This window comes from Triplophysa rosa, unplaced genomic scaffold, assembly GCF_024868665.1.
Source record: "Triplophysa rosa unplaced genomic scaffold, Trosa_1v2 scaffold418, whole genome shotgun sequence".
Classification (NCBI taxonomy): Eukaryota; Metazoa; Chordata; class Actinopteri; order Cypriniformes; family Nemacheilidae; genus Triplophysa; species Triplophysa rosa.
In genome coordinates, this window is record NW_026634422.1 from 1 (window position 1) to 72,089 (window position 72,089).

The window sequence follows — 72,089 nt, forward strand, 5'->3', positions numbered from 1 at the left end:
TACATACAATTTGACGGTTTATTATGATAAATATCAAAAATCTAAAAGGTGTGCTTCATAGAGTACACACACATGAACACAGTACAGTAAGTTTTGTGGCTGTAAGTCATTCCCTTTAAATGCTATTGAGCTTTTAAAAAAATATTTTAATGTGTATGTAACTTTAGAGACGGTCCCTACATTCACGAATATCGAACGTCCAACGTCAAACCAACTTTATCCCAGTCTTAAGGCTAGACCCAGTCTAAGGGACTACTAAAGCATAGTCCTGGTTTAAGATAAACCGTGTCTGTGAAACCGGGCCATAGTGTTGCCAATGTCGGCAAAGAAAAATAATTTAGGTTCTTTCTAGGAAAATAAGAGACAGTATCAAGGACACTCAGGTGCATAGTGTCGTTTTTATTAATATTAGTAACTTGACTGTCATGTAATATGCAATAAAACGTACAGGCTTTGATAAGCTTCACTTGAAATAAACTTGTAGAAATGTTTACTTAATAGTTTACGTAAGTTTATTTAAATTTTGTACCTGTACAGCTATCTTACACAAACATTACCAATAGCACATTTAAACCTATCTAATGTACATGTAAGACAAAGTACGTGGGTATATTACATCGCTACTTCTATGTCTTACATCAATGCTAATATGAACCAGTCGCAGAGCAAATCTTTTCATCTTTTCACGATATACTTACTTACTGTCACTAGATTTAAAATCACTGCTAATACTGACACTTGTTTTATTTTAGATGCTGATACAATTCTGTCGTTAAATGACTAATAAGACTCACCTGTCCTGATTCTTCCCGCTCCGCCATTTTAAGCAGTCGTTATTGGCTAGACGTTTTCGGATGGTGTTCCCGCACCGCATTGTAAATCAAAACGTGATTGGTCGGAGGGGAAACGTGCAGCGATTGGTCAGCACCGTGAGACCGCTGTCCGATTGGCTGAGTAGACAGTGGGCGGAGTCCACCTATTTGTGGATCGTGAGCACGTCTTGACGTTAGAGAAATGTTTCAAAATCCACAAATGCACAGAGAGCAATCCACAAATGCGTGCAGCGATTCACAAATGCGCAGAAAGCGAGCCACAAATGTGTAGAAAGCGATCTACAAATAAATGCCATTAAAATATATTTGTAAATATATTTTTATTTGCAAATCTCATTGTATTTATTTGTGAATTCCATTTCTTTTTGTGGAACGTCTAACATGTATTTATGCTTCGCTTTTTGTTCATATGTGGATTTAAAATATGTTTGTGAAACTCTCTACATTTATTTGCGGTTGATAGTTTATTTATTCAGAATAAAGCAACAATTCTCATGCCATATAAATGAAAGTGTTGCTCCGCCCAAATGTGTCGTCCCGCCCATCGTTCATACTGCACTCTCTGGGGTAACGCAACATAACTGTGAACCAACCTCATACAGGAGGGTTTACACTAGTATTCATCGCTAAAACTCGTTATAAGAAGACAGAGCTTTGGCGCCGTGCGAACTGCTTCGGGTTTTTAATAACAGACTTTTATTTTGAAGTGTTATATACATTTGGGCGGAAGGGTTTTGTGATTGTAGGGTAAAGTTCGCGAGCGCTGTTTTGACTTGACAATCAAGTAACGTTAAACAGCGGTTGTTTTGAGTTCGATCTCATCTAATAAAATGTTTGCACTCAAAATATTCAAGAGGTTTTCTCCTGTCACAAAATGTGTTCATTTACGGAGTAAGCAAGTGTTCACCGTGTCAATGGCAAGGTGAGTGGAGCTGCTTTTATTTTTTCTGAATCGTCTTATTTCTCATTTAGAAGCTTGCTTCGCATGCTTTCATGTTCAACGTGTCTTTGTTTGTTCCTGTGCTGTTTCGTATATTGTCTCACATATAAATGCCTTTTCAGCACTATTCAAAAGTACCATAATAACTGAATGTCAGTCATTCCCTCAGACCTAAACGTATACATTTACCATGGTTACCAGATCAAATCACATTTTCTATCTGTAATAGACAGTAGTGATAAAAAGTTTGCGATGATTAAAATCACGTAATATTAAAATGCTTCATTATTTAGCTCTTTTTCCAAGCTCAAAGTCATTTAATTCTGGATGTCATTCAGGTTTATTTTAAGCTGTTGATTTGACTCCCAGAATGCAGCATTCACAATCTCAGCATGGGGAAACAGCAGCACCCTTTCGACCCGAAACGTCCACGGCAACGACGCTGATGGACATCGGCACCAGACGGATCTTCTCAGAGGAACACGACCTTTTCCGTCAGAACGTCCGACGCTTCTTTCAGGAGGAAGCTGTTCCCCATCACGCCGAGTGAGTCGCCTTACGCCAAAAGTGAGTGTGCTTGGCCATGTTCATACTCTGTGCGCTCTAAAGTGTGTTTGTGTGTTTCCAGATGGGAGAAAGCAGGTGAGGTTAGCAGAGAGGTTTGGGAAAAGGCTGGAGAACAGGGATTGTTGGGAATATTTACTCCTGAAGAGCACGGAGGGATTGGAGGAGACCTGCTGTCTGCGGCAATAGTGTGGGAGGAGCAGTGAGTAGTCCCGCCCCTTCCTGTTCTATCACTGCAGCCCTCACACGTCTGTCATTCTAGATCCATCCTTAGGCCCTGCGTCCAACAAAGCTTCACATCAGGTGGTTCCTGGTAGAGCTGTAAGCAGGCCTTAAAAGTTAGGCCCGACAGTGCCCGAGCCCGACAGAATTCGGCCCGAGCCCGACAAGTACATTTTGATTGACAGCTTTTTAAAAGCCCGAACCCGTTTACAGCCCGACATTAGGCTATTCAAATGTGCGCACGCACACAGCTTTTGTCAAGAATGAGGCATTTAAACATGTTTTAACATAATTTATTAATGACTAACGTAGGCTATAGGCCACTTGGAAGTTGGAACAAAGAAATAAAATAAGTCCTCTGTAACATCGTAACATCTCACATATCCCACTGGCTCATTATTCTCATTATGCACATGGTCAAAACTTTTCCACACCTCAGACTTTACTTTAGTTGCTGGTGCAACCAAAACGTAATCGCCAGAGGCAATCTTCCGTTTCACCTCCTCAGCATCCATTTTCGCATCTTTCTTGCACTAATCGGAACGCATCACATGACCGCTCATTTACCGCGCAAGCCCGAGCCCGGCCCGGCCCGGCCCGAGCCCGTGTAAAATGATAGAAATTAAGCCCGAACCCGACCGAACCCGTCAGGTCACGTCGGGTTCGGGCAAAGATCTTCAGCTCTAGTTCCTGGCCTCCACATCATGCATTAAAATCCTTTAATGCATGGCTAGCTGGGGATTATTCACTTATACCGTGGTCATTTGCCGAGTTAAAGCTGTTATTGTTGTTTACAGTGCAATTTTTGATCAGACAGGTGAAAATGACTGTTATTTTCATCAGTTAATTTCAAATGTTGATCAAACTGACTACCTGTGCATTAAACGGTTTTAATGCACACCTTCCAGCCAATCAGAATCCACTAGGGATGTAACGATTCTGATCTCGCGATGCGATTTAATCACAATTTTTTTCAAACAGACCATGGTGTAATCCAAGGCCAAAAATGGAAATCCCTTATATTTTGAGGTTGAACTCTGTCCCCCTTGAAATTCACTCCGTGGAAGCCGTCCACCCACTTTCACCCCATTTCCATCCCTGTGTACATGTCTAGATATTCTTGATATTCTTTGTGTGTTGTGATATTCCAGATCTGTTCTGCCTCTGTTCTAGAATGTACTCAAACTGCAGTGGTCCGGGTTTTTCTCTCCACTCTGAGATCGTAATGCCTTACATCAGTCACTATGGCTCTAGTGCTCAAATCGAGCGTTATATTTCCCAGATGACTGCTGGGAAATGCATTGGAGCCATCGCTATGACAGAACCTGGAGCCGGCAGGTGAGCTTCAGCCTAGCCGCTCACATTTGTTTTACCGTGACAGACACAAAAGCTGAACTCTCTAAAAATGCATCAGTGCATCATGTAATGCATTTTGTCACATGCATAATTTGTAATGTGAGTTGTCTCAGTTGATCATATTCTCTTTTCTACCTTAAGTGATCTTCAAGGAGTGAAGACATATGCAAAAAGAGATGGCACAGACTGGATTCTTAATGGAAGCAAGGTTTGAGAAACACAGTCAGTGATGCAGTCTCTGTGATATTCTGTAATGGATAAAGCTCAGTCTGATCTGACACATCTTAATCTATAGGATTGTTTTGCATAGTATGAAAGGTCATTATGAGTCATTATCAGTACAAAGTGGGTCAAAATGTCAATGTTTGAAATGACGGGCTGAAAAGGATTTTACAAGTAGAGCACGTCGTAGTTTGTTAGGTATTTCATTAGCGATACATGTTACATTACATGCTAATGGTGAAAAGCAGTTTGTGTGTTTGTAACTAAACAAGACATATTAAAGATATTCTATTAGTTGTTGGTAACTACTTTTATAAGGTTCATTTCCAGAGATATGAGGATCTTATTGTAGTTTTCAGTGGTCAAAAATCGGTCACTTTGCATAAAGCTGATACTTTATTGAATTTTAGTTGTATTTAAAAGGTATGTCTGAGGAACAAAGAATGTTGAAATTAAACAGTAGTTTTATTAATTTGCATAAAAACACTATTGTCTATATCTCGATCCAAACTCAAATACCAATTACTACCTAATATATCAACTTAATAGGTAAAAACACTTAAACTATACAGAGACTGTAAATGCATTCAGATGGCTCTCTAAAATCCATTCTACGAAGTGTTACTTCCTGGTCTGGGAACTGTCAATCGAAGTCTCACTAGCCAATGAGAGTAAATTGCCCTTCAGTCCCACCCACACGTGAGGCTTGTGCCAGAAAGGCGAACGTAAACTTAAGAACCGTGAGTGAAAACTCGGAAAGCGCAAATGAAAAGTCTAGCAACAAATTCAGAAACCATTATTTGCTAAAAGGAAACTTAGAAAACTGTTAAGAGAAAAACATTGTTTATTTAAAAAAAACATGTTAAATATTTGCAATTGAGTTTCTTGTTTTCATTATCAGATTGTTTTTCTTCTTTCTCATTTTATTTTAATTTCATTTTATATTCATTTGGTTTCTCATTTCATATTTTTGTTCTTCTTAAAAGTTTGTGTTCGTTTTAATTGGCACAAAAACATCGCATATTTCTCTGTCAGGTGTTTATCACTAATGGCTGGATGAGTGATGTGGTGATCGTAGTCACGGTGACGGATCGTGAAGCGAAGACGGCGGCTCACGGCATCAGTCTCTTCCTGGTTGACAACGGCACTAAGGGCTTCAACAAGGGCTGCAAGCTGGAGAAGATCGGTCTCAAAGCTCAGGTTCCTTCAATCTTTCCACATACATTATGCTGTACACATGCTAAATTAACATACACAGTAGGGTTGGGCCGATAGACGATGACATCGTCAATCGCCGATGGCTCACAGCCATCACGATGCTGGGCCGACATCGTGATTCCCCTGCATGACTCAATTTTCATCATCAGGAGGGTCCGCGGTCGTCCGTACATCCCAACCGCGTACGCGTAAAGCACATTCCCAAGACAATTGACATTCTGCGCTTGTGTCGAGCCCGTCCATTCAAGCTTATCCGCGGTTGAGTATGATTTGGAAGCTGCGCAAACACGTGAGCGGAGGCGGACATAGAAAGTGAAAGCAAACAGTGAATTATAGTAATGTGCTCACGTTGTGTGTGTGTAAACCTGTAAATGACGACATGAACTGTGCGCATCCGCGATGGCAGCGGGAAACATCAGTGACGCGTGACCCGCGCTGTTGACTAATCACACACACAGCCTACACGGGTGGGCTCAAGATCTACTCGACTTTCCACATGAAATAACAACTGGAAGAAATTCCAAATTTGCAAGTCGTAAAAATGCTCAAGCTGTCTTGAAAATTGGCGCAAAATGCGATTTGGTCGCAGTCTGGAGCCCTGATATACAGTAATTGTTTTTAATGTTTTGGCAGATGGCCATCTAGCAAACTGATATAACCCCCGCCTCGCCCCCGATGTCATCGTCCATTGCGGTGTTTCACTGTAGGCATAGTCTGATGAAAATTTGTTAGACATCGCCCAACCCTAATGCACAGCCAGCTTGTGTGAAAGCCAGAAAGAGCTTTTCTTGAAAACTGTGATGTATGTTTGTGTGCAGGATACAGCAGAGCTGTTTTTTGAGGACGTGCGTTTGCCGGCTGATGCTCTGTTGGGTCAGATCAATAAAGGATTCTATTATCTGATGAATGAGCTGCCACAGGTATAGGAGTGACAGCACACATCTGATACTGCTCGTTTCATGAATATATGTATATATATATATATATATATATACCATTTACAGTTTTATTTTTAATTGAATATTTATAGGTAAGTGTTTAGGTAAAATGATACACCCACTCTTAGGTCGTGACACACCTGGTTAGAAACACTGCTATATACAGTATATATATATATATATATATATATATAATTGCACCTCCAGCAGCCAACTTGGGGGCAAGTGGGCAAATCCAGTTGTGGATGTGGCATTTTCAGTCAAAACTCAAAATAAAAATTCTCAGAAAAGAAGTTATTACCAACATATTGAACCATCTGTTTATATTTTACTGAACCTTTTTTGTTCGAGTCCAAACACCAGAAAAATTTCAGTCTATGCACAGGTGTTCTATTTAAAAGAGGGAATAATTGGTGCGTTATGGATGTGACAAAAAAGGATGCAATTCCAGGACGTTTTTGAGAGACAACATACTTTGTTAGATTTCAGTGATGTAGAGCCTGGCATTGCCAAATGTTGGATCATGTCAGGTCATAAAACTTCCCCCTCACCAGAGTTTTGCAGACCTCGCTTGGGGGTCACCTAGATCACAGAGCGTCAGCTCCAAATAGCCTGACTTGGTGCTTCTCCAAAGTTTTATGACCATCATCTCTCCAGGGGTTCCAGAGGCCCTTTTGCTAGCAGTAAGCAGTTAAAAAGAACATATCACCTATTCCTCCATCTGATGCTAGCCAGAGGAACTTCTGTGACAAAACAACACTAAACTGTCCTTTTTTATAAATATATGTAAATATCCTTGTTGTGTGTTGGCACTCTTGCAATCTTAAGTTACCTGTAACCAGTAATGATGCAAGTTTTGATTTAGGCTTTGTTGTATTCATACATTGGGATGATTCTCAGCTTAACATAATTCAAGGCATAGCATGTTTACTATGTAACTACTCCTCTCTTAATTCCCTGTCTGATGAGCTATGTTGTAATACTATAGCATGCATCGTACTGTATCCATGACTAAGTTCAGCTATTAGGTGCAAATCAACCATACTGTCAGAGCTATGCAAATTAGGCGGCATGAGAAACAAAGGAACTTTCTCTGACCCACTTATCGCCTTCATGGCACCTAAAAACACGATCACCGATACATTCTTGATGATTTTATTGGTGTTCAGAAATATTTTACCTGCCTCGCAGCCCTGCCCTCTCTCTCTCTCTCTCTCTCTCTCTCTCTCCACGCTCCCTAGCGCGTTTGTGTTTCATGTTTCATGTATTGTCTTTGTTTAGCGATAGTTATGTCACACCATATTTTCACTTATGATGGGTCTTCTGTGCTCAACGCTCACATACTCGGTCTCTTAAACTGTTTTCAATCTATGCTACAGCTCTAAATCCTGTTTGGTAAAGTTGCGTTACTTATGCCCTTGAGATTTAGACGTTAAAAGTGTATAATATCATTGATGCATTTGCTGGACGAATACATACAAGTACTGTTATCACTATACTGCTAATTAGAAACTGTAAAATGTGTATATTTAATGACGATTATTATACGTATTTTCCTTTGAGCTAAACTAATTCCCTGACCGAAATTGATGTTTTAAATAACTCAATTCGTGGATGTGATCTTGATAGATCTGGTGGAGAATCATATTTGATGAGCTAAGTTCATCACTATTTTAACAGCTAAAACCGCTACAATGACAAACCAGAAGCAATAAAACCCAAGAAATGAAGAAGGAATCGCTCTTTGTAAAACATAAAATAGTTACTATATTGGTAACACTTTAAAATAAGGTTGTATTTGTAAGCAGTAGTAAATGCCTTAAGTAATAATGAACAATTCAGTTTTTTAACATTTATTAATCCTTGTTAATGTTAGTTAATGTCAACACAGTTCTAGGCAGGTGGCCTCCCAGAACAGGGCGTCGAAGAGGAAGCCACCCCCCCGTCAGCAGCTCTCGCGGAGAAGCGGCCCTGACGGGAAGACCCCAGGGAGATTGAGTACATCATCGGGCCCGCCCCCAGTCATCCCGTCGCTGGGCGGTCGGATTGGGATGGTTCCTGCCCCGTCTCAGCACCTGCTGGGCCCCTCCTCACAAAACGAGTTTCCTCTCTCTCTGGGGTGGGATTACAGCCGCTCTCACCCTCTACGCGACGGTGGTCGGCAACTCGACGGTGGAGCACACACAGCAGCCCTCAGCACTCTCAGTCAGACAGTGCGTTGAGCTGCGGCATCTCTGGGCAGGTAAGTCAGCAGAGCCGATCTCCTCCCCGGGGGCCCCCCGGCAAGGGATCTGCGCTGCCCGCCATCGAACCACCCCCCGGGTGACGATGAAGCAGATTGAACCCCTAGTCCCCCTGTCTCGGTTCCTGGGAGCCTGGCTACGGCTTCCCAGGCTGTCGCGGTGGCTAGGGAGGACGATCCGTCTCGGCTACGTGATCCAATTCGCCAGACGCCCGCCCAAGTTTCGGGGCATCCTCTCAACCTCAGTCAGAGGCAGGGATGCTCCCGTGCTTTGGGCCAAGGTCGCCACCCTTCTGGCGAAGGAAGCGATCGAGCCCGTCCCTCCGGCCGAGATGTGCAGCGGGTTTTACAGCCCGTACTTCATCGTTCCCAAGAAAAGCGGGGGGTTGCGCCCCATTCTGGATCTGCATACCTTGAACAAGCACCTACACAAGCTGCCGTTCAGGATGCTTACACAGAGGCGCATCCTGACGTCTGTCAGACGTCAGGATTGGTTCATGGCAATCGACCTGAAGGACGCGTACTTTCATGTCTCGATTCTCCTCGTCATCGACCGTTCCTACGGTTCGCTTTCGATGGGCGGGCATATCAGTACAGGGTCCTCCCCTTCGGTCTGTCCCTGTCCCCACGAGTCTTTACGAAGATCGTGGAGGTCGCCATCGCTCCCCTCAGGGAGAGAGGTGTGCGGGTACTGAACTATCTTGATGACTGGCTCATCTTGGCACACTCGCGAGATCTGTTGTGTACACACAGGGACCTGGTGCTCTGGCATCTAGACCGTTTGGGGTTACAGGTCAACTGGGAGAAGAGCAAGCTCTCCCCTGTGCAGATCATCTCTTTTTTCGGCATGGAACTCGACTCTGTCTCCATGACAGCGCGATTGACTACGGAACGCGCTCAGTCGGTGTTGAACTGCCTGAAACACTTCAGGCAGTCAGCGGTCCCCCTGAAACAATTTAAGAGGCTCCTGGGACACATGGCGTCCTCGGGGGAGGGGTGGTCCCCCTCGGGTTGATGCACATGCGACCGCTCCAACACTGGCTACAGAGTCAGGTTCCCTGGAGAGCGTGGCACACTGGCAGCAGGCGTATGGTCATCACGCCTTTCTGCCGGCGCACACTGACCCCCTGGTCCTCAATGACCTTTTTGCGGATGGGAGTCCCCCTAGGGCAGGTCTCACGGCACGTCGTGGTGACGACGGATGCCTCCCTGCAAGGTTGGGGTGCCGTGTGCAACGGGCACGCAGTGTCGGGCGGTGGACGGGCCCCCGCCTGCGCTGGCACATCAACTGCCTAGAGTTGTTGGCTGTGCTACTTGCACTGACGAAGCTGCAGCCCCTCGTGCAGGGCAAGCACGTGTTGGTCCGATCGGACAGCACAACTGCCGTAGCGTACATCAATCGCCAGGGTGGCATACGCTCATGGCAGCAAACACAACTCACCCGGCGCCTCCTCCTTTGGAGTCAGCAGGTGACAACATCCTTACAGGCCACATACATCCCGGGCGACCTGAACCAGACAGCCGATGCGCTCTCTCGTCAGTTGTCGCCTCGCGGAGAGTGGCGACTCCATCCCCGCGCAGTCCGGCTAATATGGGAGCGGTTCGGCCAGGCGCAGGTGGACCTACAAGCATTCTCTGTGTCCACAGAGTGCCTAGAATTCGGGCCTGGAGACTCTCACGTGATCCTGAGACCACGGCCTGGCTACGTGCCCAAAAGTTCCCACCACTCCCTTTTGGTCCCAGGTGGTGCTCCCCACTGGGGAGGAAGACTCAACCCCATCCGTGTTGTGTCCAGTACGCACATTGCGCCTCTACTTGGACCGCACGCAGAGCTTCAGAAGCTCTGAGCAGCTCTTTGTCTGTTTTGGAGGTCAGCAGAAGGAGAGGGCTGTCTCCAAACAGAGATTGGCGCACTGGATCGTGGACACCATCGCTACGGCTTACCGGTCTCAAGATTGCCCATGTCCGTTGATAGTGAGGGCACACTCCACCCGGGGTGTGGCCTCCTCGTGGGCACTGGCTCAGGGCGCCTCTCTGGCAGACATCTGCAGAGCTGCGGGTTGGGCTATGCCCAACACCTTAGCAAAGTGGAACCGGTGTCAGCCCGTGTCTTGCAGGGCAACAGGTGAGAAACGGCGACCGGTAGGGCGTACGTCTGCGAAAGCGCCTTCCCCCTTCCCTCTAGGTGGGTCAGTGCGCTATTTCCGCCTCCCTTCTTCCCCCCACTGGGTGAAGAATAGGCATTCCATCCATCACTAAGCACCTTCCTGGGGACCAGGCTGAACAGAGCAGCCCTGCCCCTTTAGGCCGGGTAACAGTTGAGTTATCTACCACGTAGCTGTAACCGGACCTAGTGCTCCAGACGTGGTAAGCCTGGGTGGTTCCGTCTGATGTATTCTCATGAGTGGTTCCCGCCTCGGCAACCCATGACCTCCCTAGGTGGACTTCCACCTTGCGGTTAACTTTGTCAGTCCGCACATTCCTCCCATGAGTTCTCCCCTGATGGCGAGACCATGTTGGTATCTCCACTAATCTTCTCCCTACAGCAGGAAGTGGTCTGTGTAGTGTTTTAACGCTTACCCAGTGGCCCTTACGGTGCCGGGCGGCTTCTCGCTGTTAGAGAAACAAGGCCTCCGCCTGTGATGGCCGGTGGTAGGGGGCTTCCCATCTTCCGTGGAAAAGCTCTGGGACCCCCCTACCTCCCCACTGGATGGTCACAAATTTCACGATGGCGCTCACGTCTGACACGCCTAGGCCAGCCAGCGTCGCCTCGCTAGAGATTGTGACGCGGCACAGCGTCATGGCGTTTTCCAGAGGAACCCCATCTGTTTTAAAGGGAATGTCTTGGTTACGTATGTAACCTCAGTTCCCTGATGGAGGGAACGAGACGTTGTGACCTTTATGCCACAACGCTGGCCGCCCACCGCAGTGGTCGAGGGATGCTCTCAGGCTCCTCAGCCCAAAAGGTGAATGAATGAGCACGCCATCTTCCTTTTATACCCGGATATCCGGGGCGGAGTCCGGCATGCAAATTTCATTCGCAAATTTCATTCGCCAATTTCATTAGCCTTTTCCAAATAGTCAGAAAATGATAGGTTCTCAAGGCGAACCCCATCTGTCGGTTCGACACAGCGTTTCGTTCCCTCCATCAGGGAACTGAGGTTACATACGTAACCAAGACGTTATACATGTTAGTTCATGGTGCATTAACTAATGTTAACAGTGACAACATTTGGTTTAAAATGGCTCCTATTTTGCAAATCCGTTAAAACATATATAGTGCATAATGTTGCTGTCTGGGTATAAAGAAACAACTACAAAGTTACGAAAAGAAAAGACCACTTCAAAGGGAAATATTCTCTTTAATAGAAATCACTTTTGAAGGACTACAGCAAACGGCTGAAATGAGCCACAGCTCTCTTTTCCGGTGATCCATCCATAGCGATGCCAGAGAATTTAAATAACCTCCACCCCAGGGAACATGCAAAAAAGGGGGAGAGGTCATGTTGGGCTGCTTTAGAGAAGACAAAGAGCTGCTGCAGTCGTGTTTTGTTACCATGACGAACGCTTGACTGAGCTGCGCGTTTACTAGGGATGCCACAATACTCAATATAAATTGAATCATTCGGTACGACCTCCACAGTTCAATACGTGTAAGTGAATTGCGGTTCCCCTTCAGTCGGTCTCTCGACGTTGTGTTGAGAGACAGACTGGGGTTTGATCTTGAGAACCTATCATCTCCGAGAGGAATTTTAAAACGGCACACGCACGCCATTCCCCGCCCCATGCATACGGGTATAAAAGGGAGATAGCGGCGGCCATTCACTCATGCTTTGTTCTTCGGAACCTGCATGGCATGATTGTCAAGCGTTTATCTCTTCGAGACTCTTTACTGCTGGATTTACGACGCAGAGCAGCGGACTTCTCCCTCCTGATAGTGGACTTCCCCTGGGCGTCTCGGCAGTGAGCTACAGACCTAAAAGAGCAAATTTCTCACAATTGCGAGCATGTCTCGCAGCTGTGTCCTTGGGTGTGACAGACTCATCCTTGAGTCAGACGGCACGACACCTGCGTCACATGATTGAGGGTCAAGCATGCTGAGGCAGGGTTTGTCGATCCGGCATGTTCTGTCTGCGAGAACATGATGATCAAGGTGTTGCGGTCACGGCTGGCTACGTTCTTTGTGAGCGCTGCCGCCACCCCGTCTGCTTCCCAAGCGAGTCCGACTGCAGCTTCGGCGAGGTCGACTGCTTCGGCGAGCAGCGGGGGTGATTTGGGGGTTCCTATCGATGTCGCTCCGCCAGCTTCGGCTTCGCGGACCACCCATACCCCAGCACGCTCACCTGGCTCGTCCCTGATGGGTGGCGGTAGACCGTCCCATTGCGGGCAGACTCCACAGAGAGATGAGGACGAACTCTCTGTCATAGCATCGGACAGCTACCTCCTGGCATCAGATGCAGAAGACCTCTCTGAGCTCCCGCCCCTGGGTGGTCGAGCTCAATATGAGGCTGATGCTGAGATGTCAGCCATGCTTGCCCGGCCAGCCGGGCTGGATTCGTGGTTTCTGGGGTCGGAGCGTCGTCAAAAGCCACGCACTGCCTGGTGCCATTCTTCCCAGAGGTGCACGAGGAGCTCACTAAGTTCTGGAATGCACCGTTCTCGGCGCGTTCCCGGCTAGCGGGCTCGGGGCTGTTACTTCCCTGGATAGTGGGGCGACCAAAGGCTATGTCAACATCCCCCAGGTGGAGTGTGCAGTCGCGGTGCACCTGTGCCCGCAGACAGCTGCCACCTGGAGGGGTCGACCTAGACTTCCGTCCAAGGCTTGTAAGCTTTCAATGCTGCGGGACAGGCCGCTTCCGCCCTCCACGCTATGGCGGTCCTTCAGTTCTTTCAGGCTAAAGCCCTGTAAGACCTGGATGATGGGAAGGCTGACCCAACTCTCATGAGCGAGTTACGCACGGTTACTGACCTCGCGCTTCGGGCGAGGAAGGCCACGGCATGTGCCTTGGGTCGGTCGATGTCCACACTCGTGGTCCAAGAGAGGCATCTGTGGCTCAATCTTGCGCAGATAGGCGACACCCAAAAGGCCCGCCTTCTGGATGTGCCCATCTCGCAAGTCGGGCTATTTGGTGACACCGTGGAGGATGTGTCACAACAGTTCTCCGCGGTGCAGATGCAGACTGAGGCGATTAAACAGATCCTGCCGCAACGTGACCACCTATCGGGTGCTGTGCAAGGTCAGGGAAGAGGGACATCAAGTACTGATAGTTGCGCCTTACTGGCCAAACCAGACTTGGTTCTCAGACCTGGTGGCTCTGACGACAGTTCCCCCCTGGCCGATTCCCCTGACGAAGGGCACTAGAGCCCCCGCCACTAGGCGTCTATATGCTTATAAGTGGCGTCTCTTCTCGTCCTGGTGTTCCCGCGGAGAGAACCCATGGAGTTGCCCGATCGAGTCAGCGTTGGCCTTCCAACAAGAGAGACTTGACAGCAATCTCTCCCCATCCACGTTGAAAGTGTATGTAGCCGCTATTGCCGCTCATCACGATCTCGTGGAGGGTAAGTTTTTCGGCCAACATGACCTGGTCACCAAGTTCCTTAGGGGCGCGAGAAGGGTGAATCCACCTCGACCGCGCTCCGTACCCTCTTGGGACCTTAATGTGGTCTTACAGGGCCTTGGTACAGCCCCTTTCGAGCCCCTCAGAGACGCCAGTCTTCCTCATCTCACGAAGACGGCACTCTTGATGGCGCACGCTTCTATCAAGAGGGTGGGGGACCTCCACTATCTGAAGACGGCACTCTTGATGGCGCACGCTTCTATCAAGAGGGTGGGGGACCTCCAGGCATTCTCCGTGTCCCATGGGTGCCTAGAATTCGGGCCCGGTAGTTCTCACATTATCCTGAGAGCCCGGCCCGGTTACGTGCCCAAGGTTCCCACCACTCCCTTCTGGGACCAGATGATGCACCTGCAGGCGCTCCCCTCTGGGGAGGAAGACCCAACCTCCGACGTGTTGTGTCCCGTACGCGCACTGCGCCTCTACTTGGACCGCACGCAGAGCCTTAGAAACTCTGAGCAGCTCTTTGTCTGTTATGGGGGACAGCACCAGGGGATGGCTGTCTCCAAACAGAGATTGGCGCACTTGATTGTGGATGCCATTGCTTTAGCATACCAGTCCCAAGATCGCCCGTGCCCGCTTGCAGTGAGAGCCCACTCCACTCAGGGTATGGCCTCCTCATGTGCACTGGCTCAGGGCGCCTCTCTGGCAGACATATGTAATGCTGCGAGTTGGGCTACGCCCAGTACCTTCGCGAGGTTTTACAACCTCCGCGTGGAACCAGTGTCAGCCTGTGTCTTACACGCTACAGGCATAAAAGACAGGCATCTGGTTTGGGCATGTGCCTGCGAAAGCGCCGTCTCCCCTCTCCAGGCGAGTCTAGCGCGCTCACTTGTGACTCGCTAGTCCAGTCAGTGTCGCTCCGCTTGAGGTCGTGATACGGCTCAGCGCCGTGGCGTTTAAAAATAGGTCCCCAGTCTGTCTCTCAACACAACGTCGAGAGACAGACTGAAGGGGAATGTCTCGGTTACGACTGTAACCTCCGTTCCCTGATGGAGGGAACGAGATGTTGTGTATTCATGCCACACTGCAGCGACCGGGAGATGTCTCTCAGGTTCCTCAGCCCAAAAGATGAGTGAATGGCCACTGCCATCTCCCTTTTATACTCGTATGCACGGGGCGGGGACTGGTGTGCGTGTGCCATTCGCCAAGCCCGTTGCTCTCACCCAGCACATACAGAAAGAGCGTCTCTTCTAGCACCATGCCAAAGTCCGTTTAACAAAAGACATGACACTCGGAGGCCTGTTGCACAGCTATTTACGGCATAGCAAGAGCGCCTCCAAGAAGCTATTCAGCATTGCATTTCTTCTAATTTATTGCAATGGCAGTGACGCACCTTGTTAATATATTATCTTTGGCCTTTCCCATTGAGCGCACGTTTACTTCCATTACAGCAATCGCAAGTTTTGTATTACGTCATTTTAATTACTCTGATGCGCAAAACCTTTTCAAGAAGCTTATTTTACTGGCATGTTGATGAACAGTAAACCAAAAACTGCTGTGAGCTGCCAGTGTAAATATTTACATTTATTCAATACACCAGGAATTTGTACAAGTTGTTTTTTCTTAAATATAATAAATTAAGCCATGTAAAATAAAGAGAATTTCAGTAAAATAGTTTTTTCTCTTAAGTTTTTACTGTTCCTGTCACATAAGCATAAAACAATCAAAAAACACTTTAATGTGCCGAAGCTATCAGAACCGAACCGAAAACCGTGGGCCATAAACTGAGGTTTGTATGGAACCGTGGGTGAGCTGTATTGTTGCATCCCTACTGTTTACTGCCTTTAGCTTTGGTGCTAAAGTTTCAGCTAAACACATTTTAAAAGATAACTAACGGTCACCAATTCCATCCATGACATCTGCTGTGAAAGCTGTTCTGTGTTACAGTTTACACTGATATATTGTGTTTGTGTTCACATACCTCTAAAAAAACTTCTAAGTTCTTTGAACAACAAGGATTAACATTTACACATGCACACTTTCACACACTAGCAGGCCTCCATTAAGTTTGAAAAAGGCTTCTGTGTGTTGAACTCAGGAGGTTAAAGCCATTGTTACTCAGAGTAAAGAATACCTGAAAACCATACTTGAGTAAAAGTACAGACACTTTGCAGTGAAAATGACTCCATTACAAGTTACAAGTCACAAATTGCAAAACGACTTGAGTAAAAGTCTTAAGAGTATTTGAAATTAACAGTACTTGAGTATTTAAATTTTTAAGTAGGGATGAAAGATTGATGTAACATTAAAGGCGCAGTTCTTGATTAACAGCGGCCACTAGCGTTGTATTATAGATTTGCCACGAATCGCTCAGTCCAAACACGACGGTGGCCACCGCAGTACAAAAATATGTCGTTCTCATGTTGACGCAGGGAAGAGATTTTGCGGGCATTAGAAAGACTGTAGAAAGAGCTGTCTTATGTATTACATAAAATAAAAGGTCTGTGGATTTTAAGTTTAAAAAGAAGGATAAAAGTCAGGCAGGAGCAAGGACCTGTGTTAATATTATAAAGACTTACCAGGCTGCTGGTTTAGGGCTGCTGTACAAAACATGGCGGCGAATTCAATGTATGTAGGCCCGCTCTGTATGTAGATATAAAAAGCTTATTCTAAGGTATTACAAACATAACGGTTCATTACGTAAGGTCTTTAAACACCTCTGAAGAAATAGTTTTGTATATTATAGTGCATTTCTGTCAATAGATCCTCCTAAAAATGCCGTATTGTTCCTTTAAATAAACCTTGATTTACTTAGGTTTGCAACTCACACAATGTTTCCTAAACATCTCGTATTTTGTTTCTTTCTCTCTCTCTCTCTCTCTCTCTCTCTCTCTCTCTCTCTCTCTACTTGTGCAGGAGCGTCTTATTATAGCAGTCATGGCTCTTGCCAGCTGTGAGTTCATGTTTGAAGAGACGAAGAACTACGTGATGCAGAGGAAAGCATTTGGAAAAACCATTGCTGACCTGCAGGTACCTTAAACTTTATCTTTACCTTTAACTTTAGCTTTATCTTAACCTTACATAAACACATTAGACATGCTTTCTTTTCCATGTTATTTAGAGTTATTGTCAACACCAGCCGTGACTGGAATACCTGACAAGCTACAATGGGTTCTTGTAACAGTTGTGTTTTAAATGTTGGAAACCATGTGACATCTGGTGTAAAAAACACAGTGTTAGACAAATGGCAAGCAGATAAGAGAAATGTTAAAACATTGAATTATGTGAAATTAATCCTGCTGTTGAAAAAATCTAGATATGATCAAGTTTTGTGCACCTTGCTGACCAATGGCTATTGAAGAATGAAGAACCCAATTCTTAGCATTCTTAATTTTATAGAATAGAACAGAAATAGAAATAAGTGCTAGCATTACTTGGTCAGGTGTTCACAAAAAAACATGCGTCTTTAGCCTTATCTTAAACATCTGTGGTTTGAATTTGATGCAAGCAACTGTTTTTATCAGAACTGTCAAAACTTTAGGTTGAACTATACCTGACTTTGATACGACACATAATATACTGTAATATCTGGTTGACATAGTAGATGGGGGTAATGTTTAACGATTTCTTGTTTACAGCTTTCCTGTAGCTCAGTGGTAAGAGCATTGCGTTAACAATGCAAGGTTGTGGGTTCGATCCCAGGGGATTACACATACCTATGTATAAATGTATAGGATAATGCAATGTAAGTCACTTTGGATAAAAGCGTCTGCCAAATGCGTAAATGTAACAATTTGATTAAAGTGCCACAAAGGTTACATTCATTCTTTCTGCTTATAACTGTGATTCATTGGCCAACCATGACTACAGTGACGGAATATTTCCCATTCATATCTAATTTGTCCGGCCATTGTTGCTAAATTTGCAACTCTTTCACTAGATTTAGCAACTTTTCTGACCTCTTTAGCCACTTTTGTTTAGAAGACGGGCATAACAACAGTCCAAGTGTCTTTTTGGATAAACCGTTGCTTTCATTCAGTGGGAAACTGTCGTCAGTACTGCCCCGCTAGCATATGAGGTCTCGCTTTCCCGGCGCAGGGATCGTCTCTCTCGGTTATCGGCGTCTATGAGTGAGCGAAGGGGGAAGCAGCACATTCAGTTCACCAGACGGCTAACTTGTGAATGAAATGGTACAAAACAGTGTTTCTAAGACCTGTCAATGTTATCGACTGTTTGCACATATAAGCACGGACACAGTTCGTCTGTAAATAAGCACATGGTAGAGGCTGTGCATGCGCTGTGTCACAGAATATTGCCAAAATCTCCACTCTTTAAGGGTGTGTGTGGTGATTTTATCAGACGATGTGGCTTGGTTATAAAACAGAACTGACAACAGAAACAGAAAATATGTAAATGACAACAGCTTTATTGTGCAATAATCTGTATGTAATGTTCAGAGAGTAGAATTGTGCTCTCGGAAATTCGACAATTCCCTCTTCAATCTGGAAATAATTTATGGAACGGTGCTCTTTTAATGTTAAAAGATACTTGTAATGTTTTAATGCTACTAAATCATTAGTAACATTAACATTTTAATGCTACTAAATACTTTAAAGGTGTGATGAACTGGGCTTGTTTATTGTTTAATACTGTAGTATGAAGTCTACTTATGACGTTCGCGTGGTTTTTACATTTAAAATCATCAAAATCAATAAGTAATAGGCTATTTCTACCTGGGTTTTGAGGCCGTCTCTACAAACGCTCGGTTTGAATGGGCGTTCCGCCATGAAGACTTGGAAGTAAACGCCCACTGCTATGATTGGAAAGCAGTTTACGTAGTAAACTTAGTCGGAGCCTTCTGTGAATTTGGTTAGACACGTACGTTAGGTTACACATTAGCACCATTCGTACGAGATTAGCATTATCTGGAGACCTCTTGTGATTTATAAATGACCTCCCCACATCAGTATTTCATGTGACGCATTCGCACAGGATGATTTTACTCAAATTTACTGACTTATTTCCCAGATGTGATGGCAAGGCTTTGCGTATAGTTTGTATAGCCTATAGTTGTATGGTGTTTAATGATATATGACCGTACCTGTCAGCATTTGAGACCCGTGATCGTGAACTGGACAAAAGATCACCGCGATCGCGGGTCTGAAATGTTACGAAAGTTTCCATGATAAATAAACAAACGGGAGACTTCGGGTAATTTATGGATATGACCCAGCACCCGAAATAATACCAAAACACTTCAAACAGCCTCCATTATTCGCAAACGGTGGATAAAACCTTGAAAAATTATATATGAGCCCACCAAATCACAGAGATCCCGATTTGCAAGGAATTAAGATCACAGACAACCTCTGCAATTATTACAAATGACTAACGTTACAGGTCCACAGCTAACTTAATCCCGTGGGCATATCAAGCGATCTCTAACAAAGCAATAGTGACGCATGGTACAAAAAATGTTTTACATAGATTGCTGCGCCATTCCTATTGGATTCAATATTGACGGCACAGCACTGCTTTTTAATTTTAGTCTCCACAAATCCAGCATTGATCTGTGCCTTGTTCACGAAGGAATCAGAGAAATGAAACGATAAAATGCTCCATGTTTTTCCCACGTGAGCTGGTACGTCTTTAAAAATAAACTTTAACCACGCATTCCTAATATCGGAATCCGAAGGAAGATTATGCAGCGACTGTGTTCTTCCACAACCAGGGATGGCACAATATCTAGCTATCTTTAACTGCATATTTGTTTATTGCTTGCTCGCTCTGTCTGGTTCCGCGCCACTTGTGTTATGTCAGTTCTGTCATGCACGAACCAGTGGGCAGGGCTAGAGAAGTAGTCATTGATATTCTTTTTGTGGAGGCGGTGTGCATTCCAGAACCTGGCGTTCGCTGGGCCTGGTGTCATAACAGATGTAATCTCAGTAACAAGGGCGTTTTCAGTTCTGACACTTACATGATGTTCGCGAGAATACGATTCCCTCTTATATAACAAAAGCTCGGGTTAAAAATGTGGTTTTAATTCATGGCACCTTTAAATCATGGGTGTCAGAAGCAAAATAAATGTGGGTTGGTCCTAACCCCCTAAAAAAATAACTGGAGTAGACACTAGTGATGCCACAATTCTCAATATAATATTGAACTGTTCGGTACGACCTCCACAGTTCAATATGCTTATGTGAAAAAATGCTGTTTTTCCTGTTTGCGTTAAATTAATTTCCGTGCGTTTTATTACTCTCTGCTTTATTACGGACTGGCTCTGTACGTGTTCGTCTGTATGCTCGCTCGCTGAGTTAGATAAACGCCTCCCTACGATTAAATATCTAATAACAATGCACAAAAGTTAGACGCTTGCGATGATGGTGACAGATTTCGAGTGAGCGGTGAAGCGAGGCTACACGCAACACGAGAAGCATTTTGCTGTTATATGCTGACGAACAGACGCGGGCTGGCCATCGGAAGCACCAGAACCTAGCGGCTTTATTTTATGCTGTGAAGAGATGATCTTCACCGCTGTGAATGGCAGTACTGGAACACACGTACACATATTTACGCACACACACTTACCGTATTTCTGCCTAGTTGTTTAGCCATTGGGAGGCGGGTGCACATGCAACCTACACTGCGTTCCAAATTATTATGCAAATGATATCTTTCTCTGGTTTTCCTAATTTGTCGATGCAAATGACAGTCAGTATAATTTTCAAGTAATCAACAGTTAGGGTACATTTGGAATTTTATTGAACAAACCTCCCACTGACAACAGTATTTATTTAAAAAATGAAAAACTCAAAATGCACTGTTCCAAATTATTATGCACAACAGAGTTTGAAAACATTTCATAGGTTGTAAAAAACTGAAAATGGTCATTTGTTGAATTTGCAGCATTAGGAGGTCATATTTACTGAAATCAAAAGCTATTTCAATCAAAAACATCCTAACAGGGCAAGTTACATGTTAACATAGGACCCCTTCTTTGATATCACCTTCACAATTCTTGCATCCATTGAACTTGTGAGTTTTTGGATAGTTTCTGATTGAATTTCTTTGCAGGATGTCAGAATAGCCTCCCAGAGCTGCTGTTTTGATGCTAACTGCCTCCCACCATCATAGATCTTTCGCTTGAGGATGCTCCAAAGGTTCTCAATAGGGTTGAGGTCAGGGGAGGATGGTGGCCACACCATGAGTTTCTCTCCTTTTATGCCCATAGCAGCCAATGACACAGAGGTATTCTTTGCAGCATGAGATGGTGCATTGTCATGCATGAAGATGATTTTGCTACGGAAGGCATGGTTCTTCTTTTTGTACCATGGAAGAAAGTGCTCAGTCAGAAACTCTACATACCTTGCAGAGTTCATTTTCACACCTTCAGGGACCCTAAAGGGGCCCACCAGCTGTCTCCCCATGATTCCAGCCCAAAACATGACTCCGCCACCTCCTTGCTGACGTCGCAGCCTTGTTGGGACATGGTGGCCATCCACCAACCATCCACTACTCCATCCATCTGGACCATCCAGGGTTGCACGGCACTCATCAGTAAACAAGACTGTTTGAAAATTAGTCTTCATGTATGTGTGGGCCCACTGCAACCGTTTCTGCTTGTGAGCATTGGTTAGGGGTGGCCGAATAGTAGGTTTATGCACAACTGCAAGCATCTGGAGGATCCTACACCTTGAGGTTTTCGGGACTCCCGAGGCACCAGCAGCTTCAAATACCTGTTTGCTGCTTTGCAATGGCATTTTTGCAGCTGCTCTCTTAATCCGATGAATTTGTCTGGAAGAAACCTTCCTCATTCTGCCTTTATCTGCACGAACCCTTCTGTGCTCTGAATCAGCCACAAATCTCTTCACAGTACGATGATCTCGCTTAAGTTTTCGTGAAATATCTAATGTTTTCATACCTTGTCCAAGACATTGCACTATTTGACGCTTTTCGGCAGCAGACAGATCCTTTTTCTTTCCCATATTGCTTGAAACCTGTGGCCTGCTTAATAATGTGGAACGTCCTTCTTAAGTAGTTTTCCTTTAATTGGGCTCACCTGGCAAACTACTTATCACAGGTGTCTGAGATTGATTTCAGTGATCCAAAGAGCACTGAGACACAATACCATCCATAAGTTTAATTGAACAATATAAAATTAAATGTTTACGACACTTAAATCCAATTTGCATAATAATTTGGAACGCAGTGTAAATGGTATACGGACATTTTACACAACATTTCGTATGCATACCCTGGACAAACCACACAGAGACATTGTTAGAAGTTTAAAGCGGCCCTAACACACGTGTTTTCTGCCAATCTCATATTAATCTTGAGTACCTATAGAGTAGTATTGCATACTTCGTATCTTCGAAGAGTATTTAGTTTGATCACATTTCTAAAAGATACTGTAGATACAGCTGTACGATTTTTTTCCGAAAACATACGGCGTGTGCGGGAGGGAGGGGTAGGCTGAAGTAAAGCACGTGCGCATGCATTGCCAACAAAACACAGACATCAGTTTCACTCACTGCATGCGGTTCATGTCCGGCATCTTTTAGCGCTGGGACGGCTCCATATATCAGTTTCAAACCATCTCCAAATCCAGCGTTATATCCACCGTTTATATAACATTCATCACCCAAATGCAGTGAACAAACAAACAAAGCTGAACTTCACGAACGTATGCTCTCTCTCTCTCTCTCTCCTGCACACAAGTGAAAGTGATGTTTGCGCATGCTCCTTCTCCTGCTGTACTTGCTGCAGCGAGGGCGTGCCACGTGCTTTTCCGGGAGAATTGTCCAGTAAGGGACTAAGAAAAATTGTTCCGAAACCTGTACGATCGCTGGGGGAGTGTATCGAGCACAGAAATACTACGTAATACACCCAACTCGTTTTTTGACAAGTTGACAATGTTAAGCATGAGAAGACAGCACGTTTAACATTGTAAAGAAGTCAGAATGCATGAAACACCATTGCAGCACCCCTTTAAATATGTTTTATTTTCTTTCGTCTTAGATGGGTAGTGGACTTAGATGTTACGCCGGCTAAACCGAACGATCGAGTGGCGCTCGACTTATGACGTCACAGTTCGTGCCACGCTGATGCAACTCGATCGTGGGCCGAACCCATTCCTGGTTTGTGTGGGGAACTGTGTTCTTTTCTGGGAAGAGAAGTTATTAAATGTTACTGTTTTGTGACATTGATGTATGCTAGCATAATGGTTTATTAGTTTGGTGGTTATGATATGTACGATGTTTCAGATGAGGTTTATGAGATAGACGGAGAGTGTTTGTTAAAATACTTACCTGCTAATGGTACCTTCCAAGTAGGGGGAGGAGCCTGGCCTATAAGAAGAGAGGCCAGCCTCACATTCGGGGCTGGTGTGACTTGAACAGCTGTACATGTAACATATTAACTACAAGCAAAACAATTAAAGTTGTACCTGTAAAAACAAGAAAAAGGTGAAAACACAGAAGACAGGCATACCTACATACAAAACACTCCACACACACAATATGCACACGTACTAACACACATAGACATAGGCACACACACACACAGACAAGCATGCACACACACGCACACAGACATGCACGCACAGTGAGAGCACACATTTAAGATAAAGGAGAGAGAAGCACAGGTAAAAAATAACAGACTATAATTTCCTATATGCAATATTAATTAAGTAAAACTTTAAAATTCTAAAGCAGCCCCCCGGCCAGTGAAATAGTGCAAAACAGTATGCAAACGGTGGCGAGGAATCCAAAACTCCAATGGAGAGAAAAAACCCTCATGGAGAGTCCCCTCTGGCAAAAGCTGCTTGGAACAATGAGACAAGACTGGCTGAGAGTAGAGTACTACTGCATTCTTTGATGCAACAAGTATATCAGTTGTTGTTGGAAGTGTTCCTGGTTCCAGTTGATCTAACTAATGCAGCCTAAACGCCTGAGAGCGTAATGCTTGTGAAGGACTGTAATACAAGAAGAGTTCACTCAAGTACTGAGGAGCTAAACCATGTAGGGCTTTATAGGTAAGGTTAATGCAATGCTTTATAGGTAACCAGTGCAAGGTTGACAGAACCGGGCTAATATGTTCATACTTTTTTGTACGTGTAAGAACTCGAGCTGCCACGTTTTGGATCAATTGGAGTTTTTGTAATAAGCCTGAAGGGCAACCACATAATAGTGCATTACAGTAATCTAGTCTCGATGTCATGAATGCATGAATTAACTTCTCTGCATCTGACATTGACAGCATATGATGTAGTTTAGATATATTCTTAAAATGGAAAACCTCAATTTTACATGTGTTGGCGACGCGGCTCTCAAATGACAGATTACTATCGAATAGAACGCCAAGATTCTTAGCTGACGATGAGGGTTTTATGGAACATCCGTCAATAGTTAAACAGTATTCTTGGTTGTTACGTATGGCGGTTGTCCAATAAGTGACACTTCTGTTTTGTCCGAGTTCAGTAATAACAAGTTGTTACTCATCCAGTTTTTTATATCGACTATGCATTCCATTATTCGATGGAACTGCTGTTTTTCATGAGGCTTCGAGGAAATATAAAGTTGAGTATCATCAGCATAACAGTGAAAGCTATAATAAAGCGACCGTGTCGCTTTATTATTACGTTTTGGATCAATTGGAGTTTTTGTAATAAGCCTGAAGGGCAACCACATAAAAGTGCATTACAGTAATCTAGTCTAGATGTCATGAATGCATGAATTAACTTCTCTGCATCTGACATTGACAGCATATGATGTAGTTTAGATATATTCTTAAAATGGAAAACCTCAATTTTACATGTGTTGGCGACGCGGCTCTCAAATGACAGATTACTATCGAATAGAACGCCAAGATTCTTAGCTGACGATGAGGGTTTTATGGAACATCCGTCAATAGTTAAACAGTATTCTTGGTTGTTACGTATGGCGGTTGTCCAATAAGTGACACTTCTGTTTTGTCCGAGTTCAGTAATAACAAGTTGTTACTCATCCAGTTTTTTATATCGACTATGCATTCCATTATTCGATGGAACTGCTGTTTTTCATGAGGCTTCGAGGAAATATAAAGTTGAGTATCATCAGCATAACAGTGAAAGCTATAATAAAGCGACCGTGTCGCTTTATTATATCTCCTAGAGGTAGCATGTATAATGCGAAGAGCAGAGGCCCTAAGACTGAGCCCTGTGGTACACCGTACTGGACTTGCGATTTGTGTGACACCTCATTGTTTATTGCTACAAATTGAAAACGGTCGGATAAATAAGATTTAAACCATTTCAAAGCTATTCCTTTAATGCCGACGTAATTTTCGAGTCTATGTAGGAGTGTGCTGTGGTCAATGGTGTCGAATGCAGCACTAAGGTCTAGCAGCACCTATAACGAGATACAACCTCGGTCGGACGCCAATAGCAGATCATTTGTAACTCTGATCAAAGCAGTCTCTGTACTGTGACATGCTCTAAATCCAGACTGGAATTCTTCATTGATGTCATTCCTTTGGAGGAAGGAACATAATTGAGATAAAACTACTTTTTCCAGAACTTTAGATATGAAAGGTAGATTCGATATAGGCCTGTAGTTCCATAGTTCTCTAGGGTCGAGTTGGGTTTTTTTGACAAGGGGCCTTATAACAGCCACCTTGTATGCTTTAGGCACATGTCGTAATGTCAGAGATGAGTTAATAATACCAAGAAGAGGATCTATAATTTCTGGGAGCATCTCTTTCAGTAGATTTGTAGGTATAGGGTCTAGTATGCATGTTGTTGATTTAGATGATCTAATGATTTTAGACAGCTCATCGTGATCTACGGTAGAAAATAATTGGAATTTCTCAAGGGCGCTGCAGTTAGTTTGTTCAGTGGGTTTCACTTCTGATTGCATTGTTATAATTTTTTCTCTAGTATCTTGGATATTATTTGTGAAGTAGTTCATAAATTCATCACTGTTATGCTGATATACAGGATCAGAAGTCGCTGACGATTTATTTTTTGTTAATTTAGCCACTGTGTTAAATAAAAACCTAGGGTTGTGCTGGTTTTCTTCGATTAGTGGTGAAAAGTAGGCGGATCTAGAAGTTTTTAGGGCTTTCCTGTATTTTCGAATACTATCCTTCCATGCTGTACAAAATACCTCTAATTTAGTTTTCTTAAAGTTGCGCTCCATTTTTCGGGCCGCTTTCTTTAGAGCCTGAGTGTGTTCATTATACCATGGTGTTGAGCTGCCATTTTTAATCTTCTTTAAACGCAGAGGAGCAACTGTGTCTAGCGTTTCCGAGAAGGTGGAGTTAAAATTTTCAGTGGTCGTGTCAAGATCTTCAACATTATTTCTCATGCTAGCGATTTGAGACAATTCGGGCAGATCATCAAGAAACGCATCTTTGGAAGTTGAAGTTATTGTTTTACCATATTTGTAACAAGGAGTTTGATTTGCAGCCGTAGGCCAGTGAAGCAAACATAATACCAGATAATGATCCGAAATGTCTTCACTCTGCTGAAGGATTTTAACGTCGTCCACATTTATACCATAAAACAATATTAAATCTAAAGTATGATTACGAAGGTGAGTGGGTCATAACACATGTTGACTAACGCCCATAGAGTTAAGAGTGTCTTTGAAAGCCATTCCTAAGGCATCTGTATCGTTATCTACATGGATGTTAAAGTCACCAACGATAAGGACTCTATCTGCGGCTAGTACTAGTTCTGATAAGAACCCACCAAATTCTTTAATAAAATCTGTGTGGTGCCCTGGAGGCCTATATACAATAGCCAGAATAAATGTAAAAAAATGTTTTATCCTTAGTATTACGTGTTGTTACATGAAGTACCATGACTTCAAAAGAATTGTATTTAGAGTTAGACTTCTGGGAAATGCTAAAAGAGTTGTAAAGTGCAGTGACACCTCCCCCTCTGCCTTTTTAGAGGCTCATGTTTATAATAATAATCTTGGGGGACAGATTCATTTAAAGTAATATAATCATCTGGTTTTAGCCATGTTTCTGTCAAAGAGAGCATGTCTATTTTATTATCTGTTATCATATTGTTAACAAAAAGTGCTTTATTAGAGGAAAGAGAATTGATTAGTTCATCTCCCGAGTCTTCGGGTTCGAGTCGTTCGTTCATCACGTGACAGCCCCCTACACTTTACCAATGGAGTCTGAGCCGGAAAGAGAATTGATTAGTTCATCTCCCGAGTCTTCGGGTTTGAGTCGTTCGTTCTTTTGTCACAGGACCCATAGAATGTTGCGCAATGCGCATGCGCGACTGGACGAATCACTCCCCGAGACGACTCGTTCTTCCCGAGTCACATTAAAGATTCGTTCAAAATGAACGAATCGTTCAAGAACAACCCATCACTAGTTTGCAGTAGGCGACCACATACCTGGCATACAAATACTGTTTGTTAGATAAAACTATATTGCTTAAAGTCGGCATGAAACGGAAGTAGCAATTGTCTTTTTTTCCATATCCTGACGTATACCCAAGTGAAACGACTTTTGAAATGAGAAAAAAATGTAGGGTGAGACCTGATTTCATCCACCTACAACTGATTGGATCGTTAAAAGGTAAAAAATTTGAACGCCAGTTTGCAGACTGTTAAGTACTCATTTATCAGGCAAGAATAAGAAAGCTGTAAACAATAACTTTAACAATTAGTGTCCTCCGTTCTTAAACACAGTGTTAGAAGAAAAGGTGATGCAACTCACTGAACATATACTGTATTTAAAAAATAAAAATAAGTTCATCACTTTGAACATAATTTTTTTTTAACTATCTGAACCTTAAATAGGTTGAAAAATGTTTCATTGTCATTTTTATTATCAAGTCATTGCATTGGTTTGAGACTAAATGAAGGCCCCAAAGAAATTTCATCTACTATAATTTGCAAGATAAAGAGCTGGCAAATCTCTCTTATGTCAATAAGATGAAGTTTTTCTTGGTGGATGTGGCAGACAGCCACACTGTTCAGATGGCATTGGTAGAGCGGAGCCATGTCTTAAGCCTTCTTAAGGCACTAAAACGCCTTTCAGCTTCAGCTGAGGAGCATGGCACTACAAGAAGAAGTCTAAGCAAAGACTCTACTTGAGTGAAGAGAGTACAGACTTCTGGCAGCATAGCTCTGAGACTGTTTAATGCATCAGTGATTGTGCTGGATTGATACTGTAGTTTAAACATTGCCAGCTGTACCTCCAGGGAGTGGAAGTTAATTTCTGGGTAAAGACTGACAACATTATCTTCCTCCTTTCCCTCGACTAGCACCCTTTACAATTTGTTAAGGGTATCAAAGCTGCTCTGGTCAAAGCACTCGGTCAACTGTACATCAACAGCACCTAATACTTTAGAGGTCAGAGTGTCAGAGGAGCCAGATGCAGCCATTTCTCTTAGACTAAGCAATACCTCTTCATACTGTTCTATGACTGCCTGGACGGGCCCCATCCTCTGACGCCACTCTGCCCAACACGATGGCTTCAGAGTTTGGAAACTCCCTGCCTCAGACTGGACAATCTCTTTAAAAATGGTTTTGTATCTTCCAGATTGGTAATAAAGAGTTCCAAGTTTGTGGTCCAAATTCAGTGCATCATACACAACAGGGGATGATCCACAGTCTGAGTCACAATATTAACACAATGAGGACACCAGTGGACATACAAAGCAAGAGGCTGCTTCTCTCAGTGCAACTCCTGTGCTCTGGCCAGACATGTTTGCAGCTCCATTGTAAGGCTGCCCTCGAAGGCAGGACAGGGGCAAGTTTAACCGCAGGAGGACCGGAACCAAATCCATTCCTCTGGTTGAAGACACCTCATAAATCCCTATAAAGTCTTCATTCACGTCTCATTTTGAGTTTCAACGCAGGTATAATTGTAGGTGGGCTTTCTTAGCCAGGCTGTAAACACATCGTCATTCTCTGCTCTCAGTTGCAGAAGGTTCCCTTCAAGATTCCCTTCATCATTCTCATTATCATCGTGGCAGGCAAGAAAACGTAGTGACTTCATAATTTTGACCAGACACAATCTAGCTTCTCTCTGCTGCTGCTCCCTCACTGTAGATAGCTGTCTTGTAATGGTATTTTTTGGTAGGAGTATGTTGATATTGCTACTTTATGAGCTTGGCTGAGTTGGTGAGTTGAAAATTTGATTTTCCAATTTCGAAAACCAGTTGAGACAAAAGCTGGATCCATATTTTTCACTAGAGTGCTGCTCTGTTGTTTGAAGGCTTGAATGCAATGAAAACAAAATATTGCTTTGGCACTGGGAGAATAATGAAGCCATGGATAGTCACTGAACCACTTCTCCTGAAACCTGAGTGTCTTATTTGGAAGTTGCTGGTTTGGAATGACTCTTGGGTCAGGCTGATTTGGCTTGTTATAAATATCACACTGGCTCTCACTCTCTTCCCTGCCTAATCTGTGTCTTCTTCCTTTTCTTTCTCACTCCCTGGCACTTTCTTTGACTGGCTCCTAAAAATGAAAAAACCATGAACGTGATTAGTTTTAAGTAACAGTGAAATAATGAGTAATGCATCTAATTACTTGAACTAACCGTTTGTAAGAAATAATATTTCTTATTATTTGTTATCACAAGAAATATTATTTATTTCAAACGGTTAGTTCTAGTCTTCAATTCTGTTTGGTTAATAGCTGTGCTTTATTCATGATTTGAAGCACCCAAAGCAAAGTAAACGGAACATTCTGTTACTATTTTTCCAGCAGAAGGAGGGCTTTAAGTGATTTAACATCATGAAATTGGAATTAATCATTATTATTTGTATTCTGTGGTAACGGTTTTGAAAAAGCAATAAGCAATTGGTTACATAAAAAAGTAATAAGTAAAAAGTAAATTATTGAGTAACTTGCCCAACACTCACACATCAAATCATTTTAATTTGAGAGAGAGATTCTTTCATGATGTTGTCAAAACATGTTTTAACTTACCTAAGACTCACTGTCTGTCACTGTCTGTTTGTGTGCTACTTGGCTTCTATAATGATAATGCAACTTTTCCATATTAGCATATTTCACTTATTTCTTGTTGGCATTTTTTATTTTCAGTTAATTTTTTAATAGATAACTGGCTATAGGATTCTTACTTTGTTTCGGTCCACTAAAAAACTGTTCTGATGTCTGCCATGATGGTTGGTTGGTTCGTTGGCTGCACGCATGCATGCACGCGCACACACATATTGACAGGCACAGTCTAATATTACTCGCAAAGTTAATATAAATATGCCTTTTTAATAACATACATAAGATTATAATTACAAATCATTAAACCAAATTGCGTGTTCGTCTCGTTTGAACTGCGCGTCTTAACTTAAAACCAAAATTACAGGGGGTTTCCTTGCGAAAGGTCTGCATTTGCTAAATATGAGGGTGACAGAATATTTCAAATCAACATTTCATGTTCAATAATTTACTGATAAGGTAGATGGCCGTGTAATGCGGGCTATGTATAGGCAGATGGTTGTTACTGCAGAGTAAAGGCCGACCGTGTGATTAGGACCCCGATGCGGAGGGTCTTCCATCACACTGAAGGGGTTTAATTCACCATAACAACTGTCTGTTTATACATTATCCTGTTAAATACATGGCTACTTTGCGATCTACAGGTTATTCCTTACTTAAATACCAGTTTGTTTAGTGACAGTATGTGCTCACACAACCAGACCATCTTGCTTTGCCGAGGGATATCTGGCACCAGACACGTGCACTGAAAACACAGAACGGATTTTAATTTGTGGACTCTGAACGAGCCAAGTGGAATGGATTTGAGGAAACAACTGAGTGGAAGTCAAGGCTCTAGCTAAAACAGGGAATGGGTTTAATTTATTATGCATTCCCCAAGTGGAATGGATTTGTCTGACGGCGCTCAGAAAAGTGAACAGACAAATCTCAGAGGTTCACTGAAATTTGAACGTTTTCCTACAAAACATTACCTCAGCGCTATGAGAGCGGAAGTGGCTTACCTGGCTGAGCTTTTAGCAGAAGTACGTCATTGCCTGGTGTGCATGTACCCCATTTTGCCACTATCTGCTTTTTGATGACATACAGAATAGAATTGATGTATTTTCTGTTTGAGGGGACAAGTAAAGGTTTGTTATAAAGTGCTTGCCTTTACCGACATCAGCGCATTAATACAGTCTTCATAGGTTACTCGACACTACCATAAATAAAAGGTACAAGAAAACTATACTTTTAATTTAACTACATGATGTTATTCATTGAAGAACGTTAAAAAGTCAACAATTCTTCAACAAAAACAGAATAGAGTCAAACAGACCCATCATGAATCAGGAGCAGACTTTGAACTTGAGCTCGTCACTAGACACGGCCACTTCCTGTCGCCAACCATCACTGATGCTCGTGTCACCGGAGGTAGACAAGCTTCCATCGAAAGGAACGAGATCGCATCTTTCTGCCGGTGTACAGGAAGCTTTACAGTTTAGCAAAACAAAAAGGCTACTCTACCACAATGAAACTGTAAAACCAGACAACATGGTACGAGAACAACTGTGCTAAAACGAATGAAACCCGTTACACGCTTCTGCTGCTTGATAAGTTGAATTGTCTTGGATTTGTGATGAATATCTCTTTGCCATAAAAAAAAACAGTTCATTCTACCGGATATACAGTAGATGTGCAGAATCAATGACATTTGAATTGCCTTTGTACTAACTGACTCTCTCTCTCTGTCAGACAGTGCAGCATAGACTGGCGGAGTTGAAGACAGAGATCTGTGTTGGTCGAGCATTTGTTGACAGCTGTCTTCAGCTCCACAGTGAGAGAAAGCTGGACTCAAGCACGGCGTCTATGGCCAAATACTGGTGAGACTCTCATTGAGAAAGTTGCATCAAAGCAAGCAGATGTCAACCAATCACCACACACACAATCTCATGTCTACATATGCAAGTTATTTCCAATTACAAATTGTATGCTATGTGTAAATGGACGTAAAGTACGAAATGTTATTCTGACTCTCAAAATGCCTTGAAGTCGTCACGGAATGGAAAGTGTGATGGTGTTTTCTTCAGGTCCTTCGGGATACACAGTCAGTGTAGTCCACCCCTCAGGCCGAGATTTATGTCATGCAAAGAAGAGATTTTATTTAAAGGGGGAAGTTTCTGCACATGAATGTTTAAAATCGAATGACCCGCACAGGTAAATCATTAGTTAATAGTGTGCATTATGAAGAGTATTATGAAAAAGACTAGATCATGATGGGCAAGACTGTTGATATGTGCAAATGCGCTGAGAGAAAAGTCACTTGTTTTTCCTTGAGGAGGACTGGAAATACATGTGAAAAATGTGACATATGTGATATCATCCTTATCTCTGTACAGGGCTTCAGATTTACAGAATAAAGTTGCCACTCAGTGCCTGCAGCTTCACGGTGGATGGGGATACATGTGGGAATATCCAATAGCCAAGTGAGTGACAGTCGCTATATCCATCAAAATACTTGACTCTGATTAGTCAGTCGTGATATTTAACAGTTATTTATGTGGCTCTCTGGGTTTGTTTCAGGGCTTTTGTAGACTCTCGAGTGCAGCCCATCTATGGAGGAACCAACGAGATTATGAAGGAACTCATCGCACGCAATATTGTTAGTCAAAAATAAACCTGTGTATCTGGTGCCTCTAAATGATCTTAATGGATAGTTTGTAAGTAATAAAACCACAAATATAACATACTGTATATCTACTGTATATATGAGATTATGTGTGTTATATAAAGGGCTCTGAACCGGTTTACGGAACAAAAACCAGAAACGAAATCAGGAACGTAAACGAAATCAAGTTGAATGGTTCTGATCAAAAACACTTATTTAAAATGACATTTAACCAGTTCTTAAAAGCGCTATTTATTATTGTTCTGTTTATTGTTTTAATTTGATCAGGTGGTACAAGTGAGAGCTGTCAGAAACTTCAGAGATGTAATAAGCACATGGACACTTTACAATTCCGACATGACGCGAGCGCTTGTTTACACACACAAAGTTTAGAGACACAAAGTAAAGATAATTATGTTTATTATTCACTGTAAAAAAAATTCAGTCGAAGCAAATGACTGTTAATTGTTGTTAATTAATGATGAACTGGATGAGATTTGAGTTTGAATGTATAAAGTTCACAAGAGAACCCAGGGCAGCCTAACATCAATGATTCTCTGCCTGTCTCTGACTTCAACACAAACACAAACTCTACTCTTCAACATAATAGTAACCCACACAAACACACCTCAGAGCAGTTGACTGTCTGACTAATGACAGCGGTTTGATTGCTGTAATCTTAATTTACATTTATTTCTTTGTATTTTACTGTGTGTGTTTTTACATCTCACCCCTGTAATGCCAACCCTTGAATCTACAAAAGCTCTTGTTGTCAGGGATGTAACCACATGGATTTAAATGTGGGTAACAATGGGATTTAGCCTGTGTGTCTTTGGTCAATAAAGCAGTGAGAGAGTTCAAAGGTGGCTGGATGAATGGAAGACCCAAGTAGCAGAAGCTGACTGCGAGGCCAATTGGGGAACCCAGTGTACGGCAGCGTCAGCGGTGGTGGAGAGACGGTCGACAGGTCGGGAGCCGAGTGTCGTGGACAGCACTGGAGATGGCAGAAGGGTGAGTAGCAGACCCGACGTCCAGAGGCCATTGAGACGGTAGAGCTGGCGGTCAGAACGTTTCACAGTCGCATCGACGGCAGAGTCAACTGCCAGAGAGTCCAGAGTCCGCTTGAGGTGGCGGGCAGAGAGTCTCGTGGCCACTGAGGCAACCTCGGCAAGACAGGGAGTCCCGAGACCGAGTGAACCGGCAGATCCAGCCGGTAGAGGGCACGTAGACACGGCAGGGTAAGGCATGGGTGGCGGGGATAATTCCCAGCGGGCGCTAGCCAAAAACAAGGAGAAAATAATCCAAGGGCAAGGTAATCCAAAAAACAACCATCCACATGACAAGACAAGGTAAATTCAAGATACTTGACAAGACAAGACTAGATAACAGGCAACGGCATGGTATCAACTGAAGTTAACGATCGCACAAGGGACAGTGAGAAGTGGCAGTGAATATAAAGGGGCAAAACTAATGAACACCAGGTGATAACACTAAGACTAACGAAGGAGAGATTAGTGGCAGCTGGCGGGGCACACACACGCGCAGACAGCGAAGACATGGATCTGTAAAACGACATCCATGTGTTTGGGACATTCACACACACACAACACACAAACGAGTGCTAACCCCGGAACCCAACAGTACCCAACTCCACTCCTCTGCACCATAGCCCAATCACAGTTCACTAGATACTGAAACACCCTTCCACACCGACGCACGTCAAGGAGTCTCCGGACCGAATAGGAAGAAGCACCGTCCCGAATAGGAAGGAGCACCGTCCTCAAGACGTGGTGGTGGTGGGGGGGGGGTGGTTGGCTGCAGGCAGGATTGAGAGGGGAGGAAAACACAGGTTTAACCCGGGAGACATGAAAAACTGGGTGAACCCGACCGAGGGATGGGGGAAGTCTGAGCCTGACGGCCAATCGCAGGAGGCACCGAGTGTCTGGAAACGAATGGCGTAGTCCGTGATTGACACTCGACTTTCACTCACTTGTGTCAAGCGTGAAAGTTTGAGACTCCGAAGAGACTCTGTTCGAGCAGCGGCATTGGTTTGCACGGCTTGGAGACGGCCTGCGTGCTCGGCTACCTGGGCGTGCAGCTCACCGATTTCTTGCGCTGCGGTGTTGAGCCGGGTCGCTTGCTTAGTGGCAGCTGGTGGGCCACACTCACACGCAGACAGCGAACACGTGGATCTGTAAAACGACATCCATGTGTTCGGGACATTCACACACACACAACACACAAACGAGTGGTAACCCTGGAATCCAACACTTGTTGACAATTAACATCGGTTGAGATGTTGATGTTTTCTTTTATTTAAAATCACCATTATAGCGCTTTGATCACTGTTTGGTTTAGTTGGGCTCTTTACCCTTGGTTTAATTGCAAATATCAGCTTTTCTGGCTGTCATAGCTGTAGAGTATGTTCTTAGTGTACATTTATTAGTGGGTAATAGGATGCCAAGTGAAAGGATAATTGTTGTGATAGTGATCATCACTCAGGACTTCGATCAGATTTTCTAATTAATTTGCTGGTATTTTATCTATTTGTTTTATTTATTAAATTATTATATACAGTACACCAATCGGGCATAACATTTTGACCACCTTCCTAATATTGTGTTGGTCCCTCTTTTCAAACTTTGATGCACCGTGTACTCTTTCTATCAGAACCAGCATTAACTTCTTCAGCGATTAGAGGTACAGTAGCTCGTCTGTCGGATTGGACCACACAGGCCAGCATTCGCTCCCCATGTGCATCAATGAGCCTTGTCCGCTCATGAACCTGTCACTGGTTCACCACTGTTCTGATGTCACTGACTTTTATTTAGATGAATTGCAATAAAGTAAATTACGTCCATCTGCATTTCTGCTATGACAAGTATAATAAGTTTGTCTGCAAAATAATGTGTAATAAAAAAAAGCAATTCTGTTGTGGTTTTATGATATAATGCATATAATTTATTGTCCTGTGTTACTGTACATCCTTAGAGAGTGTAGGAGAATATTTGTATAAAGATTGAATAAGGAAAAGGCCTAACTAAAATAACATCATTAACCAGGATATTTCATAATTAAACCAATTCGCTGCGGTTTTAGAAAACAAGAACAGAAATGTTAAAATACAGATTCTGCTTGGAGTGAAATGACGTATTTAAGCGGTCTGCGGAGAAAAACGTCTCTGTTCAGCACTGGATATTTTGACCAGATTTAACCAGACTTGCCTGCCAGACAAACTATTTTCACCACTTAAAACATAAATATTTTGTTGTAAAGTTCAGATATTTTTGTAGAAATGTACATGTATCATTTGCATGAATGGATTTAAAAGTCTATGAACAAATAAATCTTTTATAAAGACTGTATAGATGGCAGTTATAGTGTTTGTGTTTCATTCTTTTCTGGTGAGCTCTTGACAGATTTAATCTGTTAATTATTTGTTTGACTGTAAACCAGTTGTAGTTGTGTTCATCTTCAGAGATTCCGCTTGTTCATTACTAATTACTCAATCATCACTTCATTAACTCATTAACTTTAACACTGCACCAGTGTACCTTTATACACTCTGAGTGTGCATTATTAAAACACTGAGCACTGGTAATTTAACACTTTGCTGTGTACAATACAGTACAGTAAAAAATTTATGTCCCCACACTGTATAAAAAAGTTTTTGAATTGTCAATTTGTTTATTGTCCGTTTCTGTAATTGTATATTAAAATGCTGATTAAAGCATAATAATCATAATAATAATACATTTGTCCTCACAGCAAATTGGCCAGTGTTAAATTAACACTGATGGGTGTATATATGTGTCCACCCTATATAGTGTTAAAAGTACCATTGAAGCAGTGTTGAAGATAATGAGATAATGAAGTGATTAATTAAGAGCTGATTGATCATTAATGATGAACTCCTGCTATTAACAAACATAATCACTAAAGAAAACCTAGCCAAGAACAGTTGATTTTGAGATCATCATTATGGTGAACAGTGTTTCCTTAAGTTAAGGTTTGACCCTTGGACTTTTGATGTTCATTACTTTATTTTACAACAACTTCAGTGTTGTTGTCTTAGTGCCACTTGTATGTTGTTGATAAAACGAGATTATCTAAAATTATATATGAGGTTTATTGTGGAACTTTTACTTTGTAGGTTTCAGTTTTAATGCTGTAAATGTAAAATGCTTTATAAAACACATAAATAATGCTGCTGTAGAAGAAAAATCACTTTAATCTGTCTGGAGAAACAATTACTTGCCCAAAGAACTAACACTGTCACTAAGATACATCTAGACATCAGCATTCTTCATACAAACCTCAATTATGGTGACAAGCAACAAATTATTTAGATAAACAGATCAACTGCAATGCATGCTGGGAGTCATAGAGGAGTTTTGTACTATGATGTTACCCAGAATGCATTGCTGCATTAAGTTTTTTGTTGTTGATTTTCACCATTGTTCAGATTACTTTACAGATTCTTGATGTCTGTGTGTTTAAATGGTTAAGAACTTTTGTTCCCTTTAAAGTAGTCATCGGATGAAAATCCAAAATTTTCTGTGTTTAAGTGCTATAATCGGGTGCCCAGTGCATCTAGCAACCCAGAAAACGTGAAAAACAAGATCCCATTAAATTTGTTTTGGTAAACCTTTCTCTGCAAGCATGTGAGAAATCGAGCCGTTCAGATTTCGCTCCTGATGTGACGTAGACGCAGGATCTTATTATAATATTACTGCCCCTTAATCTACACAATTCTACCCATGGCGCTGCCGCCATTGTTGTTTTCACAAGCGATAGTGGTGTACGTGACGCCATGGCTACAGTCCTAACCTCGGAAGAGACAGGAGTGGATTTATTTTGTTTTTAGTGGAAATCCCTCAGAAACCATGAGTAAAAACCTGCTTATTTGCGCAAATCACTTCAAGCCGGAGTGCTTTATCAACCTGGGACAGTACAAGCAGGATTAGCTTCAAAGTTGTTCCTCAAGAGGGATCGAGACCGACTGAATGAGACAAAGCTGCCGATGTAAGTAATATTTATCAACAGTCTGAATAGACGTACATGTACCGTATATATAGGAGGATAACGTTAGCATATGATAGTGAAGGGAGCCAAGTCAGTCACGGGCTAAATAGAACATTCAAAGCCAGTGTTAAACTTACTCTATATTTATATGTGGCAGCCCCACACCGTGGTATAATGAACACACTCAGGCTCTAAAGAAAGCGGCCCGAAAAATGGAGCGCAACTTTAAGAAAACTAAATTAGAGGTATTTCGTACAGCATGGAAGGATAGTATTCGAAAATACAGGAAAGCCCTAAAAACTTCTAGATCCGCCTACTTTTCATCACTAATAGAAGAAAACCAGCACAACCCTAGGTTTTTATTTAACACGGTGGCTAAATTAACAAAAAATAAATCATCAGTGACTTCTGATCCTGTATATCAGCATAGCAGTGATGAATTTATGAACTACTTCACATATAAAATCCAAGATATTAGAGAAAAAATTATAACAATGCAATCAGAAGTGAAACCCGCTGAACAAACTAACTACAGCGCCCTTAAGGAGAAAATGCAATTATTTTATACCGTAGATCAAGATGAGCTGTCTAAAATTATTAGATCATCTAAATCAACAACATGCATACTAGACCCTATACCTACAAATCTACTGAAAGAGATGCTCCCAGAAATTATAGATCCTCTTCTTGGTATTATTAACTCATCTCTGACATTAGGACATGTGCCTAAAGCATATAAGGTGGCTGTTATAAGGCCCCTTGTCAAAAAACCCCAACTCGACCCTAGAGAACTAAGGAACTACAGGCCTATATCGAATCTACCTTTCATATCTAAAATTCTGGAAAAAGTAGTTTCAACTCAATTATGCTCCTTCCTCCAAAGGAATGACATCAATGAAGAATTCCAGTCTGGATTTAGAGCATGTCACAGTACAGAGACTGCTTTGATCAGAGTTACAAATGATCTGCTATTGGCGTCTGACCGAGGTTGTATCTCGTTATTGGTGCTGCTAGACCTTAGTGCTGCATTCGATACCATTGACCACAGCACACTCCTACATAGACTCGAAAATTATGTCGGCATTAAGGGAATAGCTTTGAAATGGTTTAAATCTTATTTATCCGACCGTTTTCAATTTGTAGCAATAAACAATGAGGTGTCACGCAAATCGCAAGTCCAGTACGGTGTACCACAGGGCTCAGTCTTAGGGCCTCTGCTCTTCGCATTATACATGCTACCTCTAGGAGATATAATAAAGCGACACGGAGTTAGCTTTCACTGTTATGCTGATGATACTCAACTTTATATTTCCTCGAAGCCTCATGAAACACAGCAGTTCCATCGAATAATGGAATGCATAGTCGATATAAAAAACTGGATGAGTAACAACTTTTTATTACTGAACTCGGACAAAACGGAAGTGTTACTTATTGGACCGAAAACTGCTATAAGTAACAACCAAGAATACTGTTTAACTATTGACGGATGTTCCATAAAACCCTCGTCGTCAGCAAAGAATCTTGGCGTTCTATTCGATAGTAATCTGTCATTTGAGAGCCACGTCGCCAACACCTGTAAAATTGCGTTTTTCCATTTTAAGAATATATCTAAACTACGTCATATGCTGTCAATCTCAGATGCAGAGAAGTTAATTCATGCATTCATGACATCAAGACTAGACTACTGTAATGCACTGTTAGGTGGTTGCCCTGCAGGCTTATTACAAAAACTCCAATTGGTCCAAAACGCGGCAGCTCGAGTTCTTACACGTACAAAAAAGTATGAACATATTAGCCCGGTTCTGTCAACCTTGCACTGGTTACCTATAAAGCATCGCGTTAACTTTAAAATCTTGCTTATTACCTATAAAGCCTTACATGGTTTAGCTCCTCAGTACTTGAATGAACTCCTTTTGTATTACAGTCCTTCACGTGCATTACGCTCTCAGGCGTCCTGTCAGTTGGTAATACCTAGAATTTCAAAATCAAGTGCAGGTGGTAGATCCTTTTCCTATCTAGCGCCTAAACTTTGGAATAGTCTTCCCTGCACTGTCCGGGAGGCAGACACACTCTGTCAGTTTAAATCTAGACTAAAGACGCATCTTTTTAATCTTGCATACACTACTCTTCCATAATATAAATCTTCAGAGGGTTTAGGCTGCATTAGTTAGATCAACCGGAACCAAAAACACAACTGATGTACTTGTTGCATCAAAGAGTACAGAACAGTACTCTACTCTCAGCCAGTCTTGTCTCATTGTTCCAAGGTTACCACAGCGAGCAGGATGCAGTTCATGGCCTGACCTGATGGTAGAGCGGAGAATGGGAAGTGGGGACCTGACAAGAGCTGAGATGATAGAGCTGGATAAAGAAGGACGCGGTCTCTTGACATGTCTTCACCACAAAACTTCAAATGCTATTAGATTATTAATGATAATCTTAAACTATAATTTATTTTATTATTAAGTTTATTTATTTTATTTAGCCTTGTTGTGCAAGTTCTCTGGAGCTTGTGCAGAGGCAGCAGCTTTTGCCAGAGGGGAACTGGAATCCCCTGGTTGGGCCTGGGTTCTCCTGAGGTTTTTTTTCTCGATTAGAGTTTTGGGTTCCTCGCCACCGTTTGCATACTGTTTTTGCACTATCTGCCTGACCGGGGGGGCTGCTTTAGAATTTTAAAGTTTTACTTAATTAATATTGCATATAGGAATTTATAGTCTGTTATATTTGACCTGTGCTTCTCTCTCCTTTATCCTAAATGTGTGCTCTCACTGAGCGTGTGTGTGTGTGTGTGTGTGTGTGTGCGTACTTGTCTGTGTACGTACGTGTGTGTGTGTGCTGTGTGTGTGTGCGTGCGCATCCGTGTGTGTGTGTGTGTGTCTCTATGTCTATGTGTGTTAGTACATGTGCATATTGTGTGTGTGGAGTGTTTTGTATATGGGTATGTCTGTCTTCTGTGTTTTCAACCTTTTCTTGTTTTTGCAGGTACAACTTTAATTATTTTGCTTATAGTCAATATGTCTCATGTACAGCTGCTTTGTAACAATGAAAATTGTAAAAGCGCTATATAAATAAAGTTGAGTTGAATTGAATTTGGCAAATGGGCACTTGGAGTTTAGCTGTATGTATGTTAATACATTATGTGCGTTAATATGTTCAGCTGCGGAAAGCTGTTTGTTTTGCTAATGAACAGGGGCGAACACTGGTTAGTTTAGTTTTAAACGTCTCAAATAATTCGTCTTTATAGGCTGAAAAATCTGTCACAGCATACTAGTTATGCTCTCACGTTGTGTGTGTAACGTTATAACTTGTCAACGACAAGCGCTAAAATCCACGTAAATCCGCTGAGATCTGCAGGTGCGCATTCTGTGGATTTTAGGCAAGCATACACACACATCGTGAGCGTTGTTTGCTGTGATGGATTTTTTAGTCTCCGGACGAATGTTTTGAGACGTTCAAAACGAAACTAACCGCAGAGGAGTTCAGGAAACATAATTTAGCTAAACCATTACGCCGGACGGAAGGGGGGTTGATGTGCGCTGTAACTCATAATTTAAAGAGACATGCACCAAAACGGGTTGCTGTGAGCATAGCTGTTTTTGACGAGGCAAAAAGGGTTTTGTTTGCACAGCCATTGAGTGTTTTTAAGCAAAATATGTTCCAGACATTTCATGAAGACCCTAATAAATCATACCAACTTGTTGAAAGTGCTCATCCGATCAGTGCTTTAACAATAATTGGGTACCGCTACACTGCTGAATCACAGGATTATCAAGATATGCACAGACAGAGAACCCAAACGCAGACAGCCGAAGTAAAAACAAAGACTTAACAAACAATAAACCCACGAGGGGGCAAAACAAAGAAAGTCCAGATGACAAATAATATCCACAAAAACCACGACTAGGCAAACCAGGAACAAGGTATATCTTACAGGGAATACTCCAGACGGACTGAAAATGAACAAAAACGAACTGGCAAGGGACAGAGAACACAAGGGCCTTAAATGGGGAAAACTAACGAGGGATAATTACAAAGGGCAGGTGAGGGGAATGAAACACTAAGGGGAGATTAAACAAGGGGACGGGGCCAAGGCACGTGACAGGAGAACACATGGCGCAAAGTCACAACAAAGGCGACGTGTTTCCACACAGCAAGCACAAAAGACATGGTACTGTCATGACCCTGTCCACAGAACTGGAAAACTTACTGACAAGAAGGCCAGGTTCATGAGAATTACAACTGGAGAAAAACTTAAATTACTAGAAATCAAGGATCAAGAGCACAACTCAAGGAAACACTAAACACTATTAGGGTGACTTGTTGTTCTTCAGTGATTGTGTTTGTTAACAGCAGGTGTTCATCATTAATGATCAATCAGCTCTTAATTAATCACTTCATTATCTCATTGTATTCAACACTACTTCCATGTTACTTTAACACCCCTTGGTGTGGACACTTATAGACACCCAGCAGTGTTAATGTAACACTGGCAAATTTGCTGTGTAGAGACTGGAAAAGGAGGCGTGTGTGTGTGTCATGAATATGAGAGTCCAGCAGATGTCCCTGATGTCTTCTTTTTGAAAAAAAGTTGTATTCAGCATTGAATACTAGATTACTACAGTGCACACTAATAACATCATCTGTCTATCTGCCCGCCTGCCTGCAGTATATACATAGATGGAGACATGAATAACAACTAAAACACTGAAAGTAATCAAATATGTGCAATGTAAGTTTCATGGGCCTTACACTCTTAAAAATTAAGGTGCTTCAAAGGTTCTTCACAGCGATTCCACAAAGAACCATTCAGTCAAAGGTTCTTTAAAGCAGTGGTTTTCAAACCCTGGGTCGCGACCCTCAGGTGGGTCGCGCAAATTAAAAAATGGGTGGCCAGGATGATTTATGAAAAATGTTAGTAAAATAATTAATTCAATTTTATTATACAATAATAACAATAACAAGAATTTTGAACAGAAACACACTAAAAAATTATTTGAATAAACGCAAAATAAGTCCATAAATCCATCACTGTGTCACCTGACCCACGTAAATTGTACGCAGTGTCGTTGACGCAGCCATTTTTCTTTCTCCCTGTGAGATGATGCAAAGGCTTCAGTACCGTGACACCCATCTTTAAGGTGAACATGAGCAAGCCAAAGCCAAAAAATACCATTTATGATTTTTTCACAAGAAAAAGAGCGCCTGGGAGCGAGACCTCTTCAAATGAAGGAGCTGAAAATGCTGTCAGCCGTCCATCCTTGCCTCCAGAAGCGGAGGTCAGCACGAAAGACCGCGAAGGCGATGCACAGGAACAACATGGCAGTTATGTCCCAGCAAAGGGCATGCAAGGCCATTTAAAGATGACTTCTTAAAGTTTGGGTTTGTCAGCTGTTCTGACGCATACCATGCTGCCATACCAATGTGTGTAATATGCAGGGAAAAGTTGGCAAATGAAAATTTGAAGCCAGTGAAGCTGGAAAGACATTTAAATACGCGCCATGCCGACCTGGCAGACAAACCATTGGCTTTTTTTCAGAGGAAGGCTCAAGAAATTCAGTCATCAGCTCAGGTACTCAGCAGAAGCATAACACACAATCACAAATTGCACCTGGCATCATATAAAGTTTCATATCGTATTGCCAAAGAAAAAGCGCCACATACAATTGCAGAGAGATTAATACTGCCTGCTGCACTAGACATAGTTAATACAGTTCTGGATGAAAAGGCATCTGAAAAGCTAAAACTAATTCCTCTTAGTGACAATACGGTGTCACGTCGAATTTGGGATATTGCGCAAAATTTGGAAAACCAGCTTATAGAGAGACTGAAGTCAGCAAAAGATTTTGCTATTCAGCTGGACGAAAGCACTGATGTTTCATCAAGTGCTACGTTACTGGTTTATGTTCGTTACATTTGGCAAGGAGAATTTGTCGAAGATCTTTTGTGCTGCCTAACGCTACCTTCTAGCATGTCAGGAGCTCGTTTTTTTGAAGAGTTAAATGCTTTCATGACTAAATGCGGTCTGGATTGGGCTAACTGCAAAGGCATCACCAGCGACGGAGCGGCCAACATGACTGGAAAACATAGCGGAGTTGTCAGAAGAATTAAGGATGCAGCAGGACAGAACATTGTTTGGAATCATTGTTTCATTCATCGCGAAGCTTTAGCATCAAAAGGAATACCACCGGAACTTGAAGTAGTGATGAAAGACATTGTCAAAGTTGTGAACTTTATTAAAGGCAGTGCTCTTAATAGCCGACTTTTCGAGGCCTTGTGTACTGAAATGGGAGCCGAGCACAAACATTTACTCTTTCATACAGATGTGAGATGGTTGTCAAAGGGAAGGGTGGTCAGCCGAGTGTACGAGTTGAGGGATGAAATACATACTTTTCTTGCTGAGAAATGGTCACCTCTCGCGAGCTCATTCCGCGATGAGAAATGGCTTTTAACCCTGTCTTATCTTGCCGACATATTTTCTGTTCTAAACGAACTGAATCTAAAACTGCAAGGATGGGAGGACAATATTTTCAGACACTGCGAACAAATTCAGGCTTTCCAGAAATCACTCGAACTCTGGCAGCTGCGACTCAAAACCGCAAGCTACTATATGTTTCCGACAATGATGAGACACATTGAAGAAAATGATGTTTGCAAGAAATCGGTCGCAAGTCTAAAGGTCAGTTTATGGTTCTGCGTAGGACCTACGCCGTAACCTACGGCGTAGCCTACGCAGAGCCGCGTACCCTGTGCGTACCCTACGCCGTAGCCTGACGCGCACCTCTCCAAAAATGTAACAACGCGTCAACTCAACGCGGACCCTACGCGGACCGCAAGCGATGTGATTGGTCGGTTTGGCAGCATCGTACTTCCTTCTACGCATTTCTGGCATCTTCTTCTCTGGTGTCTTCTTCCGGCAAGTTCAGAGTCCACAAAAGAACAACATGGTAAGCATCGACCAAGTTACTGAGCGTCTGATTGAAGAGGTTCGGAAATACATGCATCTGTATGACTCCTCTTCGGCGGACTATAAAGAGTTTCTAGCTTTTTGTTTAAGTAATTTAATTAAAAGTAACTGTTTTTCTACTTCGATCAGCTCCAACTCCATTAAGATGCGATCAGCTTCCATTGTCGTTTGCAAACACTAGCATACACACACACAAAACATCGGCGAAGAAGAGCAAACCCATGAAAACACAAAGAGCCAACTAGCGTTTCGGCGGTGTAATTGCAGTATGACGCATACTCTCAACGCAGAACCATAAATGTTCACGACGGCGTCGTCTACGTACGTAGGCTACGCCGTATGTTACGGCGTAGGTCCTACGCAGAACCATAAACTGACCTTAACACGTCTCATTCAGTCACATCTGGATGCACTGACGGGCAGTTTCTGTCGCTACTTTCCCAAGGAGAAGTTTGGTGAAGACAAGGAGTGGGTGAAAAATCCCTTTTGACTTTGAAACTCCAGAATCAATTGCTAAACTGAATTTAACCTCTGAAGAAGAATCAGAAATGCTTCAGCTTACTTGTGACAGCACGTTGAAAACTCGTCACAAAACAGTAAAATTGTCTTCTTTCTGGATAGGCCTTTCCACGGAGTATCCCATGCTGAGCAAAGCAAGCATTTTATTGCTACTACCCTTCACAACCACCTATATGTGTGAAACAGGATTTTCCGTTTTGACCAAAATGAAGACGAGACAGCGAAACAAACTGGATGCTTCTCCGGACATGCGTGTTGCCCTTTCGTCCTGCGAACCAGCTTGGGAACAGATTATGCAGAATAAGCAGGCCCACCCTTCTCATTAAGTAAGTTGTATAAACACACAGACACGCGCACACACACATACTCATTAGCTACTCCGGTCTCGCTCCGCGATATATATATATATATATACACTGAAATGCACGCACACGTAATTATATATTATATTAGATATAGACAGAGAGAGGTGGGTCGCCTAATATATATATTTTTTTTAAGGGTCGCTCTTTAAAATGTTTGAAAACCACTGCTTTAAAGAACCATCTCTTTCTTACTTTTATATAATCTGAAGAACCTTTTTTCACCACAAAGAACCTTTTAGAACAGAATACATTTTTTAAGCATCTTTTTTTTAAGAATCAAATCAACTACCAACTGCCCTCCACCGCTGCCTCGCAACCGACCACAGGCCCTGCGGTTCGGTTGAAGAAGAAGAGGCAGCGGAGGGGGGGCGCGGACTCCAGTACAGCCTGTGTCCAGCCCAGCACCCAGTCTGGTGCAGCAGCCAACGTCCAGTTCAGTGCCCAGTCGTGTGCCCAGTCCGGTGCAGCCGGCATCCAGTCCGGTGTCCAGTCTGGTGCAGCCGGGATCCAGGCCGGTGCAGCCGGCGTCCAGTCTGGTACAGCCGGCGTCCCAGCCGGCCTTCCAGCCGGCGACTCAGCCAGTCTTCCAGCCGGCAATGCAGCCAGCCCCCAGCTTTGTGCGGACGGCCATCCAGCTGGCATTCCAGCCGGCCTCCCAGCCGGCGCCCAACCTTGTCCTGCCGACGTTCCAGTCGGCAGCCCTCCCCAGGTCTTCTCCCACTAAGTCCCCCAGAACTCCGCGCCCTCAAGCGCAATCAGGGACTGAGCCTGTTCCCCCTATGAACCCTTGTCTGTCCCCACCCCCTCCAATGTTTGTTATTTTTATTATCCCACCCCAACCTGTTTGTTATTCTTGCTTGTCTGCCCCTAGTCATGTTTACCATGTTTGTCTGGTTCTTGTCACTGTCCCGGTCTGTCTTGTCTTGTTAGTCGGCCCCTTGGTGAACACCTGGGGGTGTTTATTAAGGGGGGGCTCTGTCATGGTCCTGCCTTCTTGTTCATGATTTTCTAGTCTTGTGGCAGGATCGTGACAGATCCCTTATGTTTAGTGTGAGAGAGTCATGGGGTGTTTACCATTGACACTCCATGTGCTTTCTCGTGTCTCGTCATTGGCCCCGCCCCTTTCGTTTCCTGTATTGTTTCCCTGCCGTGTCTTATGTTCCTCACCTGCCCCTCGTTATCTTCCTTTGTTTGTCACCCCATAAAGTATCCTCGTGTCTAGTGTCCTGTGCTCGTTCGTCGTGTTTGTATGGTTGTCGAGTCGTGTGTGGAATCGCTTGTTTATACCAACACTGTGGATTAACTTGTCTTGCACTGCCTCCCTTCCCCTGTGGATTCCCTGACCCATTGTTGACGCTGTGTCGGTTTGTTTTTTGTTCTGTTTTTTGCCCCCTCGTGGGAAGTCCTTGTTTCTTGTTTTGTATATCATTATTTAGTTCTGTCGCTGTTACCCCATCGTGGGCTTTTGATTTATTTATTATTAAACCTGTGTTAACCCCTTCATTCCTGCCTGCAATTGGGTTCTTTCCTGCCGCTCATGACAACCTCTCTCCCTAACTAAAGAAAAACGGATGAAAATATTTAAAAGGGGATAAACCCAAATAAATTGTCAAGCATCTCCCCACACAAGTTGACAGAGCTTGACTCACACATTTTAACAGTAACTAGTGATGTTACGTTCTGTTCCGAGGCTTCGGAGCGTGTTGAGAAATCCTGGAAGCGTTCAGTGAAGCGTGTATCGAGGCTTGTATTGTTTTAGACCAATGACGTCATAAATGACGTCTGAAGCCTCACTTCCATCTGAGTGGTTCAGTAAGTGGTTCGAATCTTGCCGACATCTTGCCAGCTATAGCCTATAAACCCATGGGATCCCTTCAAAATGTGTGGTTGTGATAGAGGCGAGTTTTGGTTGTTTGGTACTTTGATAGTTTTGCTTGTTTGCTTGTTTCGATGGAGCCAGCAAGAAAGAGAAAGACTTCCCCTGTATGGGAATTCTTTTGATCAGGCCTACATACATTTTTATCAATGCATTATATTTGTTATTTTTTATTTATAATTTCTCAATCTTTTATTCAAAGGTGAAGTGTATGTTGTGCTCCAAGGAATTGGTGTACAATAATAACACTTCATCTATGGTAAGGCATTATCGTGCCTTTCATGAGAACAAGGAGCCCATCCAAGGTGTGTCCTTACAAATATTACAAAATTATAATATAATAATAATAATAGTATATTAACAGTTTTTCCATCTTTACTTTTGTAAATCATGAAAATGAAAGAAAAGTGTGTTTTATTTACACAGCTTCTCTTTTTTCTAGCTACCAGAGAACAAGAGCTGGATGAGGCCCTGGGCACAATGATTGTGAAGGACACAGCCATTTAGTGTTGTAGAGGATGTTGGATTTAGGGACTTTGTTCACAAACTGGACCCAACCTATGTTCTTCCCACAAGGCAGGTGTGTATAGGTGCATGCATCAAGCAAAAGTGTATTGTAATATTGCATTTGGCAACTAAACACAGCTTCTTCTTTCATTTAGGCTGTAAAGGCCATGGTGGAGGCAAAATATGCTGAGTCCAAGGAGAAGGCCAAAGCTGTGGTGAAGAAGGTGGCTGCAGTTAGCCTGACATCTGACATGTGGACGTCCATCAACATGGATGCCTACCCAGCAGTAACTTGCCACTTTGTGGACAACAACACCCGTCTCAATTCAGTGTTGTTAGGAGCAGTACAATTCCCCCAGGCACACACTGCTGAAAATGTAGTTTGTGTGAAAGCCTCCCTCATGGAGGAATGGGGGATAACCAATAATGTAACATACCTGGTTACAGATGGTGCTGCTAATATGATAGCCTGTGGCAGGGAACTGAGGCTCCGTCACACAATCTGCATCGCACACACTCTTAACCTGAAAGCTCTTGACCAGACCCGGGTGGAACACTTGAGAAGCGTCTGCAAGGTGTGTTCCTTGACTTTCTTACAATTTCTGCTTTATTCGGCTTGTGTTACTACTGCTGTGACAAATTTGTTAGGTCATATAACTTCGGGAATTCCATTATTAAAACTATTCCATTATTATAACTGTTCTCCGTGTTTTGAGCTCACTAAAATGTTTAGGTTAAAGCCAGCGTGGATGCCGTTCACAAAAAGAGGGCTTGCGAAGAGCCGTGCCAGTGGAAAGATTTTGGGCACCGCTTGCGCACCACCTCCGTGCCGCCAACGAAACCCTCGCTTTTTGAAGCTTACCGCATGTCTCCCACTGAAAATGAGCTAGACATTCACGACTGCCGCTCAAAACTAATAACAGAGGATAATCCGGTGCTTCGAATCACCTTTACAAAAACAACATTTAAATACACCATAAGATTATATTTGCATTGACATTCTGCTTTAACAACCAGCATATGAGTTTACCTCCGCTGCTTCTAACATATAGCTAGCCTACATAATTTGGATTGAAAGAATGAATTCCAAAACCTCAACTGACATACCCGGGTATCGTAGACTCGTGAAGTTTTTTTTAACTGTGCATATGTGTTTAAATGATTTTAAATACTAGAAACTGTATTGTGAGCTATACATTGGTTGTATTTACAATAGGCTAAGCGTTTTAATGAAATGATTTCTTTAACGTTGAAATTAAAGAATTAAATGAAAATATGTTTTTCATGCTTTGCTTCTATTGTGTGCATATGAATTGAAATAATCAAGACTTTAAATGACTACGGCCAAAAACGATTTAATCAGAAATTAAACGATGAGCATTGAAAGGAAAATATTTAGTTTTTTTTATTTTATTTTATTTCTTATTGTCATTTGAAGTGACATTGGAAAAAGTATTGTGTTGCACTGAAAGGAAAACTGGTACGTGCTAAATTTGAACCTAAGCCTACTCTTACTGTTTCATCTGTTCAGACTAACAATAAAATTGACTGTCTTCATATTTTACAGACCGGGGAGAAGTCCATGCACTGTAAAAAATTATTTGTTGACCCAACTTGACTTAGTCAAGTCATCTTGTTGCATTGACATAGTCAAGTTTGGCAAACATTAGGTGTTAAGTTCTCTTGACTTATATGTAGTAGTTTAAATAACTTGCAGTTAATTGAGCCAATGTACTGTATCAATTAATGTGCATTTAGAATTTTTTGTTAAGTCAACTGAAAAACATATTATTTGAACTTAATTTTTCATGTTCACACAACCACGAACCAAGTCTAACTGACATAAAATAGTAATTTGTCTTCAACACCATAACTTAACTATTTGAGTTTACTGGACTTTATTGCTTTGACAAGAAGTTCAGGATATTTATCTGGAACCAGATTTTTTTAAAGAAATCAACACAACAGCAAACTCTCCGCATTTATTTTTTAAACAAGATACATTGTATCCAAAGATATAAAAACAAGAGACACATGCAATCTTCTCTATGCACAGATCCCTCTTAGAGCCAAAACAGCTCAAACAAACACATGTAAACTTCTCCATGCATGCACAAAGCCATCTTAATGACAATGAGTCTTAATGCCTTTATCAGACATTTTTAGTACATGAAGAACTCACAATAAGCTGTTAAAATTGGACATTAAACTGTGTCTTCAATTCCGAGTCGTTGAAACATGACAAGGAAAGATGAAGCAGGAAAGAAAAAAAATCAGTATTCACCTTTAAAATGAAAAACATTTTTCTGTCATCATTTACACGCCCTCTTGTCATTTCAAACCTGTATGACTTACTTTCTTCTGCAGAACACAAAATATATTTTGAAAAATGTAGTGGACAGCCCCCCATTCTCTTGCATTGGATACATTAGAAGTGACCCCCAATAGAAGGTACAGCCCTCCATTCACTTCTATTGTAACCAATGCAAGAGAATGGGGGGCTGTCAACAACATTCTTTAAAAATTCTTCTTTTGTGTTCTGCGGAAGAAGTCATACAGGTTTAAAATGACAAGAGGGTGAGTAAATGATGACAGAAATTTAATTTTAAAGGTGAACTATTCCTTTAAAACAATGAGATCTAAAACAACAATGATCTTAAAACTTTAAAACAGTACAACCAAATATTTTGTTTTCTGCCTTATTGCAGCAACTTGCTCTTCAAAGAGTGAACTCTTGCGGTGCATGAGTCTGACCCAAGTCCAATAAACAGGTGCTGTATCACTTCACAAGTGAATTTTAGTTCCTTTGGGTAGTCAAGGTTTAATGCATACACCAGGCCCATCAGGTTCAGAAAAGCATTGGGTATATCCCTCAGGTGACGCATTACCACAACGTCATTGTAGAACGATGGGAGAGGTTCAATCACATTTTCCACAACTACTAGGATTCCAATCACCACACCCTTGATCACATCCTCTTCACGGTCACTGGGCTTTATAGAATGTAAACAAAACAAGGTACAATTACTTATAAGCAATTACACAAATATGGTTCTCAGACCCCTGCAAATTAAGAGATCTAATGTCCAATTTTGTTTCATCTTACCTCGCAAATCTTCATGAATTTTGAAGGAGTTTCTCACATGTACCATGGCAGGCCCAGCAATGCTGCTGTCCTCATCCTTTGATTCATTTTCTGTCAAATATAGAATGGTTAAAGTACCAGCTTTATTCCTTCAATCCTGATTTGTATTTGTTTTTATTTTTTCCAAAAGGCATAAATTTCAAATTTGCACATTTACACTTATATACTTTTGTTGTAAATAAATAACCAGTGATGTGATGCAAAAACAGTTGTTTGTTACCTTTTTTGTTCAGCACCAAAATAAGATTTAATAGTGGATCTAACATGATTATGCCACCTAAATAAGAGATGTCTAATCCTGCTTCTGGAGGGCCAATAATGTATTGCAGAGTTTAACTCCAACCTGGTTCAACACATTGCCTGGAAGTTTATAGTGATCCTGAACACCTTGATTAGCTAGTTTAGGTGTGTTTAATTGGGGTTAAAGCTAATCTCTGCCGGATCTTGGATCTGTTATTGTATGAAAATATGTCACTATCAATAGTTTTATAATCCATAGAATAAAAAAGGTCATAGAGGTTTGTACAAACATGAAATTGAGTAAATGATCACAGAATTGTCATTTTGAGGGGAGAAAGACTGCTTTAAAATAAATTGACTCACATCCTTATGAAGGCTCTCCAGTATTGAAGTGATTTCTGGAATGTCCTCATAACGCTTTGACCTGAATAACTGTATCAGCTTTGAGATATGACCATCTAGGCCTTCAAAAAAGGACTTGCTCAGGTCCTTTGACACAAGCCTGGTGAATTCTTTGCTGATCTATAAAAACATAAATACATTTACAAATTTAACAAAAACGCCAGGGTCTCAATAACAGTCTTCAACAGTACTAAATTAAAACATCATGCAGGAAGTAACAACATTTTCATTTCAATCAACATGACAGAACTGGTGATATAATCTAAGGATATTAAATTTGCCCATATCTTGTAATAGAACAGCACAACTTTCATAGCCCTAGATTATCTGATAAATTCAAAGCACAATGAAACTGTCACGAACCCGCCAACCACATCTCCCTCAGACACCAGATTTCCAGTTTCAGGCACCGTTCCAAGTCACCTGAATTCTAATTAACGACACCTGTTCCTCATCAGCCTACAAACATAAATATCTCGCCTCCAGGCTCACAGTCATCCGGTCTCAATGTGACATACCTCGCGTTCCTTGGACACTTGCTTCGTGGACTCGAAGGATTTTCTATGCGGATTACATTCTGGGATTCCTCCTCGGCAACCAGCTCTACGGATACGAGCTACCTAAAGATAAGACTGTTCGTTTTTGCCTTCTCTTGTCGGAGATTTTCCTGTGTTTATGCACCTATTGACTTTCCCGTGAAATCCTGAATAAACCTCTTGTTTTGTGAAATTACCTGTTCTCGTTCTTCCGTGAGTCCGTGACAGAAACAAATCAACACAATTTACCTGTCTCTCTGTGAAAAGTGTTGGCCATCGGACTTTCATTTGTGACACCGGTGGCTCCTCCTCAATGACTTCTTGTCTTCTCAAAGAATACGTGCTGCTCATAGCAGCATCAACAAAGGTGATGTCTGGTGTCCTCTTCGTCATCTCCACAGCTATTTGGTCTCTTTCCTTGTCTAGACCTTCCCGGTCTTTGCCCTGAGGTAGATCTGGAAGAAAATTGGTTTCACACCGTCTAGGTTTCTTAACTTTGTTTCGCTTTCCTCTTGTCTCCCCAAGACCTCTCTTTTCAGAATTTACTTTCAGTTCCTGACAACCTGCATCTCTCAGCTTTTGTCTGTAGTTGCCCATTTTGAACTTGATACTTATTTTCCACCCATACCATCCAGATGTGGAGCTTGGCTCTTTGAGACAGGGGTGTTTTTCAATTAAGGCAGATGCTACACTTTCAATCTCTTCATTCCCAGGATAGGCTTTGTATGAGTATATAGTTTCTGCAAGTTTCTCAAGAATTTCAATCTTCATGTCTCTGGGAATTGACAGAAGTGTTCCATACTTTCGAAATGCCTCATTACCTTGTCTTAGCCTCAGCTCTGCATCATACACAAAAAGTGGAATGGGAAAGGCAGTTGGCCATGGCTGCGAACGGGCGGCATATGACTCTGAATGGATGCTGGCTGAAGAAGTTAATGGAGATGACGATTCACTTAAAATTGCAGTGTCTAAACTGGAGTCTGACGATGTATCTGGACAGGGGGTGGAAAGAACCTTCAGTGTCACCTTGTCTTTAGGCAGATCAGCTAAACATGTAAGATTACAGAAATCATGGAAGTCTTCATCTTCATATTGAAGGTCAAAAGGGTCTTTCAGCTGGAGCCTGCTTTTAAGTTCAAACTTGAGGCCATCAACAGAATCTGGAACAGGATCAAGTCTAACTTTTTTAATGTTCTGTGGGGAGATGATTACACGAAACAGCATTTTGTTGTGGGAATACAAAATTCAAGGGTTTCTCTGCAACTGGGGAAAAAGTAAAAAGAGTACATTGATTGACGATTACATCATAATGTGAACACCTAAAAAAATCATGTGCATTTCAACAAATGTACCTTAGTGAAGCAAGAAGGTTTTTGGTGTGACGTATAGCTTGCCAGCGCTTACATATGGATAAAGTGGATGGTATCAATTGAGTTCCCAGGGTTCCACAACCTGCAGTTCAGAAGTGCAATTACTCGTCAGCTCAAAACTTCGCAAATGCTCTATGTACCAGGCTTTGAAAGGTTTAAAGATGAATGACACTTTATTGTTCACAATTATCATTTTAACAATCTCGCCAAAGTCAGGCAGTCCACCGGTGTGCCCTACAGACAAAAACATTCCCACGGAGTACTTTGTACCATAGATGCATGCATGGGTTGAAAGAAAAACAGTGTTTATGTTTCCATATTTATGCTCAATGGCCTGCCTCACTGAACATTCAAGTGTGTCAGGTGAAACGACAGCAGCGCCTCCTACTTCTAGATCAGGTTTAAAAACACTTGGCAAGTCAAGGAAGTAAGCCAAAGCAAGCTGATGCTTTTTGGCCTGAGTGAGCAAGACATTCTTGAAGTTTTTACCGTCATGTACAACTCTCTTAAAGAAGTTGTGCTTCGCCTCAAAGCGAATAGTCCAAAAATCAGTCAGAGGCCCAAATCGACGAATCATTTCAGGATAGTGTTCCAAGAAGTGATGCTTGGGGAGAATGTGAAAATCTGTGAAAATCTCTTTCATCAAGCACCTGTGCTCTGAGATTTTGGACTCCAAGTAGCACAATGTTACATCAGAAAATTGTACAGTATCTAGGCGCTCAATAATATCTTTCAGATCTAGTAAGATTTGCCAAGTTTTGTCTCCTTCTGGTACTCTGTGACCCATCATCAATGGCAATAGCCTTATCAGAGTCCAGTTTTCATGGCAGTTTCCACCACTGGAATTTTTTGACACAAATGTCTTTGAAATTTGTTGTGGTTGGTTAGTTTTATCAGTAAACTTGAAAGGAAAAGACTTGATGACAGCATTAAGGTCATCTAATGTGAAGTACCTTTTGGAAATAAGGGACTTTAGGCAAAGACTTAACTCTCCTGGTACTATACCTTCAAACAGGTCATGCATAAAATCTGGAGGAAACCCTTGAACTGTGTGGAAATATTTAAGTTTCTCAAGAACACAGTCTCTCTTTACTCCATCCAGGGAAACCAGTGAATTCGTCTTCAATTCCTCAAGGGTCTGTTTGTGAGTTTCAATCGTCCTGAGTGGAAACACACCCTCTCTGACCTCATGCAAGTCAATATCCTTGCGACTAGCTAGGCAAAATCTGCAGAATTTATCAACATTGAAACTTTCTTGGAAGCCAGCTAGCGAGTGGGCCCCCAAGTTGTCCGCTGACACATACAACACAGAACCCTTGACACTTGTTCCCAATTTTTGAACATATAATCCTTCCTCTTCAAGGACTTGAATGTCCCTAATCAGTGGTTGAAAAATGGCATCATAACCAAAATTCTTTACATCATTGCTATTGCCCAGACAAGCCAGATAAATTGATTGTACCGAAGACCTATACTGTGCTGGCAAGTTTGATATTACCCAGTACACTGCACAGACCTTATGCTTTTTTCTTGATGTTCCCAGTGGTTTACATACCTCATAGTCATTAGTGCTGTAGTACTCGAGTCCGGACTCGAGACGTTTTTTAATGGTCTCGGACTTGTCTTGGACTCGTTGGTATTTGAACTCGGACGTGTCTCGGACTTGGTCATTGGTCTCGAAAATGTTCTAGTCGGTCTCGTCCGAGTCCAGCGATATATATGTTTTATTTTCTCTTTCAAAACAAAACATTGATAGAGCAATATTCTTGTGATCCGAAAACTAATGATCCGAAAACTGTTGCCGACTCTCGACTCTAGAACGAGAGCTGCTCGTGCTCATAAGTTCTCTTTTCACACAGCAGTTCAGTTCAGTGTGTGCTCTTGTTGTAACTAAATAACTCTGGTATATTGGTTCAAGTCCGCGGGACTGTCATGCACGCCAGAAAGTGAATAACTGAATTAATTTGTGGATAATATTAAGTGTTTACGGGAGACGCTAAACGGGAACGATTCAGCTGAACTGGTTCCACCGGTTCACTAAAAAGAAAGAACCGGTTCAAATGAACCGTTCGTCCGCGGCGCGAACCAGCGTCAATCATTCATCAGGCACGATGTCAGCGAGCAGCGGCATAATACAGATTGGTTTTACAAACCATAATAAATGTATCGACAGTGCGCTTAAAAGGAAACTTTTTGCAACAAAACTTTCCCCGAAACATGTGGGACAACATCCAATTTCGTAAGACACCTGCAAAGGCATCACAAAGAGAGGAAAGTTAATGCAATGTTTCAGAGTTAGCATTGCATTTGAGTATTTTAGAAAGTTTGGAAAGTAGGGCTTAAAGATAAGATTGATCGTATTTTTATTGTCATTGTGATGAACATGTTATTTAAGGATGGGCACCGACGTGCTTATAAACGAGCCGTTGAGCCTCTGCTCTTCAAGCGGCTCCTCTATCGAACACGCACGTGCACGGGCAGGCGCGCGCACGCACGCACACACACACACACGCACAAAAGTGTTCATTGCTGCACAACCTTGCTGTTAGGAGGGCTGATAAAAAAGTTCCTTAAAAAAGTAATAAACAGTTACACTTCGGCTTTGTGACTTTAGTGCTATACCTATATAGTAAAAATAAAGTGACCTTATTTTATCTGCTTTTTGAACATTACAAACAATAATGAAAATGATTATCTTAGAATAGAAGATATGCTGTCTCTTGCATCACATAAATTATCAATAGTTAAGTATGTGGTCTTGTAGTCATGATTTTTTTCTGTCTCTGTCTTGACTGTCTCAATTGGACTCGGTCTTGACTTGGACTCGAACCTCTTTGGACTCGGACTTGACTTGGACTCGAACCTCTTTGGACTCGGACTTGACTTGGACTCGAACCTCTTTGGACTCGGACTTGACTCGGTCTCGACTAGTCCTGGTCTTGGACTTGTCTTGGACTCGACAATGGTGGACTTGACTACAGCCCTAATAGTCATCAATATACATCCCAAGTGCAATGCTTAAACTCTCTGAGGAAAGCAAAGGATTCTCTTTGCAGTACAGTCCATCTCTGTATGTTTTAATCTGACCAGACTGGTTAGCAGTTTCTTGCAGGATTTTATACAAAATGTCATCTCGGTTCAACAACTCTGTCAAAACTTTCAAAATCGGAATATAAACAAATTTGTTTGGGGAGCACGATTCCAAAAAATATTCAACTGGCTCAATTACTTTGAAGTTGTCCTTGTAATAAGTTGATCTTTTGTATTCGGTTGCAAAAGGGCCACTCTTTGAAAGGGACGTTAGGGGATTTGTTTTTTCAACTATCTCAGCTAAGGCAACAGTCAATTCGTTGGTTAACACACAATTGTGCTTAACCAATACACTTTCAATTATTCTTGGAGTGAACTCTTGCACAACAGAATAAACACTGCAAAGCTCATTTAAAATTTCCTGTGTGGTGACCTTTGAGACATGTAGAGTTGTTTGCATGCGAAGTAACAGTGATGCTACTTTGTGTTTAATCAAATCCTGAAAGTCTTGAACATCTATGTCACTTTCTACTGTTGAGCAATCCAGGCTGAATGAATCTGCTTCAGAGTCTGCACTTTCAGGGTTTGAATCACCAGGATTGCAAGTTTCATACAAGTCTGTTCGAAGATCTTCTAAAGTGCTGTGGCGATGACTCCTACTTTTATGAGCACGGAAAGTGCTGGACACACTGGTCTGGAAACTACAGTCTTGAAAGGGGCACCTCACTAACTTGTTTTTTTGAATGTGTGTTTTCAGATGTGCAAAATACTGTGAAACACTGCAAGCCTCTGAAAAATTACACAGGTCACAGTTCACATTTGATGTTGCTTTAAGCAATTTTGAGGAGGCTTGAACACACTGACTATGGTCACGAGTTAAATGCTTCTTCAGAGACAGTTCACTCCTAAATGTGCATACACAATCTTTATAGCAGTGTTTCAGCTTGTAGTGTGTGATTAGGGCACGCTGGTTGGGCAAGGAAAATCTGCAAATCTTGCAACACAACCTCATTGCCATGGAGTTGTGCTTCCACTCTGCTTGCACTGTACTGATCCTGCAACTAAAAAACAAAAAAGGTCAACCTCCAGCCAAGTACTTATGCACATGTTACATACAGAAATATTCACTTAACATCGTACCTCCCAAATACAATGAGGAAAAAATATCAACATTATTTTTATGGCTGGGTGATACATTGATTATTATAGTGATGATGTTGCTGGCAATACACAATTGAGCAACGCTGTAAATGTAGGTTTTATTAAGGGCTTCACAGTTTACACAAATGTGACCCTGGATGACAAAACCAGTCTTAAGGGTCAATTTTTCGAAATTGAGATTTTTACATCATCTGAAAGCTGAAGAAATAAGCTTTCTATTGATATATGGTTTGTTAGGATAGGACAATATCTGGCGGAACAACAACTATTTACAAAGCTGGAATCTGAGGGTGCAAAACAATCTAAACATTGAGAAAATCGCCTTTGAAGTTGTTAATCTGAGGCACTGTGGCAGGCCATCCACTCACAAAAATAAAGTTTTTATACATATACAGTAGGAAATTTACAAAATATCTTCATGGAACATGATCTTTACTTAATATCCTAATGATTTTTGGCAAAAAGAAAAATTGTTAATTTTTACCCATACCATGTATTTTTGCCGATTACTAAGAATGTTCTCTTGCTACTTAAGACTGGTTTTGTTGTCCAGGAGGCACTGTGGCAGGCCATCCACTCACAAAAATAAAGTTTTTATACATATACAGTAGGAAATTTACAAAATATCTTCATGGAACATGATCTTTACTTAATATCCTAATGATTTTTGGCAAAAAGAAAAATTGTTAATTTTTACCCATACCATGTATTTTTGCCGATTACTAAGAATGTTCTCTTGCTACTTAAGACTGGTTTTGTTGTCCAGGGTCACAAATGCCAAAAAAGTGTAATCATGTGATTATTAAACTACAGAATGTTCTGACATTACATTACAAGATCAGCGAGCAAGTTAGCAATACAAGACACACCATTTGCACGTGCTCAAAACATCCCTAACGTTAGCATACATCTGGAAGCTTTATGTGTTAATTTAAAAGACTAACAACTGAACGTTTCAGAAACATAAGTCACTCAAACATTTGTATAATATAACTGTAGCAAGGTTCGTGTAGGTGAGAAGGAAGAGATCGGGGACAGGTTGACTACTGCAGAGGAGAAGTACGGTTTATTAACAAAAATATATCACAGTTCAATGCTGACGCTGCGCGTCTCTGTTTCCAGCCTCCGTGTTCCACTGGAGCTGACGATCCTCTCGTGAAGCACTCCTCTCTCAGGCTTTCTCTCTCTCGCTCTGTCTCCGCAGTAGACTCTGCTGGCTCTCACACACCCGGCTCCTGTCTCCGAGCTGTTTATATGCATCCCCACACCAATCACTGGAATAGAGGACAGCTGATCATCATTTGCACTTCGCACCCCATTTACTCACCACTCTTCTCTCAGCCTTCTCTCCCGCTGCAGACCTTGCTAAATCACTCCCCCCTTGCCACATACCCCCACCGCCCGACTCAGGGCGGGGAGACCTCCGGCCTGCAGCCTCCCCCCTCCCCCTTCGCCTGGAGAGGAAGTCGGCCACAGCCATCTGTGCCCACGGCCTGTGGATCACCTTAAATTTAAAAGGCTGTAAAGCCATATACCAACGGGTGATCCGCGTGTTGGTATCTTTCATGTGGTGGAGCCATTGGAGGGGAGCGTGATCCGACCAGAGGGTGAATTCCCGCCCCAGGAGATAATACCGGAGGGTGAGAACGGCCCACCGGATCGCCAGACACTCTTTCTCGATGGTGCTGTACTTCGCCTCCCTCTTTGAGAGCTTGCGGCTGATATACAGCACCGGCCGTTCCTCTCCCCCCATCTCCTGGGACAGGACAGCCCCCAGCCCTCTGTCCGACGCGTCGGTCTGCAGAAAAAAGGGAAGAGAAAAATTAGGCGAGTGTAGCAGCGGCCCGCCGCACAGGGCAGCCTTAACTTGGGTAAAAGCCTGCTGGCACCGCTCCGTCCACTGGACCGGATCTGGTGCCTCCTTTTTAGTGAGATCAGTCAGCGGGCTGGCAAGCTCCGAATAATTGGGCACAAACCTCCTGTAATATCCCGCCAGCCCCAGAAACTGTCTCACCTCCTTTTTGGTCTTAGGCCTCGGGCAGGTCGCAACCGCTGCCGTCTTGTTAATTTGGGGACGCACCTGCCCATGACCCAAGTGGAAGCCCAGATACCTGACCTCCACCCGCCCAACCGCACACTTCTTCGGGTTGGCCGTGAGCCCGGTCTCCCTCAGCGTCCCCAGGACCGCCCTCAGGTGCTCCATATGCCGCTGCCAATCGTTGCTGTAGATGATAATATCATCAAGATAGGCAGCCGCATATGTTGCATGTGGCCGGAGGATGCGGTCCATGAGGCGCTGGAAGGTGGCCGGAGCTCCGAACAAGCCGAACGGAAGGGTGACAAATTGGTGCAATCCGAACGGCGTGGTAAAGGCTGTCTTCTCTTTAGACACTGGGGAAAGGGGGATCTGCCAATATCCCTTCGTCAAATCCAGCGTCGAAAAAAAACGAGCGGTGCCTAGCCGATCTAACAACTCGTCAATCCTCGGCATGGGATACGCGTCAAATTTCGACACGGCATTCACCTTGCGATAGTCTACACAGAACCGTATCGAGCCGTCCGTTTTAGGGACTAAAACTATCGGGCTCGCCCAGTCACTGTTAGACTCTTCTATTACCCCCAACTTCAACATCGCGTCTAATTCCCCCTGAACCACCTTTTTTTTGTGTTCAGGTAACCTCAAAGGGTCCTTGCCACTTTGCAAGTAATTTTGAACTGGAAGTAGGGAGTAATACAAGTACCTTCTCTCCCGAAGTGAATTTCCGCAAGTTGGTTCCCCTATTATACCCGCGGCTCTGCTTGTCCTGGGCCTGTAACAAATTCTCCATAGATAGCCGCCCCAGTGTATGGAGTTTTGTTCTCAGGTCCATGACATACTGAATTTCATTTTTGCTCGTGGACGGACCGTCCTCCCAGGTTTCCTTCAATACGTCCAGCACCCCTCGAGGTTGCCGCCCGTAAAGAAGCTCAAACGGGGAAAACCCTGTGGAGGCTTGCGGGACCTCCCGTACCGCGAACAATAGGGGTTCCAACCACTTATCCCAATTTTTGGCGTCCTCGTGTACGAATTTACGAATCATGGTCTTTAATGTGCGATTAAACCGCTCCACCAGGCCATCTGTTTGTGGGTGAAAGACGCTGGTCCGGATCGATTTAATGCCCAATAATTCGTATAGTCGCGCAGTGTGCGTGACATGAACGCCGTGCCTTGATCCGTGAGGACCTCGCACACAGAAACGAAAGAGCCTCCGCAACACACTTGCGACAACAGCAAGGCTACTGCCTCGGGATATCGGGTTGCATAGTCCACTATGACTAAAGCAAACCGATGTCCCCGTGCTGATCGTTCTAATGGCCCGATGAGGTCCATCCCAATTCGTTCGAAGGGGACCTGCATCAACGGAAGAGGGCGCAATGGCGCTTTTGGTGTGGCCGGTGGATTCACCAACTGACATTCACGGCAAGACGCGCACCACCTGCGCACGTTGTCGTGAATGCCGGCCAAAAAAACCGGGCCATGAGACGATTTAATGTGTTAGTTTGCCCCAGATGTCCTGCCATTGGATTACAATGAGCCGCCTGAAAAATATTTCCCGGCGGCTCTTTGGAACTAATAATTGGGTTATATCTCCTTGGTCTGAGCGTCCTGGGCCACTCGATACAACCGATTGTTCCGAAGTGCAAAATAGGGGTAGGCGAGAGGTCGGGCAGGCTGTACACGGCTGCCCGTCAATGGACGAGACATGCTCAAAAGCCCGTTTTAAGGTCTCGTCCTGGGCCTGCTCCAGGGGAAAGTCAACGCGGTCCTCTTTCTGGGCCTGGAGGATAGCCTGGAAGCGGGCCTCCTGGTCTGCCCTCAGCTGCAGAAGCGCCTGGTGTTGCTCGCGGTGGAGGACCGCGAGGGACGAGATGACGTCCGCAAACGGGGTTGCCGGCGGAGCTTGCATCTGGCCACGGCTTCCTACTTCCTTCTCCCGGGTTTCGGCACCACTGTAGCAAGGTTCGTGTAGGTGAGAAGGAAGAGATCGGGGACAGGTTGACTACTGCAGAGGAGAAGTACGGTTTATTAACAAAAATATATCACAGTTCAATGCTGACGCTGCGCGTCTCTGTTTCCAGCCTCCGTGTTCCACTGGAGCTGACGATCCTCTCGTGAAGCACTCCTCTCTCAGGCTTTCTCTCTCTCGCTCTGTCTCCGCAGTAGACTCTGCTGGCTCTCACACACCCGGCTCCTGTCTCCGAGCTGTTTATATGCATCCCCACACCAATCACTGGAATAGAGGACAGCTGATCATCATTTGCACTTCGCACCCCATTTACTCACCACTCTTCTCTCAGCCTTCTCTCCCGCTGCAGACCTTGCTAAATCACTCCCCCCTTGCCACAATAACAAATTAGAACTAAATGTTATTGCAATCACGTATAAATAAAAGTGCATATTTCTCATATTAAACACAAATATGGACTGGCGGCGGTGCTTCGGATATTACTGGTAATTCGGTGTTTCTATGATAAAAAACTAACGATAAGATCCGATTAAGAACACGCTAAAAAGTCACTTAACGTTACATGAACACTGTTTTATATATCCACATTATGTTTTGTTAATCCAAATTTTGTTATTTGCAGTCCACAAAGTCCACATCTAACCATTCAATTGCGGGCTCTTCATCTTTTCTTGCATTTTTGGAAACTTCCCGACTCGTGTGCAGAAAATGGCAGATGGTGCGTCTGTCTCAACGTCTTCGTTACAATAGTACGTCATCATGACGGAGTTTGTGGCACATGCGCATTACACAGAAAATTGATAGAACCTATGTTTTGTTGTTATATGAACACGTAATTTTAAGTTTTCCATTTCCCTTCAAGTTAAGGTTGTTACGACTCATCGTGTTGTGTAGTGACACACTGCAATTTGACAGGACATAATTTTACTTGTCCACCAGACTAAAACTCAGAATCATTTTTTTACAGTGTGGTATTATGTAATGATGGAGATGCTGGTTATGCTGCTTTCATAACCGATGCTTATGTGTCATTGGTTGGAAGTGATGAAAAGGTGCCAGTTAAAGTGTTGAGAGACACGGGTGCATCTGAATCATTTATTTTGGAATCTGTTTTGCCTTTTTCACCGGTATCCGACACAGGGAGGAGTGTCTTAATTAGAGGTATTGGATTGAAAACCCTGTCTGTTCCATTGCATAAGGTGTTCCTTCAGTCTGATTTAATAAGTGGATCTGTTGTGCTGGGAGTCAGACCTTCTCTTCCAGTTGAGGGAGTTTCAGTTATCTTGGGGAATAATCTGGCAGGTGACCGCGTATGGCGTGATGTACCACCTCCCCCTGTGGTAACTACTTCACCTATTGCATTGGATGAAGCTGAGATATCTCAGCAGTTTCCTGAGGTGTTTGTGTCATGTGCACTGGCATGTGCTATGAGTAAATCAAATGCTGTTGTTATGCAACCGGTTGATTCTAATGATTTTACAACTTCTAAGAGAGTGGTGCCGGGAATTTTGGCTTTACCTTCTGTTTCTCTTCAGGTTTGGTTGTCTGCTCAGAAGGAGGACTTATCCTTAAAACCTTTATTTGATGCTGTTTTACCCCCAGAGGTAGCGGAGAGTTCCACAAATGGTTACTTCATCGAAGGAGAGGTACTTTTACGGAAATGGACCTCAAGTGGTGAGGGGCGTTTGGGTGAACCTGTTATACAGATAGGAGTGCCTGTTCCTTTGCAAAATATGGTCCTAGAGTCTGTTCATGGGGGGTTGTCTGGTCATTTTGGAGTTAATAAGACCTATCATCGGTTGTTGCAATATTTTTACTGGCCACGTGTAAAGAGTAATGTAAGACAGTTCATAAAGACTTGTTCAACCTGTCAGTTAACGGGTAAGCCAAATCAGACATTGAAGCCTGAACCTTTATATCCCATACCTGTTATGGAACAGCCATTTCAGCATCTTTTAGTGGATTGTGTGGGGCCGTTACCACCTTCAAAATCTGGTAGTGTATACTTACTGACAGTGATGTGTCAAAGTACTCGATATCCTGCAGCCTATCCTATGCGTTCAATGACCACCCGATCTGTTGTCAGTGTGTTGTCCCAGTTTATATCTCCAAAAATGGTCCAAACTGATCAGGGGACAAATTTTACATCTAAAATGTTCCAAGAGGTGTTGAAACAACAGGTCAAGTGCATATCATCCGGAAAGTCAGGGAGCTTTAGAGCGTTTCCACCAGACTTTAAAGTCTTTACTAAGGGAATATTGCACTGAGTTGAAGGGTGATTGGGAGGAAGGTTTGCCATGGATGTTGTTGGCTAGCCGTGAGGTCATCCAGGAGAGTTTGGGATTAAGTCCTAACCAATTAGTTTTTGGACATCAGGTACGGGGGCCAGTAGCAGTTCTGTGTGATGATGTTCTACCAGAGGAACCGCCACAGAGTTTGATCCAATATGTGCAAGGGTTTCGTCGACGTTTAATATTAGCTGGGGAATTGGCCAAAGGGAAGTTGGACAAGGTACAACGATGAAATGTTGGTTTGACCGCAAGTCAGAGGTTCGCCTGTTTAGCCCAGGAGACCAGGTGTTAGCTTTATTGACTTTACCTAAATCTCCTTTTTGTGCTAAATTTTCGGGTCCTTATACTGTATTTCAACGAGTGTCTGAACAGAATTACATCCTTTCCACTCCTGACCGTAAGAAGTCTACTCAATTGTGCCATTTGAATTTATTGAAACCTTTTTATACTCGTGGGGTTACTCCTAAGGATACTTGTGCTCCAGTTGCTGTAGCCAATGTTGTTTTGACGGGTAATCTAGAGCAAGGTGTGAAGGCACCTGATGATGTAATTTTACGACCTCTTCTAAGAAACTCTGAGACCATGGAAAACCTAGAAGGGTTGATCAAACATTTAGTTTGTGAACAACTTGTTGAGTTGGTTTCTCTGATAACTGAATTTTCTGATCTTTTTTCAGATGTTCCCTCTCGTACCAATCTTATTAAACATGATATTGATGTAGGAAATGCCAAGCCTGTCCGTCAACGTTTTTATCGTTTGTCATTGGAAAAACGGCAGAAACTGGAGTCTGAAGTTAACTACATGCTTGAAAACAAAATAGCAAAGCCTTCATTCTCCGATTGGGCTTCGCCCTGTTTGTTAGTAGGAAAAACTGATGGTACTCAACGTTTTTGTACCGATTATAGACGGTTGAATGCTCTAACTAAACCTGACTCATTCCCATTGCCTAGAATTGAAGACTGTGTAGATCAAGTTGGGTCCGCAAAATTTGTGAGTAAATTCGATTTGCTTAAAGGATATTGGCAGGTGCCGTTGACTACACGTGCACAGGAGATCTCATCTTTTATTACACCTTTCGGCCTATTTTCTTACTCTGTAATGAGTTTTGGCCTGAGAAATGCTCCAGCTACTTTTCAGCATTTAATGAATAAAGTGACAGCTGGGTTAGACGGTTGTGCAGTGTACCTTGACGACATTGTTGTCTATAGTGACACATGGGAGCAACACCTAAGCCGTATCCGGGCATTGTTTAAGCACCTGCTTGATGCAAAGCTAACAGTCAATCTGGCGAAATGTGAGTTTGCCAGAGCTACTGTGACGTATTTGGGCAAGGTTGTGGGAATGGGAGATGTTACGGACTGGCGTGGAAGAACCCAATTGCAGGCAGGCACAACAAATGTACACAGTACAATCCACGAGCAACAAGACAATGAAACAAGAGGGCATTAAATAGGCAAGACAAACGAGGGATAATTACACAGGGCAGGTGAGGAACATGAGACACGGGAGGAAAGCAATACATGAGACGAGAGGGGCGGGGCCAATGACAAGACACGAGAAAACACATGAGAAGTAAAAACATAGACAACTCATGGTTTTCTCACATAAAACATAAGGCTTTGTCATGGCTCTGCCACAAGGCCAAGAAAAACATGACTAAATGAAGCAGAGCCATGACAGAAGCCCCCCCTTTAATGAGCACCTCCAGGTGCTCACCAAGGGGTAGACTGACAATACAAGACCGACTGGGTGACAGACAGGACTAGGCAAAACAATGAAAACAAAATCAAAGGCAGGCAAGACAAAATAACCACAGGACCGTGATGGGACAACAAAAACAACAAACATGGGAGGGGGGGTGGGGGAACAAAAGAGTTCATGGGGGAACAGTCTTAATCCCCGGCTGCGCTCGAGGGCGCGGAGTCCTGGGGGATTCTGTGGGGGAAGTCCTGGGGGGGACCAATCTGGGACCCAGCTGGAAGGCCGGCTGGACAGGGCTTGACGCCGGCTGAAAGGCCGGCTGGGCAGGACTTGACGCCAGCTGGAAGGCCGGCTGGACAGGGCTTGACGCCGGCTGGAAGGCCGGCTGGACAGGGCTTGACGCCGGCTGGATCACTGGCTGCTGTACCGGCTGGATCACCGGCTGGGACGCCGGCTGGATCACCGGCTGGGATGCCGGCTGTATCACCGGCTGGATCACCAGCTGGGACTCCGGCTGGATCACCGGCTGGGACGCCGGCTGGATCACCGGCTGGGACGCCGGCTGGATCACCGGCTGGGAACAGGACTAGACACAGGACTGGACACAGGACAGGACACCGGCTGCACCGGACTGGGCGCAGGCTGCACCGGACTGGGCGCCGGCTGCACCGGACTGGGCGCTGGCTGCACCGGACTGGGCACCGGCTGCACCGGACTGGGTGCCGGCTGCACCGGACTGGGCGCTGGCTGCACCGGACTGGGCGCCGGCTACACCGGACTGGACCGGTGGGCACCGGCTGCCCACCGCTGCCTCTTCTTCTTCCGCCGAGCCACCCGGCTGGTGGTCGGGTGATGGAAGGCTGGCTCCGGCTGGGACTCCTCGGAGGTGGATCCCCAGGATGCTCACCTCCCCCGCTTGCCAATGAGGCTGGTGGACGGTGGACAGGCTGCCGAGAGTGAGAGGGATGGCGTGGAGATGCCCAGAACCCCGATCTGCAGGGAACCACCCTCAAGGATCATGACCAACGGAGATGGGTAGAGGGCACTTGTTGAGACCGTGGACTCTGACCACTCCACGGCAGACAGCCACACGGCGTCGAAGTCCATCGGCCTCAACGCCCTCATCTCCGCCCTTGAGAGTGGATTCCTGAGACCGGAGTTGAACAGCACCGCCAGCTTCTCCTCCCCAAAGACGCCATTCTCGGCGACATCCAGGAACCTCTCCACATACAGTCCGCAGAGGAGGCGAGCGAGGTGGGACCGTCCAGAGTTCATACCGCCTACTGGGTTCGATGGGGCTCGTGGATTCTGTCACGGACTGGCGTGGAAGAACCCAATTGCAGGCAGGCACAACAAACGTACACAATACAATCCACGAGCAACAAGACAATGAAACAAGAGGGCATTAAATAGGCAAGACAAAAGCAGGATAATTACACAGGGCAGGTGAGGAACATGAGACATGGGAGGAAAGCATTACATGAGACGAGAGAGGCGGGGCCAATGACAAGACACGAGAAAACACATGAGAAGTAAAAACATAGACAACTCATGGTTTTCTCACATAAAACATAAGGCTTTGTCATGGCTCTGCCACAGGACCAAGAAAAACATGACTAAATGAAGCAGAGCCATGACAGGGAGAGGTGCGACCCGTAGGTGTTAAAGTAATCGCTATTGATAATTTTCCTACTCCCCAAACCAAACGTGAGCTGATGCGATTTTTGGGAATGGCGGGGTACTACCAGAGTTTTTGCCCTAATTTTTCTTCTGTTGTGGCCCCATTGACCGATTTGTTGAAAGCAAAAGCAAAATTTGTGTGAGCTCTTAAGTGTGAACATGCCTTTGAGAATGTGAAGCGGTTGCTTACATCATCTCCTGTTTTGACAGCTCCTCAACTGGATAAACCATTTAGTCTACAAGTAGATACCAGTCAGGTTGGAGCAGGAGCTGTTTTGTTGCAACTTGATGAGGGTGGAATAAATCGCCCTATTAGTTATTTCTCGAGAAAGTTTAATTCATGTCAAATCAATTATTCAACAATTGAGAAGGAGGCTCTAGCAATGATTTGGGCCCTGCAGCGTTTTGAGGTTTATTTGATTGCTGGGACCATGCCAATAGTGGTATATACTGATCACAACCCGCTTACTTTCCTTCATTCCCTGCAGAATCCCAACCAGCGACTTATAAGGTGGTCCCTTTTTCTACAGCCCTATGCCTTGGAGATTCGTCATGTGAAAGGCAGGGACAATGTGATAGCTGATGCCCTGTCCCGTGCTCAATATGACGAATAAGTTATTGACCATTTTTTTATTCCACATTCTTTTGTTGGTTTATTCCTTTAAATGTTTTTTTTTAGGAATTTGTTGGATTTGAAAACAAGGAGGGGAGTGAAGATTAAGTGAGTGATAATGGAAATGGGGATTCAGCTAACTCTTTTGAGGAAATTTGGAAATTACAAAATATTGGAGTTTTTTAGCCTCTCCCTTTTTGAAGGGGGAAGGTGTTACGGGTTATTTGTTTTCTTGTTTTGGTTCTGTGGTTGTGTTCTGTTTTACAGGTAAATTGGATGCACCTGATGTTGATCGGGAGTGGTGTATTTGAGAGGCACCTGATCTCTGTGAGGGGGGTTCCTCTTGGTGAGCTGGCCTGGACCTTTTCTTTTGTATATTCTTTTCGGCTTACATTGTGTTTGTTATCTATTCGTATATATTTTGGTTCCTTTTCTTTATGGGATTTTCTATTGAATAAACATTCAATATTTTGTACTAAAACCTCTGGGTAATTGTTGTTTTGATGAGGCGGAATGTAACAAAGGGTACAGAAGAACATACAGTCCTGTTTTAATTATGGCTAAGCAATCAAATTTCGATCCAGCGATCAAAACACGTATTTTTTATTATTATTTTGATTAAAGTACTTTTCAACTTTAAGTCTGCATTTAGATCCAGACAATGCCACAGTCTCCTATCTCAGTTTCAGTGAGCAAGCTCTGGACTTAGTCTGCATTCGTTTTTTTTACTGTTACAAATAATTGATTACTCTATTAAATATTGTTTTCATTACCAATTTATTTAACCTTTATTATGCATGCATAACCTCTAAAACAATTAATGCATAACCAAGTGTAAAAAAACATGAGATGACTAACGAAACGGGAATATAATGCAAAGCTTGCTCATCTATATCAGTAAATAGATCAATAGATTTGTTGGTTTAGCAGAAAGTCCAGTCGTCATCAGTAATTTAATGTGTTAATGTGTATAGTGGTCTGAAGTAGTCGTGTGTTCTTTTCTGACTGTCAAAGACTAGAATTCACTCCAGTTGAAAGAAAAAGTCTTAGATTGTTTGTCCTCGGCTTTAATAATCAGCGTGAAAATCCTTAATGTTCTCCCGGATCTCTCTCCCACTGCTGTCTGCACTGAACCACTGAAGTGCCGAATGTGCCCATAAAAATATAGAACAATAATAAGAACTTTAGTGCCCCCTACTGGTCGGGAGCATTTCCGTTGTGTCAGCTGCGGATTTAGTGATTTGGGGGCCCTAGGCAAATCCATGTATGGGGGCCCCAACTATGCGCCATTTTACTTTACTGCAACCCTTATTTTTCTTCCTCAAAGTACAAAACTTTTCACCCCCAGTCAAAGTGACAGGGAAAACTAAGCTTAATAAACACAGATAAATTCCCAAATGAAAACATAGGAAAACCCATAGAATACATCTGCAGGGTTTTTCCTGGCTAAAAATGAGGCGGAGGTTGTGCAACCCGCGTATAAAGTTATATAAAGCATTACATTTATTCAATCAAACAGAAAAGTTGAAAATTATAATATGAACCTTTTTTATAAGACTTTTTAGCCCATAAGTAACCAGTCTAACTAAAGGAGCAAAGCTCATTTACACCATACGTTCCCTTGTAGTTCACTGAGCTTTGAACGATTCACTGATCTCTTACATTATGTGTAAACAAATTGGTTCAAACGAGTCATTTGTTCAATAGCGTCTGGCTGCAGACGAGATGCACTCTCAGACACATGCACTCTCAGCCGCACATGCGCACTCAGACACATGCACTCTCAGCCGCGCATGCGCACTCGGACACATGCACTCTCAGGCGCATGCACTCGGACACATGCACTGTCAGACAGATGCTTGTTTTAGGTACACGCATAGGCCACTTGTAAGTATTGTTATTCATTTTGTACACAAGATTAAGTTGAAGTAAAAGTGTTGTTTTTAATTATCAGGTAAATGTTATTGAAAACGATCCTGATATTTAATGTTATCCTATACAGTATATCTCGCAGGCACAGGCCCCTCGACGTTGTTAGAGGGAGCCCTTACGAAAATTGACCATGGTTCCATAGTAAACGATGGTAACTGTAGTAAAATCATGGTTTTGCCCCAAGTAATCAATGCACTAAAAAACGTCTCGGTTACGTTTGTAACCTCGGTTCCCTGATGGAGGGAACGAGACGTTGTGTCGAACCGACAGATGGGGTTTGTCCCTGAGAACCATCGCTTCCGACTACTTAGAAAAGGCCAATGACAATTGGCAAATGAAATTAGTATGCCGGACTCCGCCCCGGACATCCGGGTATAAAAGGGAGATGGCGTGCATCATTCATTCACCTTAGTTCTGAGGAGCCTGAGACCTCTCACGACTGCTGCAGAGGACAGCACGTGTTGTGGCAAGAGGACACAACGTCTCGTTCCCTCCATCAGAGAACCGAGGTTACAAACGTAACCGAGACGTTCCCTTTCTGTCGGTCTCTCGACGTTGTGTCGAACCGACAGATGGGGTTCCAATGGAAAACGCCATAACACGGTGCCCTGTCACAATCTCAACGAAGCGACGGTGACAGGCCTGGGCGTGTCAGCCGTGAACGCTACCGCGAAATTGTAACCTACCAGTGGGTAGGTAGGGGGTCCCAGAGCTTTCTTGAAAGGTGGGAAGGCCCCTACCTTCGGCCTCACAGGCGGCGGCCTTGTTTCTCTAACAGCGAGAAGCCGCCCGGAACCGTAAGGCACTGGGTAAGCGCTACTTCCTCAAGTGGGGGATGCGCTACAGAGACCACTTCCTACCGCAGGGAGGAGAATAGTGGAGATACCAACATGGTCTCACCGATGGGGAAGAACTCATGGGAAGAAAGTGCGGCTGAAGAGAAAACCGCGAGGTGGAGGTCCACCCGGGGAGGTCATGGGTTACCAAGGTGGGAACCAGCATGAGGATACATCAGACGGAACCGCCCTACTGGGGGGTTGCAACGTCTGGTAGCACTAGGTCCGGTTAGAGCTATGTTGCGAATAACTCCGGAGATACCCGGCCTAAGGGGCAGGGCTGCTCTGCCCAGCCCGCCCCAGAGGGTGCTTGCTTAGTGATGGATGGAGTGCCTGTTCTTCGCCCAGTGGGGAAAGAATGGAGGCTGAATCGGTATACTGACCCACTCGAGAGAGGGGGAAAAGAACCGAACAGGCGTACACCCTACCAGTTGCCGGTCCTACATGTGGCCATGCAGGACGCGGGCTGACACCGGCTCTACGCGGAGGTTGTAAAACCTCGCGAAGGTGTTGGGTGTAGCCCAACCCGCAGCTCTGCAAATGTCTGCGAGAGAGGCCCCCCGTGCCAAGGCCCAAGAGGAGGCAACACCCCGGGTGGAGTGGGCCCTCACTCCTAGGGGGCACGGGCGATTTAGGGATTGGTAAGCTGCCTTGACAGCGTCCACAATCCAGTGGGCCAACCTCTGCTTGGAGACAGCTCTCCCCTGTTGCTGACCTCCGAAACAGACAAAGAGCTGATCCGAGCTCCTGAAACTCTGTGTGCGGTCTAAGTAGAGGCGCAGCGTGCGTACTGGACACAACACGGACGGGGTTGGGTCTTCCTCCCCAGTGGGGAGCGCCTGTAAGTTCACCACCTGGTCCCGAAAGGGAGCGGTGGGAACCTTGGGCACGTAGCCGGGCCGAGGTCTCAGGATAACGTGAGAATCCCTGGGTCCGAATTCTAGGCAGTCAGGGGACACGGAGAAAGCCTGTAGATCCCCTACCCTCTTGATGGAGGCGAGCGCCAAAAGGAGAACCGTCTTCATCGTAAGATGAGGAAGAGAGGCATCCCCTAGGGGCTCGAAGGGGGGCCTGGTGAGACCTGACAGGGCTACATCCAGGTCCCAAGAGGGTATGGAGTGCGGACGAGGCGGGTTACGCCTCCTCGCACCCCTTAGGAATCTAATGACCAGGTC

The 72,089-nt window shown here is 43.4% G+C and overlaps 2 protein-coding genes and 1 long non-coding RNA gene across 3 annotated transcripts; 2 read left to right on the forward strand and 1 right to left on the reverse strand.

Moving 5' to 3' along the window:
* Positions 1–1,386: 1,386 nt before the first annotated feature.
* Positions 1,387–32,795, forward strand: acadl (acyl-CoA dehydrogenase long chain). Its single transcript, XM_057328248.1, has 11 exons — positions 1,387–1,755; positions 2,143–2,319; positions 2,402–2,539; positions 3,733–3,897; positions 4,057–4,123; positions 5,173–5,337; positions 6,174–6,275; positions 17,010–17,123; positions 31,802–31,929; positions 32,446–32,532; positions 32,630–32,795. The coding sequence occupies exons 1-11, from the start codon at positions 1,664–1,666 to the stop codon at positions 32,721–32,723; spliced, it is 1,329 nt and encodes a 442-aa protein (XP_057184231.1). The 5' UTR covers positions 1,387–1,663; the 3' UTR covers positions 32,724–32,795.
* Positions 32,796–47,362: 14,567 nt separating this feature from the next.
* On the forward strand, positions 47,363–49,230 carry LOC130550746 (uncharacterized). The gene is made up of 3 exons (XR_008962488.1): positions 47,363–47,768; positions 47,906–48,043; positions 48,126–49,230. It is a non-coding gene; the product is annotated as an uncharacterized LOC130550746 (long non-coding RNA).
* Positions 49,231–50,669: 1,439 nt separating this feature from the next.
* Positions 50,670–53,870, reverse strand: LOC130550743 (sterile alpha motif domain-containing protein 3-like). The gene is made up of 4 exons (XM_057328247.1): positions 53,646–53,870; positions 52,543–53,556; positions 51,719–51,877; positions 50,670–50,963 (listed from the first exon to the last, which is right to left on the reverse strand). Exons 2-4 carry the CDS (start codon positions 53,515–53,517, stop codon positions 50,670–50,672), a joined length of 1,428 nt encoding a protein of 475 aa, XP_057184230.1. The 5' UTR covers positions 53,518–53,556; positions 53,646–53,870.
* Between the last annotated feature and the right edge of the window lie 18,219 nt (positions 53,871–72,089).

What these genes read in the sequence shown, in the direction of transcription:
- LOC130550743 (XM_057328247.1), bottom strand. Translation starts at nt 53,517, where the DNA reads ATGCTGTTTCGTGTAATCATCTCCCCACAGAACATTAAAAAAGTTAGA. An exon ending in CACTTTTCACAGAGAGACAG is followed by an intron (nt 51,878 to 52,542) that starts GTAAATTGTGTT and finishes ATGTTTTTATAG; the next exon opens with ATCAGCAAAGAATTCACCAG. An exon ending in TGGAGAGCCTTCATAAGGAT is followed by an intron (nt 50,964 to 51,718) that starts GTGAGTCAATTT and finishes CATTCTATAAAG; the next exon opens with CCCAGTGACCGTGAAGAGGA.
- acadl (XM_057328248.1), top strand. Translation starts at nt 1,664, where the DNA reads ATGTTTGCACTCAAAATATTCAAGAGGTTTTCTCCTGTCACAAAATGT. An exon ending in GGATTCTTAATGGAAGCAAG is followed by an intron (nt 4,124 to 5,172) that starts GTTTGAGAAACA and finishes TTTCTCTGTCAG; the next exon opens with GTGTTTATCACTAATGGCTG. An exon ending in AGATCGGTCTCAAAGCTCAG is followed by an intron (nt 5,338 to 6,173) that starts GTTCCTTCAATC and finishes GTTTGTGTGCAG; the next exon opens with GATACAGCAGAGCTGTTTTT.